Source organism: Chelonia mydas, chromosome 2 (assembly GCF_015237465.2).
Source record: "Chelonia mydas isolate rCheMyd1 chromosome 2, rCheMyd1.pri.v2, whole genome shotgun sequence".
In the NCBI taxonomy this organism is placed as follows: domain Eukaryota; kingdom Metazoa; phylum Chordata; order Testudines; family Cheloniidae; genus Chelonia; species Chelonia mydas.
Window position 1 is genome coordinate 206,801,795 of NC_057850.1, and position 68,909 is coordinate 206,870,703.

General features: G+C 41.1%; 1 protein-coding gene across 1 annotated transcript; it reads left to right on the forward strand.

Moving 5' to 3' along the window:
• Window positions 1–49,196: 49,196 nt before the first annotated feature.
• Window positions 49,197–60,634, forward strand: AGR3 (anterior gradient 3, protein disulphide isomerase family member). The gene is made up of 7 exons (XM_007069502.1): window positions 49,197–49,302; window positions 53,147–53,210; window positions 54,614–54,666; window positions 55,336–55,412; window positions 55,583–55,646; window positions 59,618–59,701; window positions 60,585–60,634. Exons 1-7 carry the CDS (start codon window positions 49,197–49,199, stop codon window positions 60,632–60,634), a joined length of 498 nt encoding a protein of 165 aa, XP_007069564.1.
• Window positions 60,635–68,909: the final 8,275 nt, after the last annotated feature.

A 68,909-nucleotide genomic window follows, 5' to 3' on the forward strand; every position in this document is an offset into this window, starting at 1 on the left:
CATGGTATGGACTCTGTAATAGATTTTTCTCCATAATCTACCCCTTTAGGGCAATCAGAAAGGGTATTGTGGCACTTCAGCTAGGTAACTGGGTGTGGAGAAGGGTTCTGTCCTGCTTGAAAGTATTAGGAAAACATGTCATAAATGGTAGCAGTTCTGTAGTGATAATTTGAATGTGGCATGTAGATTAAAACATTGGTTTTTAAAACAAGACAAAACCCCCTTCTGCCTATATCCCTTCCTAACCAAATGGTCAAAATGGTTTCTGTTGATCATCAACCCATCCATAGTGGGATCCATTTTTGGCTCATATTAAGTGCCTTCCACTCTCAGAACACCTTCAGAACACCATCTGTAGGCTAATAAGGTGAGCCTAGGCTCCTTATGAGGAAAATTTCTAAACTATAGATCAATGCCAGGAGTAGCCTGTATAGGGAGAAATCACCACTCTCCCTCCGGTGAAAGCCCAAACATATGACCTAATACACCGTGATCCACTGGCTCTGAAAGAAAGAAATCTGTGACTAAATTCAGGTCTCCTGTCTAGTTCAGCAGCACCAAGCCAGTAATTTAACTCCTTTTCAGATGGATTCTGCAGTATATCCATACTGGCGTCACCCTGACGCCTATTAGTTGGCAAGACATGATAAAAACTCATGAAGGAACAGTTACATCATACTCCAAAACATGCTTATTAAAGTCTCCTTATTGGGTCTGACACAATGTAACATGTTCTATAGTACAATTTAAATATGCTGGGAAATTGAGAGTTTCAGTTATAATTACCTCTGCTGTTAACATATCCTATTGTTCGTAGGTATAACAAGAGATGATCGGCTACCAATCCATGACATGTGAGGACAAGATGGGTGACTCATGGTAATGGGTGGCACAAAAGACTTAACTCTCAGTTTCTTTGATGTTCTTTCTTTTATTTGTGTAAGTCCAAACTACCATTGCAATATTTTACTTTCCAGTTTTTATATTTAATATAACATAAGAATGGCAATACTGGGTCAGATCAAAGGTTCATCTAGCCCAGTATTCTGTCTTCCAACAGTGGCCAATGCCAGGTGCTTCAGAGGGAATGAACAGAACAGGTAATTATCAAGTGATCCATCCCCTGTTGCCCATTCCCAACTTCTGGCAAACAGAGGCTAGGGACACCATCCCTGCCTAGCCTGGCTAATACCCATTGATGGACCTATCATCCATGAATTTATCTAGTTCTTTTTTGAACCCTGTTAGTGTCTTGGCCTTCACAACATCCTCTAGCAAAGAGTTCCACATGTTGACTCTGTGTTGTGTGAAGAAATACTTCCTTTTGTTCATTTAAACCTGGTGCCTATTAATTTCATTTGGAGACCAATAATTCTTGTGGTATGAGAAGGAGTAAATAACACTTCCTTATTTACTTTCTCCACACCTGTCATGAATTTATAGACCTCAATCATATCCCCCCTTAGTTGTCTCTTTTCCAAGCTGAAAAATCTTAGGCTTATTAATCTCTCTTCTTATGGAAGCCGTTCCATACCCTAAATCATTTTTGTTGCCCCTTTCTGAACCTTTTCCAATTCCAATACAACTTTTTTGAGATGTCCCCGCACCCTCTTCCCCCTGAGGCCCTGCTCCCCCGCAGCCAGGTCAGCAGCTGGGGAGCCTAGGCAGCTGGGGGTGCACTGCGGACCCTCCACTTGCCCAAGAAACAACCCCTGGGAACCGAGAGCAACCCCTGGCCCATGTCACCATCCCTGGGCCCCCTGCCCAGGGCAGGTGGAGGGTCTGTGGCTCCTCACGGCTGCTTGGCCGCGTGGCTGTTACCATGGCCGGGCTGCAGCTCTGAGGTCCTGTCCCCGAGCTGGAGCTGGGTCGGGGTAAGAGCTGCATGGGCAGCTGTGGGGAGCCACAAAACCTCTACCTGGCCTGGGTGGAGGGCCTGCAGGGCGGGAACATGGGCTGGGGGCCAGCCCCCTCACCTCAGGCAGGTGGAGAGTTTGCGGCTCCCAGCCTGCTCCCATTTCTGGCATGGCCAGTGGCAGCCCTTGAACCCCCGACTTTTGGGAAGGTTCCACCAGGAATGGACAGGGAGACCACATCTTCATGCAGTATTCAAGGTGTGGGTGAACCATGGATTTATATAGAGGCAATATGATATTTTCTGTCTTATTATCTCTCTCTTTCCTAATGATTTGACTGCCACTGCAAATTGAGTGGATGTTTTCAGAGAACTTTCCACAATGACTACAAGATGTCTTTCTTGAGCGGTTGCAGCTAACTTAGACCCCATCATTTCATCTGTATAGTTGGGATTATATTTTCCAATATGATTTATTTTGTATTTATCAACATTGAATTTCATCTGCCATTTTGGTGTCCAGTCACCCAGTTTTGTGAGATCCCTTTGTAATTCTTCACAGTCTGCTTTGGATTTAACTATCTTGAGTAGCTTTGTATCATCTACAAATTTTGCCACCTCACTGTTTAGCCCTGTTTCCAGATTATTTATGAATATGTTGAACAGCACTGGTCCCAGTACAGACCCCTGAGGGACACCACTATTTTTTCCTTAATTGCAAGGGGCCCTGTAGGATGCTTATCATTCAAGTCCTACAGCCCTGAGCACACAGACATGAATCTGAGTAACAAAGCAATGACTATTTATTAAAGTTCCAATAAATAATAAGAGTTTAACTATGGGTAACAAATACATTCATTTCAACCATATAGCCAAGGATCTTTTACTTAATCTTATGAAACTCATACTGAACTCCCTACCCTAGTCTCCCAACCCGGAATAATAATATTACCAAGCTCTTATACTGTTTTCATGCACAGCTCTCACAGCATGGGGCCAAGGGGGAGGGCACTTGCAGGTTTAAAGTAGTGTAAATGGTGGATTCTCGATAACTTGAAGTCTTGAAATCATGATTTGAGGACTTCAGTAACTCAGACAGAGGTTAGAGGACTATTACAGGAGGGAGTGGGTGCGGTTCTGTTGCTTCCAATGCACAGGAAGTCAGACTAGAAGATCACAGTGATCCCTTCTGACCTTAAAGTCTATGAGTACTTTAAAAAGGACGTATAATTAACCCCAGTTTACAGATGGGAAAGCCAAAGCCCAGAAATGTGAAGTGAGTTGCTCAAGGTCAACCAGCAGGCTAGTAGTAGAACTAGTAACAGAACTCAGGTCTCCTGAGTCCCAACCCAGAGCCTCACACAGCCAGACTATTTTAAAATGTCAGCAGATTCACAGTGGGTTCCCAATCCTGACTGGGGCCTGTAGGGGATACCACAATACAAATAAACAAACAGTAGTTTCAAATCCTTTCTTGTGTCTGTCCTGTCCCACCCTGCTTCTCTGAGTGGCTGATGAAATATCAGACTACCATCCCCACCCTTCCAACAAGGACCAAGGCCAAAATTTTTCAAACTTGGGTGCCTAATGAGAGGCACCTGGATCCACATTTAGGCATCTGAATAAACGTAGCCGGATTTTCAATGGTGTGCAGCACTGGTGGCTCCCATTGTCTGGTTATCAGCCACTTTATTTGGGTGCCTAAATAATGATATAGGTGCCTAACTTTGGTCACTCATGTTTAAAAAGTTTGGTGTAAGTACAGTACCACTGCTGCACACTTAGCCCTGCTGGTTCAGGGGCAAATTGTCTGCCACAAGTGTGCATTAGCAATAACGTCACCTGACTTCCAGAATACAGGACAAATATCTACATAAAAGATTATCACATCAGTATGAAAAAAGCAATTTGTCTCAAATTGGAGGAACACTGGCCTTTTTTACAGACTTTTTTCCTAATCACTTGATTATCCTGGAAAAACTGACATGTTTATCTGGTTAAACAAAACAACTTCTCTCCAGAACAGACCAATAAAACAGGATTTATTTAAGCAGCTAAAGTTTTATTAGCTATTGACTTAAGCTGTTTGCCCTATTTTAGGAGAGTATCTTTTTTTATTAGATTTGTGTGTGTTGAAAGAGACTGGTAATTACACTGTCATAAATAAGGAACTATATTGTTTAATATGGCTGTTAAAAAGGAGTTTTACAGATCACATGATGAGGGTTCATTTATCTCTCTTACTAATTAATATAAATAGATGTACAGTAATGGTTCATGACATATTTTTGTTTGACCTTTTTTCCCTGAAAAGTTTTCCCAGATTTACATTTTCTTATGTAATCTCTCAAAAAACTTAACACTAGTGTCCTCTGCTGGCCAGACCAGTTCCTCAACATAAAATATAGCTTACTGTTTGCAAATATGACCAGTCAAATAAAACAATGTTTGCAAATTGTAAGTGTATTGATGAAAGTGTGCAGGATGTGGAGCCAAACTGATCAAGAACCACCCTTCAACTTAGAACATAAGAATGGCCATACTGGGTCAGACCAAAGGTCCATCCAGCCCAGTATCCTGTCTACCTGGATACAGTAGCCAATGCCAGGTGCCCCAGAGGGAGTGAACCTAACAGGTAATGATCTAGTGATCTCTCTCCTGCCATCCATCTCCACCCTCTGACAAAAAGAGGCTAGGGACACCATTCCTTACCCGTCCTGGCTAATAGCCATTAATGGACTTAACCTCCATGAATTTATCCAGTTCTCTTTTAAACCCTGTTATAGTCCTAGCCTTCACAACCTCCTCAGGCAAGGAGTTCCACAGGTTGACTGTGCACTGAGTGAATAAGAACTTCCTTTTATTCGTTTTAAACCTGCTACCCATTAATTTCATTTGGTGGCCCCTAGTTCTTATATTATGGGAACAAGTAAATAACTTTTCCTTATTCACTTTTTCCACACCACTCATGATTTTATGTACCTCTATCATATCCCCCCTTAGTCTCCTCTTTTCCAAGCTGAAAAGTCCTAGCCTCTTTAATCTCTCCTCATATGGGACCCATTCCAAACCCCTAATCATTTTAGTTGCCTTTTTCTGAACCTTTTCTAATGCCAGTATATCTTTTTGAGATGAGGGGACCACATCTGTACGCAGTATTCAAGATGTGGGCGTACCATGGATTTATATAAGGGCAATAAGATATCCTCCATCTTATTCTCTATCCCTTTTTTAATGATTCCTAACATCCGGTTTGCTTTTTTGACTGCCACTGCACACTGCATGGACGTCTTCAGAGAACTATCCACGATGACTCCAAGATCTTTCTCCTGATTAGTTGTAGCTAAATTAGCCCCCACCATATTGTATGTATAGTTGGGGTTATTTTTTCCAATGTGCATTAGTTTATATTTATCTATAAACTAGCCAAAAACTCAGAAGGTAATAACAAAATGTCTTTTAAGTACATCAGAAGCAGGAAGCCTGCTAAACAACCAGTGGAGCCCCTGGACGATTGAGATACAAAAGGAGAATTTAAAGACGATAAAGTCATTGCGGAGAAACTAAATGTATTCTTTGCTTCAGTCTTCAAGGCTGAGGATGTTAGGGAGATTCCCAAACCTGAGCCGTCTTTTGTAGGTGACAAATCTGAGGAATTGTCACAGATTGAAGTGACACTAGAGGAAGTTTTGGAATTAATTGAGAAACTTAACAGTAACAAGTCACCGGGACCAGATGGCATTCACCCAAGAGTTCTGAAAGAACTCAAATGTGAAACTACAGAACTATTAACTGTGGTTTGTAACCTGTCCTTTATCAGCTACTGTACCCAGTGACTGGAAGATAGCTAATGTAACGCCAATATTTAAGAAGGGCTCTAGAGGTGATCCTGGCAATTACAGACCGGTAAGTCTAACGTCAGTACTGGGCAAATTAGTTGAAATGATAGTAAAGAATAAAGTTGTCAGACACATAGAAGAACATAAATTGTTGCGCGAAAGTCAACATGGTTTCTATAAAGGGAGATCATGTCTTACTAATCTATTAGAATTCTTTGAGGGGGTCAACAAACATGTGGACAAGGGGGATCCAGTGGACATAGTGTACTTAGATTTCCAGAAAGCCTTTGACAAGGTCCCTCACCAAAGGCGCTTATGTAAATTAAGTTGTCATGGGATAAGAGGGAAGATCCTTTCATGGATTAAGAACTGGTTAAAAGACAGGGAACAAAGGGTAGGAATAAATGGTAAATTTTTAGAATGGACAGGGGTAACTAGTGGTGTTCCCAAGGGTCAGTCCTAGGACCAATCCTATTCAACCTATTCATAAATGATCTGGAGAAAGGGGTAAACAGTGAGGTGGCAAAGTTTGCAGATGATACTAAACTGCTCAAGATAGTTAAGACCAAAGCAGACTGTGAAGAACTTCAAAAAGATCTCACAAAACTAAGTGATTGGGCAACAGAATGGCAAACGAAATTTAATGTGGATAAATATAAACTAATGCACATTGGAAAAAATAACCCTAACTATACATACAATATGGTGGGGGCTAATTTAGCTACAACTAATCAGGAGAAAGATCTTCTTTCTCTTCTTCAAACTCCTTTTTGGCTTTTCTTATTACATTTTTACATTTAATTTGGCAGTGTTTATGCTCCTTTCTATTTACCTCAGTAGGATTTTACTTCCACTTTTTAAAAGATGCCTTTTTATCTCTCACTGCTTCTTTTACATGGTTGTTAAGCCACAGTGGCTTTTTTTTAGCTCTTTTACTGTGTTTTTTAATTTCGGGTATACATTTAAGTTGAGTCTCTATTATGGTGTCTTTGAAAAGTGTCCATGCAGCTTGCAGGGATTTCACTCGAGTCACTGTACCTTCTAATTTCTGTTTAACTAACCTCCTCATTTTTGCTTAGTTCCCCTTTCTGAAATTAAATGCCACAGTGTTGGGCTGTTGAGTTGTTCTTTCCACCACAGAAATGTTAAACGTTATTACATTATGGTCACTATTTCCAAGCGGTCCTGTTATAGTTACCTCTTGGACCAGATCCTGCGCTCCACTCAGGACTAGATAGAGAGTTGCCTCTCCCCTTGTGGGTTCCTGTACCAGCTTCACCAAGAAGCAGTCATTTAAAGTATCGAGACATTTTGTCTCTGCATTTCTTCCTGAGGTGACATGTACCCAGTCAATATGGGGATAATTGAAATCCCCCACTATTATTGAGTTTTTTATTTTGATAGACTCTCTAATCTCCCTTAGCATTTCATCGTCACTATCACTGTCCTGGTCAGGTGGTTGATAATAGATCCCTACTGTTATATTCTTATTAGAGCATGGAATTACTATCCATAGAGATTCTATGGAACATGTGGATTCATTTAAGATTTTTATTTCATTTGAGTCTACATTTTCTTTCACATATACTGCCACTCCCTCCCCCCTTCCCGTATGACCTGTTCTGTCCTTCCGATATATTTTGTACCCCAGAATGATTGTGTCTCATTGATTGTCTTCACTCCACCAGGTTTCTGTGATGCCTATTATATCAATATCCTCCTTTAACACGAGGCACTCTAGTTCACCCATCTTATTATTTAGACTTCTAGCATTTGTGTACAAGCACTTTAAAAACTTGTCACTGTTTATTTGTCTGCCCTTTTCTGATGTGTCAGATTCTTTATGTGAATGTTTCTCATCTGATCTGGCCCATACTTTGTCCTCTTTCATCCCCTCCTCCTGACTAAAACCGAGAGAATCTCCATCAATAGACTCTCCTCTAAGAGAAGTCTCTGTCCGATCCATGTGCACCTCTGCAGCAATCAGCTTTCCCCCATCTCTTAGTTTAAAAACTGCTCTGCAACCTTTTTAATGTTAAGTGCCAGCAGTCTGGATCCACTTTGGTTTAGGTGGAGTCCATCCTTCCTGTATAGGCTCCCCCTATCCCAAAAGTTTCCCCAGTTCCTAATAAATCTAAACCCCTCCTCTCTACACCATCATCTCATCCACGCAGTGAGACTCTGAAGCTCTGCCTGCCGACCTGGCCCTGCATGTGGAACTGGTAGCATTTCTGAGAATGCCACCATAGAGGTCCTGGATTTCAGTCTCTTTCCTAGCAGTCTAAATTTGTCCTCCAGGACGTCTCTCCTATCCTTCCCTACGTCGTTGGTACCTGCATGTACCATGACCACCGGCTCCTCCCCAGCACTGCACATAAGTTGTCATAAATATAAAGGGAAGGGTAACCACCTTTCTATATACAGTGCTTTAAAATCCCTCTGGCCAGAGGCAAAACCCTTTAACCTTAAAGGGTTAAGAAGCTAAGGTAACCTAGCTGGCACCTGACCCAAATGACCAATGAGAGGACAAGATACTTTCAAATCTGGATGGGGGGGGAACAAAGGGTTTTTCTGTCTTTGTGATGCTTTTGCTGGGGACAGATCAGAACGGCAGCCTCAGAACTTCTGTTAAGTTAGTAAGTAATCTAGCTAGAAATGCGTTAGATTTCCTTTTGTTTAATGGCTGGTAAAATAAGGACTGTGCTGGATGGGATGTATATTCCTATTTTTGTGCCTTTTTGTAACTTACGGTTTTGCCTAGAGAGATTCTCTATGTTTTGAATCTGATTACCCTGTAAGGTATTTGCCATCCTGATTTTACAGAGGTGATTCTTTTACCTTTTCTTTAATTAAAATTCTTCTTTTAAGAACCTGACTGATTTTTCATTGTTCTTAAGATCCAAGGGTTTGGGTCTGTGTTCACCTGTACAAATTGGTAAGGATTCTTATCAAGCCTTCCCCAGGAAAGGGGTTGTAGGGCCTGGGGGGATATTTGGGGGGAAGATGTCTCCAAGTGGGCTCTTTCCCTGTTCTTTGTTTAAAATGCTTGGTGGTGGCAGAATACGGTTCAAGGACAAGGCAAAGTCTGTACCTTGGGAAAGTTTTAACCTAAGCTGGTAAGAATAAGCTTAAGGGGTCTTGCATGCAGGTCCCCATATCTGTACCCTAGAGTTCAGAGTGGGGAAGGAACCTTGACATAAGTCTATCTAGATGCCTCGAGAGATCCACAACCTTCGCACAAGGCAGGCAAGTCACCATACAGTTCTCCTGGTCATCACAAACCCAGCTATCTATGTTTTTAATGATCAAATTTCCCATTACTAACACCTGCCTTTTCCTAATGACTGGAGTTCCCTCCCCCAGAGAGGTAACCTCAGTGTGACAGGATACCCCAGCATCATCTGGAAGGAGGGTCCCAACTATGGGAAGGTTTCCCTCTGTTCCTGTTGACTGCTCTCCTTCTCTGGGCCTTTCATCCTCCTTAACAGTGCAGGGGCTGTCTGACCGGAGGTGGGACAAGTGTCCTGGAAAGCTTCATGAACATACTTCTCTGCCTCCCTTAGCTCCTCCAGTTCCACCGTCCTGGCCTCCAAAGCTCGTACACGGTCTCTGAGGGTCAGGAGCTCCTTGCACCTACCACAGGGCAGGTAATCATAGAAGTGCAATAAACAGGATAGCCCCCACTCTGCTGCTGGGCTTCTGCCTGCATTTTCACCTACAGTTACGTAGGTTAATGATAGGGTTTTTGTTTAAATCAAGAAGTTTTGATTATAGTTTAGTGTAAAGGTTTTAAAGAATGGCAAGTGTACCTTGCCCCTTCCCAACTCCCTGTTAGCGGCCCCTGGTCGCAAAGCTCCCTGGTTGCTTGCTCACTGCTTTATAAAGCCCTGAACTCATTGATAGCCCTGCCCCACTTACTGTGTAAGCTCTACACCTGCATCAGTGCACAGGAAGGCTAGTTTGGCACCTTCAGAGTGATTGTCACCATAAACACAAAATATGTGCAAATACAAACTTATTTATTTTAATTTTAACAAATGTATTTTAAAGCATAAATTAGATATTCCACAGGTAACTTGGTGAAGAGTCAAGTACTTTACTTCCTCCAATAATTATTTTAAAAGCTTAATGCCTCTGAATTGCTTCATTCAAAACAATCCCTTCTGTTTGATGAAGAGCAGAAAGATATTCTATGTCTACAGTTTCTCATCTTTAAACTTTCCTCTCCTTAGCTCAAGAGATCAATCATGTACTGTATACATCCTTTCATCTCTAGGCTGCTGGTTTAAATCTCCCTCAGGTCAACAGTGAATAAATGGTATTGCTAATTTGTTGGCCTATGTAAAATGAGTTGGTGGACTCAATCTAGCTTCTAGCAGACAAGTATCCATACAAGAAAACTACTATGACAGTTAACTGGATTGCCCACGTCCACTGAAAGGCAAACGCTGAAACAGGCCTCGTGAATTGTCTGCCCTCTTTCCCTTAGAGGTGGCCCATCCACATCAAGGTTTAGGCACGTTGGCATGAGCAGTGATGTTTGCACTGTGGTTCTCTGGGCTATAGCTATTTCTTGAATCAATTTCCAATGCTATCAATGTACCTCCTTTCATGCGCAGCAAATTTGCTGAGCACTTTTTTCTTTTTTTTTTTAAACTTTCCCTTTATATTAAATGCATGTGCATGCAGCTGGTCATCACATGCTGGAGTGGTGATATTCATCTCTTCTCACTGAAATAACGTATCCCTTGCCACTAAACATTTTTTCCAGCCATACCTTTCTCCGTGAAAAATGCACTGCCGGAAGGCAATGTTACCTGAGAATGCATCACAGCAAGGAAAGAGTGGGACCAGTAAAGCATTTGATCACCAAGAGAGATGCCCAGGGCTATTGCACATGGTTAAACCCCCATGTACCTTTTAAGTTGACAATCGATGTTTGAATTGAGGTGATCACTGTATTCTGGGTCATCTTGATTTTGAAAGCTGGATGAATACTATTATCACAGCAAAGGCTCAAGGCAGTGACCATAGTAGATTGTGGGCACCAGCTGACCTTAGGGCAGAGAGATTTTTTATTAGATAAAGAGATTAAGGGAAACTATAAAGAGGAGGAGGAGGAGGAGGAAAGACAAGCAAATCAACACTGCTGTGAAGATTATGGTGTTTTTATTCAGGTCCTTATTTCTGGAGTCATGCTATGAGGGACTTCCACAAAGAGGACTGTCCTTGTAATCCTCTTTAAAGGGGCTGCACAATACAGAGGGCTACATTAATTTCCCCACAATTCACTGTGGGACCTGGGTGATGACATGTATAAGCCACAGTCCCTCTCATCCTCATGGATCCCACAGAGACTACCAGATCAAAGTAAGGAGGGGTTTTACCATGAGAGCACTGATCCCTCTTCTGCACAGGAAGGACATATCCAGGTGAGGAGAGTCCCCTCCACATGTAGATCAATAGGGCCCTTTAATTCTAAACATAAAATATCCTTTTTAACAATTCCCTGCTGAAATTGCTATTGTATTATTTCACCAGCTCTTTTTACTTCCCCTCCCCCACAATAAATAAATAAAACTAACTCCTGTCCCCTATGTATTGTATTGAATATTGGACTATTCCAGATCCTTAACTAGATATTACAGCAGAAGACAACTAAAATACCTACAGGATGTTCTCTGACAAAGTGGAACAGTCCAAAGACCCAATCCTGCAATTGACAGCCTGTGGACAGGCTGCTGGGCCAGCATGGAACCCCAGCATCTTCAATGGGACTTGGTGCTGCAGTCTGCCCACGTGCAATGGCCTGCTAGATCAGATCGAAAAGTTTTTGTTCTTATTTCCATTCACTGTAAAATTACCCTAAAAGGTAGAAAGTAAGTTCTGCACCTCCTGAAGGAGAGGGGAAGACGTGCACTTAACTAAGCACACAAAAGTTACCAAGAAATTCTGTCATCTACTTACAATATTTCCAGTTACAGTGTGTTCCTTACAACATACCCCTGGTTTATTTGATTGAGTGATTATGAGCCATACTGTGGCCATCCTCTGTGTGAATACATAAGATGGGGAAGGCATAAGAAAAGGCTTCAAATTTAGGTCCCACAATAGGCCTGCTACTATTTAAGACCTGAGCGCAAGGATTGCTTCCCACTAATGGACCATCCCAATATGGGCAAGAAAGAGGAGGCAAATTCATGGCCAGGTCTCTGCTCTGTGCTGGCCACAAGAAGGGAGTGTCATTAAGGTACAATGTCTTCTATTGTGGCTTTGCACCAGACACACTACAGGGCCCAGTGCTTAACAGATGATAATAAGTCTTAAGATGTTAAATTCAGTTCATGCTCAAATATCACTGGAGTGGCCAGCTGACAGCTAAATAGCTATCCAATAATTTGAGTATTTCCTCAGACACTGAGTGGAGTTTTCTGCCAAAAGGGAGTAAATAAGTTTTATATTAAAAAATTAATACAGCCTGCACAATTAGGACTATTAATGCTTTGGTTTAAAGACATAGCAACAGATTCCAGATACATTCTTCCCTGTCATTAGAACTGACCACTAGAGGATCCTTTCTGCTCAAGCATATCCACAGGCACAGGAAGTGTCGTTCATGACTAACAACCCCTGCCCGAGGGCTGCTTCCACCCATTTCACTGAGCCACCTGCAGAGGTAGCTCCAGAGCAGAAGCAAGAAGAGAGAGTTTATTTTTGGCAGATAAGGTATTGAGAGGGGTCCTCAGCAGGACCCTAGAAAAACTACTAAAAATAGCCAGGTTTCTTTTAAAATATTACTAAATCAATTTTTTTAATGGGATCCCAGGGCTGAAAGCTTTTTTATTCACGTCTGGAAAACGTTCAGTGAAGGTTGCCATGAAAATAGGATAATACAAGTCTCTTCTTCCATCTTGAAAACTAAACAACCAAATGGGCTGCTATATATTAAAATAGCAGTCAACAGAGAAGTTACCATGAAACCTCTCTAAAAGGGAAGTAAACCCATACTTCTCTCTACTTCATACTTTTTGATGCCAATTACACAAAAATCAAAGACATGCAGAAATGAAACTACATGTAGCATAGTATGTCTAAGGAAAAGTTTCATAAAGCTTTGGATCTCCTTTTAACATAACATATGTCCTCCTCAAGGGCATACCACTTAGCTATCAGGCTTCCAGGTGTCACCTTTCTTGGGGCAGAACCTTGTGATTGTCTCTGTCCAGTCCAAGGCTTTAGGCTGCAGACCCCTGCAATTCACTGAGATTACCTCAGCAGCTCTGACTTCAGTTCAGCACACGCAGCCTGTTCTCTCAGGGTTAACCAGCCAACTTTCAGAAAGCAAACAAAGGCATTACAGAGAAAACATATCTTGAAAACAATAAACAGCTTATATTCATGCCTAGCTTACCAGGTATAACCCATGTTCCACATGGGGACCCTGGTAGGCCTAAAACACTTGAGGTCCTCCCACAGGGCCTGGTTCCATTAGTCACAGTCTCATGCTGGAATCAGTGGGAGCTGCATGTTCTCAGCACTCTGAGAATCAGTCCTTAAATATCCTCCACCTTTTCTGTCTATCTCTGGGGGGTTGGAGGAGGAGCAACTATGTGTACATCCATCCCCCTTTAGCCATGTGCTGAACTTTCCCCTTATAATCTGCTGATTCCTGAGATTTCCTTGAGTGCTTTCCTCTTTGAAAGAGCATTTTTGTGTCTTAAAGTGATTTCAGAAAGTCTCTAGCTGCTCCTCGAAAGTTTTGCGTAGTGCTGTTATTATGAGTCAACACAGCGAAGATGGATGTCACCCAAAAGGAATTAACAGCAAAATCCAGATTAAAACAGACAGCAATGATATCATTTGTACAGACAACACAGAAATCTGGTTTCTATTAAAAGATTCACACCCAAACTACTTTTGAAGAATCATAGAATCGTAGAATATCAGGGTTGGAAGGGACCTCAGGAGATCATTTAGTCCAACCCCCTGCTCAAAGCAGGACCAATCCCCAACTAAATCATCCCAGCCAGGGCTTTGTCAAACCTAATCTTAAAAATATCTAAGGAAGGAGATTCCACCACCTCCCTAGGTAACGCATTCCAGTTTTTCATAGAAGATTAGGGTTGGAAGAGTCCTCAGGAGGTCGTCTAATCCAACCCCCTGCTCAAAGCAGGACCAACACCAACTAAATCATCCCAGCCAGGGCTTTGTCAGAGCCTCTGAGCTGATGCAGGCTCTTCCTTATCCAGTTAACAAAAATCATAAATTATGCTGAGCCTCTCTAATAAATTATGAATATTCATCGCCTCATTGAAGGTCTCATTTCTTGAAAGTGTGTCCACTAGAACATTAGGTGGTTGCTGCATTTTAACACCTTCTGACTGGAAGATTTTCAGGAAAAAAGGGAATGTGATGGTCTAAATGTCACTTTATTGTTACTAGTTACTATTTATACTGCAATAATACCCCACGACCATAATAAGGATTGGGATTCCATCGTACTAGGTGCTGTATAAAAAAATGTAAAGATTAAAGTCCCTGCCTCTGAGCTACCTGAAACTAGCATATTTTTAAACTAAAATAATTGGCAGGTATTTCAACTGACACAAATGATAAATATTTTTAAAAGTCACTGAAAATGTGTAAAAATATTTTCACTTTAATTTTATTTTTTGCTCTTACAGTGTGTTCTGTACCACTGCCCCTCCAATCCATCAGCTCAAAAACACTCTGAAGTCTTGTATTCAGCATTACCCAAATCTGGAAAAACACATTAAAAATAATAACTTGCTGTAATTAGCACAATACCAGAAAGTCACTGCATGTCAACACATGAAGCACTGTAGTTTGAATCCACATTGCATGATTACATTAGAGCAACACTTTCTCCGTTATTTTGTAGTTATTTTTTTTTAATGAACTCAAGCATCTCATTTGCTTTTTAAACTGCTGCTGTGTACTGGCCACATATCTTTGCTGAGCTCTCAACCACCAGTCCCTAAGGGCTCCGTTAAGTCTCTACAGCACTGAACGATGAGAGTTGGGGAGGAGGGGCACCCTTGCCTGGGGCTACCCGAAGGTATTTTTCCTGGGGAAGGCAGACAGAATAGACCCGATTCCCTCTGCCTTGTACCTTGTGTTGTCATCACTTACACCCAGGCAAAGTAACTCCAGGAGTGCTTGGGGATGCATGCCCTCCTCCCCAGGGCTGTTATGCTACCATATATAAAATACTCACCTCTACATTCATCGTTTCACTTTTAACAACGAACTTCGCTATTCTGTATTATATTCTGCATGACATAACAATTGGCTAGCCAACCCCTCCAGCCCCAGATGAACCCCCAACGCATGGGCCTAACAGACTCCCGTGCCCCACTTCACATGAAGAAGAGCAGCAGCAGCCTTGTGGCAGCATCACTCACCCAACTCTGAAATTTAGTCTCAAGATATTTTTCTCATTAGCAGTGCTGCCTTTGGTCACCTTCATGTCACCCCCACTCCTATCACTGCAGCCCTTAGCAACCCAGCCTCGCTCTCCTGGGCCACTATCATCTTCATCACTCCATATCTCTGCTCTCTTTTACCCTTTCCTATCTCCCTGCCTCATCAGTCTCTCTCTCTTTTTTTGCAGACACCCCTTTCTTGCTCCAACAATCTCTTCCTCTGCCCTAATTTAACCCCAAGTGCCTTTACCCCACCCCCAAACTAACATGACACATACCTCACAGCACCCTGACCTTTTGCTTGTATGCTGTAACCATTTTCCTCATCCTTTGTGTTTTTGTTAGTGCTTCTCGGCGAGGACTCTGATGTGTTTGTACAAAGCCTAGTACACTAAGCCTCCAATCCTGATTGGGTCCTTCAGTGCTACCCTAATATAAATATTAATTTACTATTATCCAGCATTATAGCATTTTAAATACAGATCTTGAATACTGCCATGTGTCTTACATTAGACATACAATTCATTTTACTTTTGTACATGCAGAAATTTATGGAAAAATTTGTTTTCCACATGGAGGAATGAACTCTGCTTTCCTCTAACTGCATTCAGAGCTCCGTGACCACATCTGAAAGTGTTTCTTGTCATCTCTTCTTGTTTACTATAAAGATCCAGTATGCTACCATAAATGTCTAAAATGAGGCCAGATATTTTCAATTATTCATTTCATGAAGATGCCTTTTCAATCACAACTTCTTACTTGCAGCTCAGCTGCTTGGTTCACATTTCACTTTAAGAGCCAAACTTCCTGATTATTAAAAGTTTCTGTCTGAATCATTCTCAAAGTGAGCAAGGACAGATTGCCTGTGTAAAACAAGGGCTCTTCAAACAGCAATCTTAAAAAAAAAAAAAAAAAAAAAAAAAGCATTACCTCAGACACACAACAGCAAACTTTCACTGAGCTGATGAGAACCCTAGCAGAGTGTGTTTATTGTCAGTTTGGGTTTTATTTGACACATATGGTTGTGGCCTAAAGCAGCACAAGATCTATAGTTAAACTATTCCAACATTCCCATTAAACCAAGTTCTACATCAATTTATGTGATTTTAGGGCCTGATCCAATTACCTCTAAAATCAGTGGAAATACTCTCTTGGATTACCATGAGATTTGGATCGGGCTCTTATTCATCTTTGACCCACAAGTAGTACTTGCAAAAAGTTTCCCAGAGTTCCATGCTTTGGGAAATGGAAGGTGTTGCTGATGGAGAGCTAACATTTATCAATACTTTTGTGCTAATTAGCCAGAATCTTCCCGGTGTTTCAGTCTACAAAATTCAGTATCGGTGTGGGGTGTGGTTAGAGGAACAGAGCAGAGTAGGCTTATAGAGCTGAGGAAGCCATAAGACAGGGACACGAAACCCCACCATGGTGCACCATAAATCCCAAATCTATCTGCCAGCAAAAGATTTATATTGCCATTGTGTGAATTCACAATATATTCCCTCCCTAAGACTACTCCCCCCACCTCCGAGACCTTGCAGCACCCATGCAGGAGCCGCACAGAACATACTCCAAACTAATGGACAGCGTAGTCCCTGTAGCTCCTCACATGCCCTCTGCATTGGGGCAAGGATGGGAGAATCCATATAACAGTAGATCCTCATGTTCGGTCTCCAGCCCACCTGTTTCCCATCCTCATCTTATGTGCAAGGGGTCTTCATGAAGCTGAATTCTGCACTATGCTCAGGGTACATATTATGCTTATAAGAAGCAAAGGGGATCTTTTTCAATGCGGCAATACGCCGCATTTATTGAGAATACAGCAGTTAGTATATGCTTTTCAGTCACACACACACACACACACACACACCATGCACACAGTCTTGCCAGCTGATGTTTATAGTTACCAGTCCAGAGTCTGGATCAATCTGGTGGCCAGTCAGATTGGTCACAGAGGGGAGCTGGGCCCTGTCGGTCGCGATCCGATGCTCCTGGAGTTGTGGCAAGATGAACCCAAAGTCCCATGGCCAAGCACCCTGTTCTTATAGGTTTTTTTCTCTGGTGAAGTCTATGGATTTTGCTGTGTCATTTTGTGACCGATTACTCCTTAATTGGTGTTATCTTTTGAGTTAACATTCCAAAACACCTCCGAGAGGGTCATCCTGTCCTGTGATTTAATCAATTGTCTTGTCTTTAGGGGTCCTGGCCTCCACCTCAGGGTCATCAATCTGCCCTTCCTCACTTATGGATGTGGTGGATGGTTCTCTGGTTAAGTTTTTCACTCCTCCTTCCTTGACCATCTGACTTTAACAATGGCCTTCACACCTTATCTTTCCTGATGCATGCATTCCTCACTCACACAAACAGTCTTTTACAGAGACCTTCAAAGGTATACAAACAGCAGTATTTTATATTGAGCAAAAAAACATTGTAAATTAAACCTTGCTAAATCTTATGACCAAAACAATTCACATTTAGGCCCAGGCCTATTGTAAATTAAACCTCTAATTTCATTAACATAGTGTGACAGGCTCGGGCCAGATGGCTCCAGGAGAGTAATAGAAGGCAGATATATTAGCCCCAGGTTAAGTAGGTCCCTTTTCCCTGGGTAAGGTAACAGGGAAGGTTCCAAAACAATCAGGAAGTTTCTGGAAACAATTAAGGCAGTCGGGCTGATTAGAACACTTGCAGCCAACCAAGAAGCTGCCAGAATCAATTAAGACAGGCAGGCTAATCAGGGCACCTGGGTTTAAAAAGGAGCTCACTTCAGTTTGTGGTGCGTGTGCAAGGAGCTAGGAGCAAGAGGCGCAAGAAGCTGAGAGTGAGAAGGCATACTACTGGAAGACTGAGAAGTACACGCATTATCAGACATCAGGAGGGAGGTCCTGTGATGAGAATAAAGAAGGTGTTGGGAGGAGGCCATGGGGAAGTAGCCCAGGGAGTTGTAGCTGTCACGCAGCTGTTACAGGAGCCACTGTAGACAGCTGCAATCTACAGGGACCTGGGCTGGAACCTGGAATAGAGCGCAAGCCCAGGTTCCCCCCATCCCTCCATCCCCCCAACTCCCTACTTGATACCGGAGGAGTTGAACTGGACTGTGGGTTCCACCAGAGGGGAAGGTCTCTGGCCTGTTCCCCGATCCACTGGGTGGATCAGCAGAGACTGCGGGGATTGTTCTTCTTCCTTTCCCCATGCTGACCAGTGATGAGGCTAACTGAGTGAATGGTAGATTTGAGCCACAAAAGTGGCCAAACTGAGGGCTGCCGTGAACCTCTGAGGCGAGAAAATCTGCCAATAAGCGCAGGACCCCCCAAGGCAGAGGAGGAACTTTGTCACAATAGACACAATACAAGATTCTGTCTCTTACTATCTAAACCTTAAAACAAAGCCTAAAACAGAGGGTGACCATAATCATCCATAAGGATTGTTCTGATCTGTCCCTGCCTTAACATCAGCACAGACACTGGCAGCCTGTCAGATGTGTTTCTACCAATGTCCCAGAGGGTCATTCCTTTCTGCTATTCAAAAAGGGTGGCTGGCAAGATGATCAAATCATACATTAATTCTTATAGTACAAATATAAAATCCTGCTCCTACATACATGCCCCTTTATGCAGCCAGCCAAAATCTGCCCTCCCTTGTGCACAGAAACCTCACACTGCCAGGAGCCCTCTGCAGTGGGAGAAAAGGGGGTTGGAATTGCCAATAACCAGGGCTGGCTCCAGCGTTTTTGCTGCCCCAAGTGGCAAAAAAAACAAAACAAAAAATCTTGCCGCCAAACATGGAGGCAGAGTGATTGTGCGGCCACTGAATTGCTGCCGGCGACTGAAGACGAATCGCGTCCCCGCCGCCAAATTGCCACCGAGCGCGAAACGTGCTGTGACGGAGCGGCCGCCGAATTCCCACCGCCGCCGAGGGCAGATTGCCATCCCAGAGCCCGACCTCCTGCCGCCCCTTTACATTTGCCGCCCCAGGCACCAGCTTGGTTCACTGGTGCCTGGAGCTGGCACTGCCAATAACTGATCGCATTACATACTGGAACTCAAACTTCGGGGATCCTTGTCACATTTAAAACATGTTCTATTTGTAATACAAATAAAAATCTAACAGGACTACAAAATTGCCAATGAAAATGGACAATCTATTATCGGGGGGAGGGGTTGTTTCTATTATGTTACTGCTTTCCAACCACAAAACAACTAGCCTTCCATAAAGGAAATCCTGTCTAGACCCTTTTAGCCAGATCTGTATTTTATTCATAGCTGAAAAAAGATCTAGGTGTTGTGGTATGAGCAGTTTGGTTTATACCAGCTAGAGGCTTGTCAGCCTTTTCTTGCACATCCTGTTCTCTGAAATGATGAACAAAGAAGCAGTTATAAAAAGTAACTTGAAACACTTCAATGGGTACATTTTCTGCCACAACAAAATTGGTAGGGGAGAGCTGCACGGCTAACAATACTGACTGTGTGCAGTCCCAGCACTCTAAGTTTAAGGGGACACTATTTTTCAGTGCTTTCTTTGAAATGTCAATCTATTTAGAAACCATTCTGCTAAGGTAATATCTTCTCATTTTTGTCCCATGTTCTTTAGTGCTGCTGATTACCTGCATGAAAATATAACTGTTTCCTAAAAATTTGTCTGCTCCTGTTGCTTATTCCCTGTATGGAGTCATTTTTATATCAATTAGTTGCTATGGAAATTATTACAGCATCATTATTGTAGGGTTAGGATTTCAAAATAGAGGAGTAAGTGGGACACACTGAACTCTGTGTATGAAAAGAGTTTGTGTCAGAAACTGGGACATCAGCGATCGTGCCTAGTGATGGGAGCAGGCATTAGAAATCAGGAACGGAAGCGAGGATCAGAACAGGAGACAAAGGCCAGAGGCCAAAGCCAAGGGTCAGAGCCAAAGTCAGAAGTCAGGAGGGTCACCTGGAGTGAGGTGACCTGGAGTGAGGCGAGGCAAGGGCAGGCACTATTGCCGCCATGGATGAATGATTTGAGTAGCCACCTGTGACGCTGGCATACCAGGCACCAGCTCATGCCAAGGCCCCTAGGCCTCAACTGAGCACTGACCAATGCGCCGTATGTGATCGCTTACTTACACCAAAGTGGCAGGCACTTCAGTATAAGAGGCAAAATGCAACTTTGTACAGAAAGAACATGTGCTGTGTACTACGAATTGCCTGTTTTACTGAGAAAAAATGTCCCCTTTGTTCTCTAAAATGTATCTTTAAAATACTACCCTCCCTTTTTCTCCTCCTGCAGGTGCGAATGTTTCAACACTGCCCCTATCGACTCCGTCCCAGAGGCTGGTCCAGATTAGAAGGCGGAAAAAAAGAATTCGGGATGACATGTTTGCCGAGCTCATGCAGTGCTCCTGCACTGATAGGGCCCAGCTGAATGTGTGGACACAAACAATTGCGGTGTCCCGTAAAGCATTCAATGAATACGAAGAGAGGAGGGACGTGCGTGATGAGAGCAGGCAGGATGCTATGCTCAAGCTCATGGGGGAGCAAACTGACATGCTCCACTGTATGGTGGATCTAATGCGGGAAAGGCAGCAAGACCACAGACTGACGCTGCAGCCCCTGAATAACCACCCTCCCTCCTCCCCAAGTTCCATAGTCTCCTCACCCAGATGCCCAAGAACACATGCGGGGGAGGCTACAGGGACGCACACAGTTAACCCCAGAGGATTGCACAAGCAGCTGAAAGCTGGCATATCCAAAATTTTGGTTTGGTTTCTGGACTTGTCCTTTCCTCCTCCTCCACCCCCGTAACCAAATCTCCCCCCCCACACCCCACACCCCCGATCTACCTTCTCATTTCTCTCAATGTGTTGTGCAACAAATAATAAAGAACGGTTTTTAAACAATTGTGACTTTATTTCCTTTCATATATATATAGGGGGTGGCTAACTTCACACTGTACCCTGGCCAGTCATGAAATTGGCTTTCAAAGCTTCTCTGATGCGCAGCGTGCCCTGCTGCACTCTTCTAATCACCCTGTTTTCTGGCTATGCGAAATTGGCCGCCAGGCGAGTTGCCTCAACCTCCCACCCCGCCATAAACGTCTCCCCCTTACTCTCACAGATATGGTGAAGCACACAACAAGCAGCAATTACAATTGGAATATTGGTTGTGCTGAGATCTATCCGAGTCAGTAAACGACCAAAAGCACATTCTACCACCATTCTGCACTTGCTCAGCCTATAGCTGAACTGCTCCTTACTACTGTCCAGGGTGCCTGTGCACGGCTTCATGAGCCATGGCATTAAGGGGTAGGCTGGGTCCCCGAAGCTAACTATAGGCATTTCAACATCCCCAAAAGTAATTTTCTGGTCTGGGAAATAAGTCCCTTCCTGCAGCTGTTCAAACAGACCAGAGTTCCTGAAGATGCGAGCGTCATGCACCTTTCCCGGCCATCCCACGCTGATGTCGGTAAAACGTCCCTTGTGAACCACCAGTGCTTGCAGCACTATGGAAAAGTACCACTTGCAGTTTACGTATTGGCCGCCCCGGTGTGCCGGGGCCAAGATAGGGATATGCGTTCCATCTATCACCCCGCCACAGTTAGGGAACCCCAGCGCACTAAAGCCATCCACAGTGGTCTGCACATTTCCCATAGTCACTACCCTTGATAGCAGCCGGTCAATGATTTCGTTGGCTACTTGCAGAACAGCAGCCCCCACAGTAGATTTGCCCACTCCAAACTGATTTGCGACTGACCAGTAGCTGTCGGGCGTTGCAAGCTTCCACAGGGCTATGGCCACTCACTTCTCAGCTGTGAGGGCTGCTCTCATTTTGGTGTCTTTGCGCTTCAGGGCAGGGACAGCAAGTCACAAAGTTCCATGAAAGTGGCCCTACACATACGAAAGTTTCGCAGCCACTGGGAATCAACCCTCACCTGCAACACTATTTGGTCCCACCAGTCAGTGCTTGTTTCCTGGGCCCAGAATCGGTGTTCCACGGCATGAACTTGGCCCAACGCCACCATGATCTCCCAATCTCTACATGCTTTGCTTCTAGTAATGCCTGTGTCCATGTCCTCATCAGTATCGTAATCGCGCTGTGGTCGCTTCCTTGCCTGGTTTTGCATGTACTGCACGTACTGCTGGATAATGCGCGAGGTATTTACAATGGTGAAAACTGCAGCAGAGATCTGAGCGGACTCCATGCTTGCCACGCTATGGTGCCTGCATGGGTAATCCTGGAAAAAGGGTACAAAATGTAGGAGAACAAAGTGGCAGCGGAAGAGGTTCTGTTTGGTTCATGATAGCCAAAAAAAGATGGGAAATCGTTGTCTTCTGTAGCTTTCAAGGAGGCGGGAGCCCATGGCAGACAACATGGAGAGGCTCAGTAGTGCGGCAAGAGCGGGAGAGCAGAGTTGGTGGTGGAAGCTGTGCTGCTCGGTTCACGATGGCCGAGCAGAGTTGGCAGCGGAAGCGGTCGATGAGGAAGAGAAAGAGTAGATATTATAGAGATTACATAGGAAGATGAGAGGAAATGCGAGGTGGATTCATAGTAGCAGGAGAGCAGCAGTGCACTGTACTACACCGTCTACTGAAAGCAGTATGGCGTCTGCATGCCAAAAAGGCGTGAAACTATTGTCTGCTGTAGCTTTCACGGAGGGAAGAGCGACTGACAGACACACCCAGAAACACCCACGAGAATGTTTTTGCCCCATCATGCACTGGGAGCTTATCCCAGAATTCCAATGGGGGGCGGGGACTGCAGGAACTGTGGGATAGCTACCCACAATGCACCACTCCGACATTCGATGCTAGCCTTGGTACTGTGGACGCAGTCCGCCGAATTCACATGCTTAATGGGGACACACAAGACCGAATGTATAAAATCGCTTCCGAAAATTCAAATATAATAATTTCAAAATAATTTCATACTGTAGATGTACCCTGAGAAACAAAACCAGAATTAAGCATTTCAATAAAGTAAAAGTGTTCCATTTTGATCTTTTCAGAATGAAAACATTTTGGTTTTCCATTTCAAAATGACTGCCACTTTAAAATTTATAAACAAAGCCAAATCAGAATGAATTGTTTCAGTTTTAATTGAAACTCGACATTTTGATGGACCCAAAGTGATTTTTTCCCCAAATTTCATTTTGCACAAGATTTTTTGGTTTTGTTCCATTTTGGGAATAGAAAAAAATACTGAAACCTTAGAATTTCCCATGAAACAGAAAATCCAGTTCTTACTCATCTCTGTTCCTTTATTCCCATATTTTAGCCAGCAGGTGGAACCCAGTAGAACCCTAATTTCTGGATTATTTCACTGACTATGGGCCATTATTGGAGGTTCTCTGTTTAGTGCCTTCCCATTGACAGTCTTCTGCTGAATTTTCATCCTTGCTTCCACCCTCACATTCTAATTCAGATTACCTTTGATCTCTCTCATCTAGAGTGACCTCTTTCAGGGGTCTTGTCTGTTTTCTCTTCCAAGATCAAGTAGACCAAGTGCATATAAGCCACAGTGGGAAAGTTCCAACCCCGAATCACTCAGGTAGATGTATCTTTCTAGTCCTAATAATCATGTAAGACAGGTACCTCTTTCTAGTACCAATAATCAGGGAAGAAGTCCACAAGATAGTCCTCATACTCACAGAATAATATTTTGCTTCATTGGTGTCTGTTTTTATGTAGCTCCCAGGTGTTCCCATCTCCAAATCGAAAGAAATGTCCTTTTCCCTTCGTGCTACACTATAAAACGTTTTTCCAGAAACGTCCAGTAGTTTTGACAGTGAGGCAATACCTCTCAGTCTTTGTACTGTGGAGCTTTATTGGTTGTAAAACTTTTCCTCTGAAGGATATTTCTGGGACATCTGGATGATGGTTTTTATAAGCCATGTTCTGGTTTATGAACTTCAGAGACAGCGGAAATATGGGGCCAGGTCCGTGGGTGTGTTGAGGCTGCTTGATGCTGTACTTTTGTTGTGTGTAAACCATAAATGCAGCCGAGCCAGCTCAGGGTGGTTCACCTCAGTGACCCTGAAATGACACGGAGCTGACATAAGAGCTTATATACATCACACACTCTTTACCTCCAGCTTATGGAGGTAAGGCCTGTTCATAAGGCCTGTTCTAGAAGTTCCATACACTTCACTAATGCAGGTCTGATCCTTCCTGGGGAGGAAGGAACATGGCTAGAAAAAAGGAGGCATGGTCAGGCTCTCAAGATGCCAATTTGGGGCAACATTTTCAGTCCTCCATGGCATTACAGACTGGTGTGAGTTAGGGGAATGGTATGTAAAAAGCACCAGAATCAGGGCAGTGCAAAGGAAAGCTTTAAAACCCCTTTTGCACACCACAGGCTGACTTTTTTTTGTGCATGTTGGCTGACCCAAGGGTCTGGATACATTGACTTCCCTCCCCATTCCCAGGCATAACTTTGGGATATGGTGAATTCAAGCATTGTGATCTAGGAGGCCTAGCATTAATTAATTTCTCCTTGTTGATATCATAGAATCATAGAATATCAGGGTTGGAAGGGACCCCAGAAGGTCATTTAGTCCAACCCCCTGCTCGAAGCAGGACCAAGTCCCAGTTAAATCATCCCAGCCAGGGCTTTGTCAAGCCTGACCTTAAAAACCTCTAAGGAAGGAGATTCTACCACCTCCCTAGGTAACGCATTCCAGTGTTTCACCACCCTCTTAGTGAAAAAGTTTTTCCTAATATCCAATCTAAACCTCCCCCATTGCAACTTGAGACCATTACTCCTCGTTCTGTCATCTGCTACCATTGAGAACAGTCTAGAGCCATCCTCTTTGGAACCCCCTTTCAGGTAGTTGAAAGCAGCTATCAAATCCCCCCTCATTCTTCTCTTCTGCAGACTAAACAATCCCAGCTCCCTCAGCCTCTCCTCATAAGTCATGTGCTCTAGACCCCTAATCATTTTTGTTGCCCTTCGCTGGACTCTCTCCAATTTATCCACATCCTTCTTGTAGTGTGGGGCCCAAAACTGGACACAGTACTCCAGATGAGGCCTCACCAGTGTCGAATAGAGGGGAACGATCACGTCCCTCGATCTGCTCGCTATGCCCCTACTTATACATCCCAAAATGCCATTGGCCTTCTTGGCAACAAGGGCACACTGCTGACTCATATCCAGCTTCTCGTCCACTGTCACCCCTAGGTCCTTTTCCGCAGAACTGCTGCCTAGCCATTCGGTCCCTAGTCTGTAGCGGTGCATTGGATTCTTCCATCCTAAGTGCAGGACCCTGCACTTATCCTTATTGAACCTCATCAGATTTCTTTTGGCCCAAACCTCCAATTTGTCTAGGTCCTTCTGTATCCTATCCCTCCCCTCCAGCGTATCTACCACTCCTCCTAGTTTAGTATCATCCGCAAATTTGCTGAGAGTGCAATCCACACCATCCTCCAGATCATTTATGAAGATATTGAACAAAACCGGCCCCAGGGCCGACCCCTGGGGCACTCCACTTGACACCGGCTGCCAACTAGACATGGAGCCATTGATCACTACCCGCTGAGCCCGACAATCTAGCCAGCTTTCTACCCACCTTATAGTGCATTCATCCAGCCCATACTTCCTTAACTTGCTGACAAGAATACTGTGGGAGACCGTGTCAAAAGCTTTGCTAAAGTCAAGAAACAATACATCCACTGCTTTCCCTTCATCCACAGAACCAGTAATCTCATCATAAAAGGCGATTAGATTAGTCAGGCATGACCTTCCCTTGGTGAATCCATGCTGACTGTTCCTGATCACTTTCCTCTCATGTAAGTGCTTCAGGATTGATTCTTTGAGGACCTGCTCCATGATTTTTCCAGGGACTGAGGTGAGGCTGACTGGTATGGAGTAGGCCTGGGACAGGTTCTCCTTTAGTTGGATTTTAGTTTAATTTTAGTATCCCAACTGCCTTCTGCACTACTTTGGAGTGTCTGCGATGATCCATACTTACCTGCAGGGTAGTTAAAACACCACATCAGTGAATCAGCTTGTGATCTTAAACTTGATTATAATGTAGGGTATTTCTGTTCTCATTCTCCTCCATTGCCAAAACCTGCTCTCCGCGGCTCCTCTTTTATTTTCATGTTTTTGTAGCCTCCTCCAAGTTTTGCCACTCCCCTTACTGGTACAGTTGCTCAATTGTTTTGCAACTGTTATTTGTTATTCACCCAATGGTAATGAATAGATGCTCCAGTCAGGGACCAGGTCCCATTGTTTTGGGCATTTTACAAATGAGTGTAACTCAGACAGTCCCCTCATCAAAGAGCTCATTGGCTAGATTTCTGCTAAAATGCAGTCAGATGGAACAGGCCCCAGGTAGGATGGAAGACAAGGTACAATAAAGATAATTATATAAATATACCTAAGTAGTCTCAGTGATTAACCACCACTTCTTCCGAGAAGAAATATCTTTTTCTTTCCTTCCTTCCTCTCTTTCTTCCTTTCCCTTCTATATACATTAACCCTTGGGCATTAGAATTCCCCCGGTGACAATCACACCACCAATTTCAGTGATGCCTGATGGGTGATCTTTTCTAGTACTTCCCCTGTCTGGCCAAATTGGAAATACTTTGAGAATCACCTCTTGGTGATATTGTAATACTTTCACTTCCACACATAGTTTCCATGAAGTGCAGAGGCATACACAAATACTTATGATAAAATATAGTTAAAAAGCTGACTTACATATGGCAGTATGGGCAAAAGATCAGTTTTACTCCTGAACTATTTGCCCACCCTACAGGGCCTAGTTGCTGAAAGAGATTGATGCTATACATAAGGCAACAAACTAAGATAGGTAATTACAGCTCTAGTTGTGAACTGTTAAACCACCCAGACCTTTTAGGTCAATGACTGTTTTCAATTTCAGAGTCATACTATGTGGCGTCATCCTATTCTAATCCTCTCTGCTTTGTTTGTTGTTTGAATGTGGTGAGGAATTATATTAATTTGTTGTAACCTTGCCTTTATATAATTATTTTTATAGATCAACACAAACTGGCTCAGTTAGGAACCAGGAACCAAACTTCTCTTAGAACAATTAAAAAACTTGATTCCTTAATTCTGAAAAGCAAGCACCGAAACAAGTCAAAGCAGTGCAAACTGTTTGCAAAATAAATGTATTAATAAAAAAACAGGGAATAAATAACTGGTTTTCAGACTACCCCTATCTCGGCATTATCCCAGCATGGTGAGTAATTCACCGCACATAACAGAACTCACCAGGGAAAGGTTTTGTTTTTCCCACATGATGAACAGAACTCAATACACCATTTAGGTCAGAGAATGGTACAACAACCCACTGATGTTTGATATTAATTCTGTGACTCATATCTTACTCCTATTTTCCCCCCCACACACACATTGAATAGGATGCTGCCAAAGGGGAGACTGTGGTCAGCTTTTTAGCCACAGAGCAGATAGAGTATGGATGTACTTGTCTCCACACTGTCTTAATCCTGTGCTGAATGCACTAGCCATGACATGTACAGTATCCATGTCACACCCACTGAATAGCTACTGCAGCGGTGGGTCTAGTGTCTGTCCATGATGAAATGACTGAGACTAATCTCATTTCACATATGCTGCTTTTTGTCACTGCCAGCCTGAGCTGAATTTCAGACAAGGACCTCAAGAAGTTCAAAGTCTTCATACCCCACAAACAGTCTCCTTACCAGTCCAGTTCCCGCCCCATAACCTGATCTTACCAGCTAATGTTGTAATGTTTCACTGTGAACTTAGTACACGCTCTAACTCATGTTCACTAACAACATGCTACAGTTGTTCTTGCGAGCGCGTTTTCCATTGACCACAGCTGTGTCATTTGCGTTGGATTTTCCTACCCTAATTAGATCTTGCAACTAAAGGTTGTTGGGTTTTTTATTTATTTATTTATTTGAACTTGCCTTTCCTGGAATTCTATACTCTGTCAACATGGGCAAGTGAACTCAGTCATTGGCAGCTGTTATTTTCATTTCATAGTCTCATCACTCTAATCCTATAACCACTGATGGAAGCTAAGTCATTTCCCTTTCCTCTCCCCTGCCCCGCTCAAGGAATGTCAAAGTAAAAGTGCAAGTTTTCTATGCCTCTCAAATGGTGACACTGTACATCGGTAGCTCACTTTGCAAGTGAAAATGTCCCCCCACACTCCTCCAACTGCCAGCCCTGTCAACACAACCTCGATCTGAAAATCAGGTTGTGTTCATTCTGGCTCTCAGATCACCACTAAAATATTCTGCAAGACAAATGATTCCCTCAGTTGCATGGCTGCAAGACTCATTACTGCAGTGAGAGTTGTTCCATATAACCTGGAGAAGAAATAGGCTCCTTCTGTCTTCAGTGGGGTTGTACAAGTATAACTGAGGGAAGATTTTGGTTCTAACTCTAAAATGTAAGTCTTGTTTACAGACAGACATCTAGTAAAATTAATCTGAATGAACTAAGGTTGTGAATTTGAAGTGGATTACTTAAACCACATTAAATCCCTGTATGGAGCATCAGATCATACGTCTACATTGAAAAGAGAGAGAGAGACTGTGACAGCTAGTCTCAGAGCCCAGGTCATCTTACTTGGGGTTGCGCTATAGGGCTAAAAACAGCAGTATAGATGTTCCCATTCTGGCTGGAGCCCTGGCTCTGAAACCCAACAAGGGAGGTGGGTCTCAGAGCACAGGCTCCAGATTGACCGGGAACATCTACCCTGCTATTTTTAGCCCCATAGCACAAGCCCAAGTCAGTTAACCCTGGCTCAGAGACTGGCTACTGTACTTTGGGGGTGGGGGGCAGGTTGTGTTTTGTTTTCGTGCAATGTAGACATACACAGAATTAAAGTGCCTTAATTTTGCTAATTTAATTCAATTCCAAAGTGAATTAAGCTGAACTGAATTAAGGCCACTTTAATTCTGAATAAGGATGTTCACATCAGGGTTTAATGCAGTTTAAACTAATCCACTTCAAATTCACACCTTTAGTTAGTTCAGATTAATTTACTGGCTGTACCTGTGTACACAAGCCCAAAGTAAGCACAATTGTTGCCAGACCACATATGTTGCCAGAATCACACTCACTTTTCCCATAGCTCTACTGGATCTTTAGTGCAAAGAAGAGTATAAAAAGAGAAGAACATCTGTGACCTAACTGAATACACATAAGCATTAAAAAAGACGCTAATTGTACAGTCATTTTTCAGTGTGGAATCATATTTTAGTGGAAAACATGTCTATGAATAATAATAAGTTACTGCACAGGTGCTTAGAGATTGTGAAGAGAAGACCTTAACCACCAACTGAAACTCTTTCTAGCTTCTGGGACCAAGAGCCTCAACTGTTTTTCTTTATAAAATGGAGCCCTGAATCACTGGAACTAAGTAGGTAGGAATAATTAAGAAAAAAGAGTTACATTCTGAAGACATAAAGTAAGTGTATTAGTAAAACCCAGATTACATGGAAACTGCTTGAAGCCAAATGAAATCTAGGAGGCCTATATTTTGGGGGGGGGGATGGGGGGGGAGGTCAGAGGAGGTGGGAAGGGAGTGGAATATTGGTAACCTAGGAAAAGGGGAATCATTTTATACAAAGGTCAAGGAAACAGAAATTTTGTTTTCCCAGTCCTGGGAACCTCACCTAGGTCATAATAAGAGAGTCTTCTGTCAAATAGAAAAAGCATTACAAGAGAGGATTTACAAATCAACTTCATTATGTCCAGTAGTAATATAGGCCCAACAGAAGCAAAGGTTATTTGTTTTGGGATCATGAATCGGTAGGAAACTTTGTGGATAAGCAGTCAAGAAATTGACTCCGGCTTTGAGTCTGGAATTTAAATACTCAGACTTGGTATCATCCATAGACTCATAAGAAGGGAACCACTTTCCAGGACAAAATTGCAGTTGTAATTGGTTGCCATTGCTCTATTTTGATTACCCATGTTATTATAATGTGCTAAAAAGATGACTACTTTGGGTGAAATACTGGCTCTGTTGATGTCAGTGGGAGGTTTGCCAGGATTTCACCCTTTTTATTTATGTGAGGGAAAGGCCTGGAAAATAGATTCAGACTTTTGGTAATTTAAGGTTAGGAGAGGTACTTGATATGAGTATAGAAGACAAATGTTTTAAAATGATCCATATTTGTTTCAGTTTTGACAGTAATACTTTGCAATTCTATAGAGCTTTCAAGATCTCAAGCTATCCCTATTAGATTGCAAAATGGCAATCATTCCTTTTGTAGAAACAGAGGATGTTCAATAATTTGCCCAAGCTCAATGTAGAAATTTGTGGCAGAACCCAGCTGTCTCAGCCAGTAGGCCCATACCCTAACCACAAAATAGTTCTTTCTAAGGCAGTGTCAAAAAAAGGAGGGGCCAGGGATACAACTGTTCGAGCAATATGCATTACAATTGCAGAGAGCTAGATTTGTATAAAACAATGATGCATCCTTCATAACATCAGGGAAAGGAAGAAGAAACATTCTGGTTTCTCTACCACAACTGAATGTTCATCATAATAAATCAACAGCAGCCAAGTTTACAGCCTGAATCTATAAATGTCTTTTTCTGAGGTGTCTCACTTGCTCCATTGCAAGAATATCCCTTATTCTGGAAAACCATTTATGAAGAGCCAAGTGCATGCTTCTTGTACTATCTGGAAGCTATTACAATCAGGGTCATGAAATAATAATCATCAGAGCAGGTGTATCCTGCTGGTCATTTCTAGCCAGTGTCATAGATTTAGGGGTTTAGTAAGATTAACTTATGTTTCAGTAATGTGGTTATGGTATTTAACCATATGTTGAAATATATAGAGCTTTGAGTAAACTGTCCCCAACACATGAGAAAATTCAGCCATTGTTCTGTATCCAGTCCAAGAGAAATGGGTTTGCATTTGAGAATATTATAACCCTTGTTCACCTATTCCCTTTCGTGCTTATTCGTGCACATCTCCTGCCAAGTCTGAGCTCTCTTCTTGATACTCCGGTGTCAAAGCTTTCACGATCAGCAGTAATATGATGGGATAACACTCTAAATCATATCCCCTGTTGTTATCCCACCATTCCCAAAGTATCACTTCCCTGACAGAAACATCTGTGATGTATTTCCTGGAATCGTGTTCAAAACCAGAAATGTGGCATTATTAATGTGCTGATATTTTACTAAACAGAGAGATGGCAATTAATTGGAAGAGGCTTTTGTGTGTTGTGCTGCCAAGAGAAGCAGAGACAGATTAAATAATGAAGATGTCATCTCACAGTGATTGAACAATCTGAAAATGCTCTGTTCAAATGCAATAACAGTGTAAAGCAATGAAGCTTATTCTTTAGTCTAAGACTAATATAGGATAGAGAGAGTCAGTGAGTTAACCTTAAAAAAAAAGTTGAAACCCTTCATTGACCAATATTATTATAGTATCAGGGTATTGCAGCGTAGGTGCCAAAAGCATCGAGTTTCACTGTGTTTTTCACATATTCAGACCACTTACAAAATTACATGTATTTATATGACAACTTTGTGAAGCAGTTGCTCATGAGATAACCACATCCTGGCTAATTAAATTTGGAGGCCCAGCCCCACTGACTATAAAGCACTCTTCCTGCTAATGCTGCTCTACAATGCTCTTATTCAAATCACCTCAACCCATTTAAGCTCAAAAAGAGAGTTTCCTCTTGTGTTTCTGAGGTCGTAAGTTACTACTAACATCTGTATCGAGGCAGCACCCAATATGTGAAGGTAATTTAGAAATGAAATAGGAAAGTCCAAGTGATTCCAGTGCAATACATGATGGATCATCTTTGTGCATCCTAGGTTGACCCAGACCTCACTTATGGTAATGCTGAGCATTGGGTTAAGTCATTATCTACCTCTTATTAGTCCTTGGCTTAATTTTTTTTAAATGTTGTAGCCACATAGAGAAACAGTTTTAGTTCTGGAGTGGCTTCTGTCAGGCATGTTGGCTTTCAGTATAAAAAAGCAGAAAAAATTACACTGAGTCTAGAGTAGGAATAGAAAGTAACTATAGAGCTAAGGTTTTAGGCAATAGATGCTGGAGTCTGATCTTCCTGTTTCACAGAATTTTGAAGACCACAAGAATAAACTAATGCCAGTGAATTTGTCCACTTTCCTAGATATTCCTATCTTTAAAGTGTCCTCTTGCTGCCCAACACTGTGGTGTTGTCTTCACTTAGACATTAATATCTTTGTCTTGCTTCCAACACATGAAGTATAATTAGAGAAACCATGACTCCTCAAAAACCTTTGGGGAAAAAATCTGTTTTGAAGATTTTCTTCTAGATTGCTTTCTGAATTTCATTTAGTCTACATTACAGAGAATAACTATGTGAAAACAGGCTCTTTATGAAGAGAGAGTAGAAATTCATTGATATTTTGTCCTTCTCTGCTTGAGTTAAAATACTTTATGCTATCATAACTGATTGATGATGAATGTTTACTTCATGGAATTGTACAGAAAGAACTCAAACTTACTCTATTTTTTGTAGATCAGAAACAAGGCCCATGCAGTGACCTCAAGGCTCTGTCACACTGAAGTTATCGTATTTAGAATTCCCTCCATAATTCAACAATCAAAGCTGGAATCTAGACCTTAATGAAGCCCCTTTGGTTTTTTAGATTGATTGGTTTTTTAGATCTTCCTAACAGCCAAACACCAACCGGGACAGAAAAGGCTGCTTCAGCTCATAGTGTGAGTGCTGCATTCATAACTGCTAAGCATTTGATCCTGCACCATCTGACCCTGACCCGGCACACTTTAAGCACATGAATTGTCTTATTGACATCAGTGGGGTTGCTTAAAGGTAAATACATTCTCAGCAGCTTGCAGGATCAAGCCTTAAGAAGGTTTGGTTGAAGAATAATGGTCTAAAAGGAGCCCAATGCTAAGCCATACTGAGTTGTTCTCATGTCCTCCTGAGTCAATGCCTCATGGGGCTTAAGCCCTAGGATGGACCCTTAGTTATAATAATAGGTAAAGGAATGCCTGTACTTAAGACCCAAATACTTTCCCTTTACAGTGTTTTTTATTTATATAGTTTTACATTTTAAAGCAGAGAGTGATGTCACTGCAGAAAATCATCATAAAAATACTGAAGCAACAGACATCTCTTTCAACAGATGCCTGGTTGACTCACTTTCACAGCTGCAGCAAAGTATTCCAATCTGTTTCTGGAGAGCAATCTTGCTTGTGAAGTCTTTAATAGGACACTTTGACCGTAGGGGAATGCAGCCGCTTTTCATTTCTTGTGGCAGTCAGAAAATTTCATTGAATATTTCTGAGCTCTCAGTCTCTTCCAAACACATGCTGAATTTCCTGGCTCTCTTCCCTAAAATCTGGTCCCAGTTTCTGCTCCTGTCCTGCCTCAAATTACTGTATGCACACAAAAAATGAATACAAAAAACCCCTAAAATCATTATTATTTAAATGCTTTTTTTAACTTTTTTCCTTAGCTTTGTGAATATTTACATGTAGTTGTTTTTTGTTTAAAGTTTTTGTCCTGAACACATTATGAGGCTCCAAAGAAGTTGAAACAAAAACATCAATCTTTTAACTATTAACAATGCAACACTGCCAACTAGAGGAGCTGTATCTATCAAATTCTTGTCTCATGGACCACATCAGTCTTCTTTGAGGGTTTGTAAAGATATAAATATTGAAATTCCATATTTGCTCGACAGGAACGCCAACCCGCCAAACTCCCAAATATATTGGTGCTTCCCTTTGTTTTTCTATAGACTTTTGTTGCCTCAATAAGTCATATATGGAGTAGAAACACCACAAATTCTGTTATTCACTCAATATTTCCACCATCTAGAAATGCAGATACCACCACAAGACGGTGTTATTTTCTGCCTCCTACGAGAGTCACTAAAGCATTAAATAGCTTGTGGAGAAACAACACACTACTTGGATGACATACTGGAACCTTCACCCAGCCCTGATGTATTCACAGTTCAAACCATTTGCAATCTATTCAAACTACTCATATATTCGGCCCAATCCTGCAGACGTTCCACAGGCAGGATGGCTACAGGATTAGAACAAACCCCACTTGAGCAATGCTTTATGTCTTCCAAGTACAAACCTTAGGCAATACCCGCAAACACCCTTGCGAAAAAGGTAGTAGCTCACTTTTAAACTGGAAATATATGGAATTGGATACAGACAACACATACCCAAAAAGAAAGGGGTTTAATAATCACCTTGCTGCATTTGATTCTCCGATTTATACAAACTTACTATATCATTGCATTAGAACAGATTCAGCATGATCAATGCTCCTAGGTTTTGTAGTCGTATTCCAGTGGACTAGATTGTGGCTCACCATTACATAGCACCTCAATGTGGGGGAAATAAAGCCATATATGGCCTACTTAAGGGTCTAATTTCAACCACTGAACTTAGATAATACAAGGGCTGCTTCCTAACTGTTCCCTCCAGAAAGCATAATGGCCCAAAGGAAGCAGGTGGAATTATAGCACCATCCATTCACCCTCACACCAGCCACCAGAGCTGGTTTGCCATGGGATGACAGAAGCCCATTGGTGGTTCACTACTCTGTGTCAGCAACTCTTGTCAGGCCTGGCACACTAACTACACCTCATGCACTGTTGGCATAATCTGTATTTAAAAGGTGTCATGTAAGGTATTATATACAAACTGTTAACACGCAGGTCCCAAAAATAATTGTGTTGTGTATGTAGGGCAGTGGTGGGCAACCTGCAGTCCGTCAGGGTAATCCTCTGGCGGGCCACCAAACCAATTTGTTTTCATATGCATGGCCGCCCGCAGCTCCCAGTGGCCATGGTTCATCATTCCCGGCTAATGAGAGCTGCGGGAAGCGGTGGCCAAGCCCGCACCACTTTCTGCAGCTCCCATTGGCTGGGAACTGCGAACCGCGGCCACTGGGAGCTGCGGGCGGCTGTGCAAATGTAAACAAATTGGTTTGGTGGCCCGCCAGAGGATTACCCTGACGGGCCATTGCCCACCACTGATGTAGGGGGTGTGTAAAAAGTTATATATTATATATATGTACGTGCTTGGCAAGCAAATGCATAAGACCAGTCCATCCTAGACAAAGGAATGCGTATTTGCTTATCTGACCAGCCTGGCCATCAGGCCGAGACAATGAAGGTAAGTTTACATGTAAGGTAGACAAAGCACTTAAGCTAATAAGTGAGGGAAGAAGATAGCATGGCATCTGTATCCTAGCAGGAGAGAGAGAAGTTCCATCCGGGCTTACTTTTTCAAAGAACACATTTCAAAATTTACTGGACTATAAAAAGAAGGGGAGAGAACCCCTAAGTTATCCTTTACCTGAGGACTCCAGTGTGTTTGGTCCTTGCTAAAGAACAGGCCGGTCATGCTGGAAGAATGACGATGGTGAGAAAAACTTCTTGGAATGAAAGACTATTTGTTCAGTTGAGTTTTAGTCTTAGACATGTATTTTTTTACTTTTGGTTTGTTTGTAACCATTTCTATCCTTATTCCTTATACTTGATATCACTTACACCTATGTCCATTTCTTAATAAAGTTATTTTACTTTTACCATAAACCAACTTGGTGCTTTGAACAGAGGGTTTATCAACTCAGTAAGCCTGTCGTGTACCAGCTCTTTCAAAGGAGCAGAGAACTTAATACAGTTGCGTGAGTGTTCAAGTGAGAGGGAGTGGACACTGCAGAAAGATGTTACTCTTTGTGATGAAAGCCAGATTGAGACCTGCATGCTTGGATGCTGGCTGTTGGAGTCAAGGCTGTGAGCACCCAGAGTTGGAACACAGGTGATGACCGAACCCTTTCCTGGTCTGCAGCTGCTGTCCTTACAGTGTGTGTTCTCATGCACACCAGGGAGATGGGGAAGGGGACAGAATGCCTCCTAGTGCTCCCCTGGAGCAGTGCTGCCCCACGCCACTCCTTAGTACTGCTCAGTGATATTAGCATGATCTAGTCCTAAGAATATTAAACCCAATCTAAATAAATTTGCCCCTCCCTTAGTGATATTTTACAGGATTATGTTACAGTGATCTGTGAAAGTCCAACATCCTAGAAAGCTCTGGCTACAGACAATGAGCACTGGCTGTATCTATTAGAGCTGCTCAAGTAATATTAAATACAGTATCTGGCAACTTGTCTTTTTTATGCTAAAGGGGTTAGTCAACCACAGCCATAGATGATCTGATCCTATCCATCAATACACATTTTCAGTAATACGTTCCATTTTTTCCTCATATTCATCTATCCCAAGTATCTGTAAAAGGAGCTTTGGGAGACCTAAAGTGAGTGGGAAATAATCTTACTGGGCAAAGGGAAGCAGATGGAAAGATGGCAGTGAGTCAGGGAACCTTAGAACTTCAGAGCGTCTGAGAAAGAAGCAGAAAGTAACTCTGGGGAGATTAAGGAAGCAAGGGTTGCCAGGGCTACACTGCAGGATAGTTCAGAAGATGGAGGAGTCAGAGTGACCCAAAGTAGCAGACAGACTGGAGAGGGTAGGAGATGACAGTACTGGAACAAGATGAAAGCTAAGATGTGAGCCAGGGGAGCTTAGGCATTAGGCTGGGAAACAGAGTCAAGTTTACAGCCAATATAAACACAATAAGTGTTCTTCCAGTTATGAAGTTAGGCTTACTGTAAATAATTGTTATGGAAAGTAACAAGAACATAAACCCAACAAAGAACAGTTATTCAGTAGGAACAAAACCACTGTGGCTCAGAACTAGCAAAACTTATATTTTAATCAATCTAGCATCACCTGAAGCATGCTTTCTTTAAAAAAAAAGTTCACATCTGTTGTGAATCATCTTGTAATGCCAGAAGTGGAGTTTCCACAATGGTGAATGGGCCCTTGGAGGAATGGCAGGGGGTGGGAGGGAGAGCATATGATATCTAGTTTTCATTCAACTACTTTATTGAGATGAATCAGATTTTCTGGTTGTCATTCAGAACCCTAAGGCAAGTACATACTTTCACTGATGAATGGATGGAAAAACCCTGCAAGTTAGTGTGCAGTATTCTTGGGTTGTTCTGAAATCTGATCCTCCACTGTGTTGTTTTAAAATACATTTTACCTGATTATGATGTTATTAATTGCCTGATGCCAAGAGATGATGTGCACCTGCTGTTACCACTGCCATCAGTGGGTGCTGTGAGTGCTCAGCATCCCTCAGGAAATCAGGCCATAAATGTTTTAGGAAGTATTCTCATCCTGTTCAGTGTATAATCTGTCTGGGCATTGTGCTCTGTAGTCTAGTTATCTAACTAAGGTGTCTCAAATACCTTTTAAAATGCATATATATGTTGGGAGTTATTAAAATATTTTGGATCCCTGTGTAGAAGTATATAGAGATTTTGAGAGAGCAGTTCTGAGTTACTGCTTCTACTCCAGCTGGGCTCTGAGCTCCTCACCTCCCACAATCTAAGCATGATTGGCCTGATTTGTTACCTTTCTGGGCGAAGCACAAAATAGGGTTTGAATAGTGAGTGCTGCCAGCCGAATCGTAGAATCAGCTCCCAGACAATACTTAGCCAAGATTGTAGGAGACACTGTCCTGTTGGAGGTGCCATCTTTCAGATAAGACAAAGCCAGGACCTTCCTCTCCACTTGTGGTCAATACAGCACATAGTGTAAGGTCAGGAGTGTTAATCTTTGTGCCTTTACTGAACTACTACTTGGATAGTCAGCTACCAACCACTGAAGTACTCTACAGTCATTTCAATGCAAAATAATATTCATCTTCACTTACTTGCTGTCCCAAACTGTTGTGTAGTACGGCTTGGTGCCGTTCAGCCACTGATGTGTTTCCCCACAGATGCAGATGCATTTCACTGACAAAGCAAAGTAGTCCTTGTGTATAGTTTGTCTATATCCACTTGCCAGACCTTTGGGCATGAAAAGCGATATAAGAAAGTGCAGAATTATCGTATCATCACTTCAGTGAGAAGCTATAAAAGTGCAAGTGTTTAAAGATTACAGAAGGAAGAGATGGAAATGAAATATCTGTTATCTGTTAATTATTCACATGTGGCTCTAAAATACTTGTCTTCCTATGGATAAAGCTGAGCACCAGGCCATAACATTATTAGCGTACAAAGTTAATATGACTGTGTTAGTAGCTTAGCATCTTCAGTTCTATAGCTCAGTGGATTGGCCTTTGGAAACTACAATACAGATGCAAGTTGTGCTGTGCATTTGGAAGAATAGTGACGTGTGCAGGGAAATATTCTGCTTCCAGTTTTCACCTCCATAGTCTGATGGACCCTCATTCACCATCCCCCAAATCCTCCTTAGCCCATATCCAATTCTCAGTTTTATACAGTTATAGCTCCTGAGGGGCCTAGCCATGGATCAGGACCTCACTGTGCTAGGCTCTGTACAGACACAGAACAATAAGATGGTCCCTGCCCCAGAAAAGTTTACTGCAGTTCAGTTCCACTGTTAGTAAATCCAAGGCCAGACTCACTCATAGGCTTGGCTGCTTTGGACTCCTCCAGTGAGGCAAAACCACTATAAGCTCAGTGTAACCAGCCACTTAAGTCAAGTTCATAGTTGCTTTGTACCAGCAGAGTAGCACAAAGTAGCTGGAGCACACAGGTCAATGTGTTCTCTAGTATTTATGATGGTCTTCTAGCAATGAGATGAGGAAGTACAACAGCAGGAAAAGAATATTCAGAGATTGGACTTACAGGATGTCAAGTGGAAATAGAACACTTTTGGTTATATTCACATCTGAATGGTACCAAAAGAAATAGACCTTTCTCCATGGAAGACTAATACACCACATTGTGATATCCACTAATAAGAGCTTTAGTAGATGTTATTTAGCAGTGATTAAATGATTTCACAAATGTTCATTTCTGCGGTTTTCACTAGAGAAGTTTAGTAACCACCAAAAGTAAGTCTGGTCTTCTCTAATGTTGTATAAATAGTCACAGTAACAAGATCATTTTTTGGTATTTGTTATTTATTTTTGAGGATCATATTTATGCCTTCTTTTTTCTAAAGACTTTGAAAAGTGATACTCCTGAAACTTTCCACTTACTCCATTATGTTAAGAATGTCCTGAGCTTGATTTAAATTGAAAACTAAATATACAAAAAACAGATTCAGAAACTAAAACTGCACTCAGTTTAACTTTACACAGATTGAAAGCCCAAAGACATTTGACTTCAGTCTTTGTAAATAAGACCAAAACCTCTGATTTCTTACAAGACCACTAATCATTTGAGTTTAGATTTCAACCTTCTAAAGTAAAAGAACCGGAAAAACAAATACCAAAACATAATGTCAGTACTTGTCATTTAAACACTTTGCAAAACTATTCCCATAACTGCGTGTGCAACCCTAATTCTCAAGAGACGACCCTACTCAATTTTTAGGAGCCCTATAACAGGTGTATGTTACAAATGAACACTACAGTCTGCGTTACTTTCTGACTCAGTAAATTAAACAAAGGTATTTCCTGTCTAGCTCTACACATTTTTTCCAGTGGGTTTCTCAGCAGGTGGATGAGAGGGATAATTTGGCTTGGGGGTTGTTTTTAGCACTTTGTTTGGTGTTAAAGACCATGCTGCATGGTTTCCTGGGCAGGGTGGAGAACAATGCCCTCTTTGTACATGTTGTTTTCTATTATTACTACTTTCTCTCTGAGAATACGTTCAGACATGTCTTCCATCTGGGTCAATGAGCTGCTGAAGTCGGAGGTTCACTGAGCTGTAACTGGCCCTTGAGTGCAAAAGGCTGTGAGCAGGGCACAGGGGGTGCAAGCAGCCTCTCTACTTGCACAGCCCATGTAACTTGGACAATTTGTAATTGAAGCCCCTGATTCTATTCTGCTCCTTCCCTAGTCTTCTTGGGGCAGTCAGCCAGCCCAAGGTTGATAAACAATGGTAAGTATCGTATGTTAGGTGTACACTGCCATACCTGTGTATTCTTACAGTAGAGTTCGCAGTGTACTAGGGCTACGTGATACATAGCAAACTGGGAACTCAAATACCATTGAAAGTCAATGGAAGTTGGGGGCATAACTCCATTAGGAGTTTTTGAAAATCCAGGGTGAAATCTTGGCCCCATTGACATCAATGGCAAAACTCCCATTAACTTCATTAGGACCAGGATTTCATTCCCATGCTAAAATGAGCAATGGCATACATTGGAATCAATGAAATTATCTTTCTGGGACAACTCAGAAGTGAGAAGCAGAAGAAAAACCTTCACATGGGAGTTACATATCAGTGGAACCAGGAATTGATCATTCCTTTCTCTTCCCTCCATCTTATTGTAATGCATTTTCTTTTCCCTTCTTAAAGCTGATTTCTTTTAAACATCATTGAGGAAGCTCATTATGACCTATTTACAAAACAATGGGCTAAGCAGTTGTTTTTCAGCTGTTAAAAAACTGCAGTCAGTTTTTAGCCAGACTCCACTGAAAGTTTCTCATTGCTTCTGATTGTTTGCATGATTCTACGGTATCAGCAGAGGGCGCTATCCACTTAAGTAATGAAATCATTGATCTCATTTAGCAACAAATTCACCACTTCTTCTCCCCTAACTCTTTCTTTTTAAGTTAAAGTACTTAAGAAATGAGCCCTCAGCTATGGCTTGAACAAAATCCAGTAAGAAACAGGAAGAAATAAAAATCATTTTGGCAAGTTGAAAAGCACATCAGTTGTGAGATAAGAAATGTTTGAAAGATATTCAAAATCATAGAATACCAACATTTAAAACTGTTTTAAAAACAGTGATGTCTCTTTATATTAGTGTAGTGCTACTGTACTACACACCCTGTTCATCTCCATGGTTTACACTATCTAGTCAGGTATTTATAAAGAGCCTAATCTCTGTGATATCCTATAAAAGTAAAAGGAGGGATCAGATGTGAATTTTTCAATTATGCATGGAAAATACAAGGGTGGAGTGCTTTAATATGCACAAACAGAATAAGAGACTTCTGGTATCATTTTAATCAAATGTGATCTCTCTTCCTTGTAACAGTAGATGTTCAGATATCTAGCAGCCATAACTGAAGGTGACAGAGGGAGCATATATTTGGCATTAAAAAGATAAGCAATGGCATATGACGAAACAGCACACAGCAGAGAGAAATCATCAGGTTTTGTGGGGGAGGGTTTTCCAGAAGTTGTCTGGTACCCTGACTTTGTAATGTGAATTAACTGAGTGAAACAGCACAAGAATAAAAGTTACACAACTCAACTGTGCATGGCATGGCAGTTTAATGGCATGCGCTTAATGCAGACATTACTGGGAGAGGGTCTTTGGTCTGTGTTCTGAAGGAGGTCAAATGGGATGATCATAATGGTCCCTTCTGGCTTTAAACCCTATGACTCTAGAACTGTATACAGCCTAACCAAGGAGCCAAGGGACTTCAGAATGAGCCAAGATGGGAATTGAGAAATCCTGAGCTCTCATTTTAGTGGTGTCATTGCCTCACTGCGTGGCCTGGGGCAAGTCACTTCACTTTTCTGTCTCACTTTCCCTAACTGTAAAATGGGGATAGGACCACTTACGCATCTCCTGCATTAGAGGTTTTGTGAATCATAATCAGCTAATGTCTGGACAGGGTTTTGAACATGTGAAGCTCTACATAAACATTAGGTTCATTCTCTCACTATATCAAATGACAAAATTCAATTAAAAGGTCACTTTTTAAGGTAGCATTTCACAAGGAATTTCTTAGATGGGTCCATAGTCATCTAAACCTTCCTTAAATTGTTACTCAGACAATGTACAGCAGTTCTATTTTCTGGTAACTTTCAAGCAACTCTCCTCTTCCTAACAGACTACCCTCTATGTGTGCCTTATTCAGACTTATTTACAGCCTAGTTATGGCTTAGTTCCCATAGAACGTATTCACGTGTATTCTGATTTTAGAACTGGATAGGTGCAGCATTCGTATATTTATACTACTAGTTAGCTGCTACTTCAGAAACAAGTCCTTTAGGGCAGGGGGATAAACTGTGCAAAATACCTCCCCTTCCACTTCACCTTATATGTATACTATCCAGCATAAGTAGTTAAAAGCCCAAGTCCTGACACGGCAGTCCGCACAAGTACATGTTCAGTGTAAGGAGTTGATATCTGGCAGGTAATTGCTGCTGCACCTATACTAGTCATTGTTTGATATTTAGATAAGTCCAGCTGACAAGCTGTGATGGGAGGCTGGATCTGCTGGCTCCCTTTGCAAACTCACACGGACCTGAATGCTGCATATATGAAACAGTAGCTGGTTGGAGGGTTCCACCTCATGAGCAGTGACTGGATTTAGAAACTTAAGGCACCTAGCATGACTCTCTATAACATTCAACTCAATTCCAACTCCTCCATTATGACAGTGACATCCTTTTGACAGGTCTTTCTATATCTGACTATGCCTGTTGACATTTCCCCATCCTATTGGAATCAGCAATCAGACTACTAAAGCTGTACCCAAGCAAGAGCTTCTAAAGCCTGTTGAAAGCATAGCAGCGTCAGAAGCTTGTGGCTAGAGAATGGGATTCAGAGCCAAGAAATATTGGTTCTGCTCCTGGCTCTACCATGAACTTTTGTGCCATTGGGCAAGTCATGGAGCCTCTCTGCCTCAGTTTTCCCATCTGTAAAATGGAGAAAATGATATTTACCCTGCAGAAGTGAGGAGACACTGAATTAATTCAATAGTTCTAAAGTGCTTCAGGATCCTCAGATGAAAGGCGCTAAAAGAGCAGAAGTGTTATAGAGGAATAGAATTGTGCCTGTGCCATGAAAGTAGACCAAGTGGGTGGAGGGAGATAAGGAGAAGCCAAAAGGTGAATAAGGTTAGCAAGTACTTCCAGCTCCTGACTGATCATAATCATGTTAGCTATATGCCAAAAATATAGATATTTATCTTCTGTGCTCCTGGGCCTGTACTTACTGGTTGTGCAAGAGAAACAGGCCTGATTGTGTAGGATATATAGGCAGGAGCACAGAAGATATCTGACAGAGCAGATGCCTGATAATTTAAGCAGCTTTGCATTTAGCCCATCTCTAGTTATAATTCCATCTGACTGAACTACTATGCCTTGAATCCCAGCAACATTAGAGTACCTGCCAGAGGTGAGGAACAATCCTGTCAAATCTATCCAGCAACACACTTAAATGCACTTACAATATTTTTCAGTCCTATTTTTGTCCAAACAGTTCTTTAATTACTAAGCAATTTGTAGTAAGGTGGAGAGTAAGACATACTGAGGCTTTGTATGATTTTATGTTTGGCATTCCTGGGTGATTACACTTTTAAAGTGGAAGTCAAGATAGCTCAGAGCTTTGGATGGATGCCTTTTGGTGTGAAGGTTCTTTAGACCAAAATCTAAATGAACACATAAAATAAAGCTATTTGTTTTAAAACAAGGGTTTGCGTCCAATTTTCTAACCAGTCCACTTTCTCTTTGTATTTGATCCTTAAGGTAGTGAAAATATTATGTAATTAAATGCAAAAATACTTGAAATACAAACTTCTGTGCGCTCAGTTACAAATATTAAAGATGGCTTTTGTATACACAATGATACATCACATTTTCATAGCTTAGTTGTTTCACTGCAACTGCAAATAAGGAGAAAATGCCTGTGCGGCAATACCAACTAGAAAGCAAACTTTCCGAAAGGAAATTCTGTAAAACAAAGCTGTAATTTTTCCAGAGCTTTTTTTGATCATATATGGAAGTCCTCATGTGATAATTTCAAACATCAATGAGCTATAACCAGGGATGGGCCAAAGTAGCAGAGCTTAAAGCTGGAGCCAAAATTCAGTTGAGAGAGAACTGGGGGAAATCATTTTGGTTTAAGACACATGATCTTACACCAGTTACTACAATATAGATCTCATTAATATAAAATGTCAGAGAAAGAATCCAGTTGTATTAGAGAGATTGTTTCTGACGTATCTGGATTTCTGTGCAAAAGCTGCACCAGAGCAGACAAAGATAACCTAGGTAATTCCTGTTGTATCCAAGGACAATGAAGCACTTCTATGTTTGTCAAGCTGGGTCAGAATTATATTAGGCATCATGTCTAAAAAACCTCCTATCTTTAAACTTTAACTTAAAGAAACAATATAATCCTTAGATTCATGATCTTTAAAGTAGCATTCTGTTATCCTCCTAAATTTAAAGAAACAAGTTTCCTTCATTTGTTAATTACATTCCTCCATACAAAGTAACTTTTGTGTCTTCCTATTAACTTCATATCTAATCTGCCAGCACCAGTGAACCCAGCCATTCATTGGGAACAATAGCACATACAGTTTCATCTTTCACTGACCGTTTCTTTTTTCACTGGGCTGAGGCCAGACCCAAACTATTTGGGGGGAAAAGTCACAGACACACACAAGTCACTATTTATTTTGAGTCCCAATATGATGACACCTGATACAACCAAGATGGAGAGAAATCTGAGTATTTAGTGTACAAGCATGAGAATTCACAAGAGTAAAAAGTTAAAGGGGAGGGCAAAAGGGGTGTGGGAAGAAAAAAGATTCTTGGTTTCAGACTAACTGGTTCCTGTTGTTTTTGCAGGTGAATACACTCTTGTTGCTATGCTCCTAGAACTGTTCAGGTCAGATATTCTTGTGTGTATAAATCACACCCATTTTTAAACTAGCCACCTCCAGAAAGGAACTTTTATCAGCAGAACTGATCAGCTAAGGTGAGCAAACAGTTTTCAGCATTTACATGTATTTATTTAGTAGTGAATCTATGTTATCTATAATGTATATAATCTACCTATAATGTGCGTGCTGATGGGGAAGAATAAGAAAAAGAGGTTAACTGGCAAAAAAAAAAATTCTTCTACAGGGGAATGTGTAACAGAAGCGGGGCTGATTTCAAGGTATGTCCTATAACAAATGCATCGTTTAAACCAGCACACTGGCATTGGATCTCATAAGATCAAAAATGGACTTTAAACCTTCATCCATCAACAATGGTGGCAATTATCTTTCATAGCAGCCATCCTGGGCTTTCGTTATGATGATTTTCTGAAAAAAAAGTTATTTAACTGTGAGAAAAATATTTCTGTTGGCCTTGAGCTAGAAAACTGTGTTTATTTCCTAAGATTTCTTGACAGTAAGAAGTATCTTATTTATCTTGAAGGAAATTACTGATTTGCATATTTCATAGGTGTTTTATCATCAGAAATCTGAGACTATTTCACCAAGCCCTAACTATTAATGTTTTCACATTTTGGAAATATAAAACAAAATATAAGTGACAGACCTATCAAAGATTAATACTAAAACCTATCTAATGCTAAAGATTATTAACCCCCACATGCAATGGCTACAAGGAATATTTTTGTTGAGCTAATACTGTAAATTACAACCTATAATTTTTAATGGCCATGGATAGTGATCTGCACAGCCCCAAAGAGAATTTGGGATTGATTTTCTATTCCCGGTAATTTTTCAGTCCCAGGGTTAAAGCAGTAGTCTTAGTCCCTCTTTGTGGAACAATGGGAGACCTCCCATTTCTCAGCACTCAACTTCAAGCCCTTCATCAAGCTAAAGAGCTCCAAAGGGGTTCTCATCCATTCCTGAATGGAGGGAGGGTATCTGCTACACATAACACACAGGGTGGGGTATGTAAAACAAAGAAAAAAATGTAGGCTCCTTAAAGCCCCAGAAGAAACAAAGTGAACCACTATGGACTAGAGTTGGGATGGAAAATATTATGGTGACTTTACTGATTGTTTTAGAAGCCTAGAGGAGTCTCTTAATAGTTATGGAATCCTTAGGAGAGGATAATACTTGCAAGGATTAATTTTCTTTCTTTCTTTTTTTTTTTTTTTTTTTTGTTCTAAGCAGCAAATTCTATTGTGGCCCCTTTGAAGAGAATCTGTTTTTTGTGTTGAGACTGAAAGGTGTAGGAGAACTAGTACTGGAATGCACCTGCCAGAACTGGAGTTGGTAACAGTGATACATGTAGCATTGGAGGGCTTGCGTATAGGCAGTGTAAACGCCCCCAAAACTTTTCATGACTGCCCATCCTGAGATGGTGCTGTGGCTATTACACTGATAACATTCAGTCTGAGTTGGTCCTGGTGAAATTCCACAATGAATGTGCTACTGAGTTCAAATTTAAGGTATTCTCCATTACAACAGGCTTAATCCTTGTTGTTGTTTTTTTAATTTTTAGTCAGAGACCTCTCTCATAGACTTTAAGGCCAGAAGGGACCATCATCTACTCTGACCTCCTGCACATCGCAGGCCACAGAATCTTGCCCACCCATTCCAGTAAAACTCTGGCTGAATTACTGAAGTCCTCAAATCTTGAATTAAAGACTTCAAGTTACAGAGAATTCACCATTTACACTAGTTTAAAACTACAAGTGACCCATGCCCCATCCTGTAGAGAAAGGCAGAAATCCCCCAGGGTTTCTGCCAATCTGACCCAGGGGAAAATTCCTTCCCAACTGCAAATATGGCAATCAGTTAGACCCTGAGCATGTGGGCAAGACCCAGGAGTCAGATGCATAGTAAAGAATTCTCTGTTGTAATTCAGAGCCCTCTCCCTCTTGTATTCCATCCCTGGCCTTTGGAGATACTTGTACTAGCAATCGCAGATCGGCGACATGCCATTGTAGGGAGTCTCATCATACCATCTCCCCCCATAAACGTATCAAGCTCAGTCTTGTAGCCAGTTAGGTTTTTTTCTCCCACTGCTCCCCTTGGAAGGCTGGTTCCAGAACTTCACTCCTCTGATGGTTAGAAACCTTTGTGTAATTTCAAGCCTAAGCGTATTGATGACCAGTTTATATCCATTAATTCTTGTGTCAACGTTGGTGTTTAACTTAAAAATAAATACCAGGGTGGGGAGGAGTTAGCCCTCTGATTATTTATAGTGGGAACTGGATTTATAGTGGGAACGGGAAAAATTTAGTTTATTATTATCCTCAACAGATTGTGTTATTATGCATAAAGCACTGCCACTAAATTTAGCATCACAAGCGATAGTGAGCCAATACAGAGATTCAATTTTCTCTTCTGCAGCATGCAGTTCCACGACACTGCATACTTTGCCAATAACATTCAAACAGCACGTAGGACTTTGGAGATACAATACATAGCAATGACTGGACCATGTTATACCAATAAAATTTAAAAACCAGCAGGATCTTATTAAAGGGGAAAAGGCAAAATACCACATTTATTGTGAATACAGAAAGAATCATAGTAAGCAGTTAGTTATAGCTATAACAGTCCATTCAATCTCATCTTTATTCACACATTCATTCATACACACACATACATACACCCACAGGTTCTGCAAGGTTGTTATCATAGTTACCAGCCTTAGAGTTGCTCATGCCAAGCCACTGGCCAGGTGGCCTGGACATGAGGAGGGAGCAGGGCCCTGTCAGATGCTCATCTGATGCTCCTGGAAGTTGGTTTGCAGAATCAGACCCCCCAAAGTTCTCACTTTCCAGAGTCCATTTTTATAGGAATTTCTTCCTATGCCAGTCTATGGGAATTGCTTCATCATGCTGTTGCTGAATCAATCAGCAGATAGCACATTCCGGACGGCTCCGTGCTGCCAGATGTTATCTTGTTCTTTGGTTCTCCCATTCTTGAGGCTGTTGGATGGATTCCAGTCTGCCCTCCGGGGGTCCTCTGGTTATTTCCACTTACGCCTTCTTCAGCCAATGGACACTGGATTCTTAGGCTGGCACCTCCCTGATCATTCAGTTATTATCCACACCAAGCATCCATCCACATACATCCTCTATCTCTATTTTAATCACAATTGTTAATGCAACAAAAGGGCGGGGAGTCTCTGGGTGCTGTTTCTGTTGTTACAGAGTATTGCTTTGAGTTTCTCTCTGTGTGAATTGCTTTGAGAACAGACTCTGTCTTAGGATGTACTAACGCAATTAGCAGCTTGCAAGTTTCACACATAGAGGGAGAGAAACAGTACCAAAAACCAAGAGACCTCTTAATTAGTAATACCCTGGAATTTAAACTATGGGGAATCAAACTCATTTGTGATTTTAATACAGAACTTCTTTAATATGATCCAACAACCAGACCAGAGGGGGGAAAGTACCATTTTTTAAAAACAGAAATTCTAACTAGGTTCAAAAGTGTTTGATTTAAAAAAAAATTCCTGTTTGCACAGATTTTGCTCTTCTCACTTCTAATCAGAAGCAGAAATCATAATGTTTCAGGAGTGGCTATTCTCATACAAGTTTTGCCCTGAACACACACAAATACCCTTAGAATACAGCAATTTCCATGACATTTTCTGAGTTAAGATATTCAGATATTTTGGACAAAGGTCAGACCGACACTCAAACTTTCAAAAACTTTTCAAATACATCAAAGCACTGATGTTTTCTCATTATTAAAAGCAATTTTTTAAAAATGTAGTTATAAATGTGTTTTTCACTTTGTAATTTTAAATTGTTTTCTGGGAAATCCCTTCCTGATGTTTCTCCAGTATGTCTTGTTACACTGGAGTCTACCAGAAGACAAACTTTTTATAATTTTCCCTAACTTTTTTGGAAGGGACATCATCAACGAAAGTTGGAGCAGAAAACCTACTGTCAGTAGAAATGTTCCCATGCCATTAGGTTTTATTAATTATTATTATTATTATTAATTCCAACAATACAGTTTGGGGAAAGGAAAACACAACCTCAGAAGCATTGTCCTTCCATGTTTTCAACCCAATAATTATAATATTGGACTAGTGCATGACAACTGGAATGTGAAATTGACTAGAAATTAAAGTGAAACTGATTCATTTTTCACTGTTCAAAAAGATAGTAGTAACTCTACATTATTCTCCAGATATATTTCTGACAAATTTGCAGTATGTTTACATATCTAGGGTAGGCCACCTGGACTCTGGACTATTGTCATCAAGCAAGTCCACTGTTTCCAGAAACAAACAAAACAGTCATTCTGGTGTAGATTATTAGAATGCTATTAAAATCATCTTCCAGATGGCAACTTGTAATGAACCCACCCAACTAACAAGGTTGTTTCATTTTCCAGTTTCACGGCTGCATTGAAAGGGGCTTTCTTAAAGAAATAATGATGCATTCAGCATTGGCTTTGTCACTCCTGCTAATCGCAGTCTCTTCCAACCTCGCGATGGCAATCAAAAAGGAAAAAAGAGCTCCCCAGACACTGTCGAGAGGTGCAGTATGTTCACTTTATTTAATTGTTTAGTTAATATAAAATGCACCCACATGTTTAAATTCAATATAATCTTCTATTTTAAGACATTTGATAGAATATGATATTTATTTTAAGTGTGTTTATTTTCTCTGAAAGGGACTATGTAAAAAGAACACTTTGTTATTCAACTGATCTACCCCTTGTGTGCATTCACTCATATCAGTTTTCTTTCTCGCCCCTCACCCTTACTGATTTTTATTCCTTTCAGCTCTGCAAAACCAGCAGACCTAACGGTGAGCAGGGCTCTGTTTTGTCTTGTGCAGTGAAATAATTTACACAGTTCCAATAAGTTATGCCTGCACAAACCAATGAAACAATGGAGTTGTACAGACAGCACGGAGGGCCTCTCTCACAGAGTCCACTCACCACCAGGGCGCCTCCTCCTGACTGCTCTGGGAATTAGCTCCACTCTGGTCTGGCGTACCTTTCCTCACCCCATGGTCTCTGTCGGGAATTCAGGGTATTCCTTCTCATGATTTAGCCCTCCAGCCAGGTCCCTGGACAGTCTTCCCGTTCCAGGGTATCAGAGTCCCTTTGGGCATCTGTCCCAGGGAGTCTTTGGCTCCACTGCCCAGTTTATGCTACTATCCCAGTGGCTAGTAGAGGAACCTGAGCCGACCTACTACTCCAGGTGCCAGGTCAGGCAGTCTATGTCCAGCACCTATGGTCTGTTTGCATCCAGACCCTGCTACCGTATCCCTGGCCTCCTTCCTATTTCTTTGCTCTCATCCTCTAGCCTCCCCACTCTCTAGGTGTATCAGCCCAAACTTCCTTCTCCCAGGGAGTGACTGCACCACTTCCCCTGCAGCAGCTTTCTGCTGTGAACTTCCTGGCTTTATACCAGCCCTGCCTGCCTATTCCTTCTCAGCTGGTTCCACCTTCAATCAGCCTTTCAAGCTCTGTCTCTCCCTCAGTTGCAGCCTATCAGGTTAATTCACTCAACCTGCCTTGCCTTGTGTGGCACAACACAGCCTCATTTGGCCTGCAGAACTTGTTACTAACAATGATGTAGTAGAAATAAACAGCCCAACTTGACACATTTGACATGGAAATCACATAAACTTCACACACACACACACACACACACACACAAACTATTTTTGCTTAATTATTTTTAAAGAACAGAAGCACATTTAGAGACTGACCAATGAGGATGCTCACATATCTATCTCCTGTCCCTTAGCTATTCATTTTCACACTTTTAAGAAGTTCCTTCTTATGCAACATTTTCAACCTTAATGTTAACTAGTCTTTAACTTTACATGTAATGATGTTCTCTGTGTTAATTCCCTTAAGAATATGGGCACAGGAGTAGTTTAGGAGTTCTGCAAGGTCCTTGCCACTTCTCCATCTCCATTTGTGGAATTTGGATAATATGACTTGCTTTGCATAATCTCCAGCTACTTCCCCTGCCTCTCCCTATCACGTAATGTTTAAGAACTCTGTAGTCCTCAAATACCCATAACTCTCACTTGGCAAAATTCATCCCACACAAAGAAAATTAGCACAAGGCACATGCACCACATAATTCCCATCTAATCCGAATTAGCCCTGAGGGCTGAACATCCTTCCATGCAAAGAGAGGGGAACTCCCTGTAGCTGAAGGTCTGATAACCTATTGCAATCATAGAATCATAGAATATCAGGGTTGGAAGGGACCTCAGGAGGTCATCTAGTCCAACCCCCTGCTCAAAGCAGAACCAATCCCCAACTAAATCATCCCAGCCAGGACTTTGTCAAGCCTGACCTTAAAACTTTAAAGGAAGGAGATTCCACCACCTCCCTAGGTAACACATTCCAGTGCTTCACCGCCCTCCTCATGAAAAAGTTTTTTCCTAATATCCAATCTAAATCTTCCCCACTGCAACTTGAGACCATTACTCCTTGTTCTGTCCTCTGCTACCACTGAGAACAGTCTAGATCCATCCTCTTTGGAACCCTCTTTCAGGTAGTTGAAAGCAGCTATCAAATTCCCCCTCATTCTTCTCTTCTGCAGACTAAACAATCCCAGTTCCCTCAGCCTCTCCTCATAAGTCATGTGTTCCAGTCCCCTAATCATTTTTGTTACCCTCCGCTGGACGCTTTCCAATTTTTTCACATCCTTCTTGTAGCGTGGGGCCCAAAACTGGACACAGTACTCCAGATGAGGCCTCACCAATGTCGAATAGAGGGGAACGATCACGTCCCTCGATCTGCTGGCAATGCCCCTACTTATAGAGCCCAAAATGCCATTGGCCTTCTTCATACTGAAGTCCTGCAGTCCTTAACCAGCAAGGCTTTAAAAAAGTGCCAGGACTAAGCCCTAATATGTCACTCCAGCACAGGACAGGATTGAAAATGGAAGTTAGAATCATTTGAGTTTTGCAGCATAAGGCATCGTTCCTTATTTTGGACGAAATGTGGACGAAATAGTCATGGACAGCATGTCACAGCTTGCTTGCTCTGAATTCCAAGCTTCTGAAACACAGTATAAGTTTAAGCACGTAACTTGCAGCCCCCAGAACTCATAAGGGAATATATTGCTCTTTCCAGCAGTCCAGATTGCTAAGAAATCTCTACTGCAATAAAAAGGCCTTATATTAGCTCTTCTGAGCTATAAGACAACCCCCTACCTCAGTCACTGAATCAAGCCAAGCTCAGCTGCTTCTTGGTCAAACAGATCAGAATAATATTACCAACCTGAGAGATGCATTGTTAACCTAAATGGTCCTCCTTATAAATGATAGGAGGCCAAGAGATACCAGATTTAAAACATCTCAGGCTTTCCTCTTTAACCCAATAGAATGCAGCCCGAATCTCACTGAAGACAAGTACTGACAAGACTGGGTAAGGAAAGAGATTGAACAATATTGGCTGTTGTCACTAGGTGGAGCTTTACTACAAGATCCTACATGGTTGATATTGACCCAGACACTCAGCAGAGAGGAATCAGGCAGGATCTTCAGCTGGTTCCAAATGCCTTCTCAATCGGTGTTCAATCCTTGCAGCAATAGTGCTCCCACTACAGCCGTAGTAGGGAAGTAACATTGTTAAGGAGTCTGAACCTATTAAACAAGAACCTACACACTGGTGATCTGATTGGGCACATGAATCAATTTGACAATACCCTCCTCAAAACCAGAAAGTGACACGGTGGGGATGAGTGGAGAGGCTGGTAATTCATCTGGAAATATTTTTAATATTAATTCTTGTTAAAGACTGCATGTACAGACATAGTGTTGCCAACTCCTAATGTTCAAAAATCATGATTCAGGGCCAAAAATTATGAGATTAAAAACAACTCATAATTTTTAATCTAAATATTGATTTTGGAATCCTTTTGTCTTCTGGTATTTGAAATTTTAGGGGGTCACATTTTCAAACTTTTCTCCACAACTATGAGGGTTGGGAACTCTTTTTTCATCCTACTTTTGCCCTCTGACTTCAGGTTCTGCACCAAATGCAGATCAGCCAGACTCAGGGACTTGGGAACAGATGAAGATAGGTAGGCACCAAGTGGAATTTACAAAGTGCTTAAGTTTGGCAACTAACCTGCCTAGGCGTTTTTGAAATTCCAACTTGGTGTCTATCTGCCTCTTTAGAAACTTGAATACTTTTGTAAACCTGTTCCCTGGTCCTCTGTGCCTAAGTTTACTTGTCTGTAAAATTAGTGTAATACTCAAAAGTTGAGAGACTTAATATCTATATGGAGTTTTGAAGGCATTGGATAAAAAAATCCTATCTCTGTGCAAGATTTTGATAAATGCCCAAAACATAAATTATTTTCAAGACTCTGTTGGTTAATCCCTCCATTGTGATTACAGGCTGGGGAGATGATATTACTTGGGTGCAAACTTATGAAGAAGGGCTTTTTCAAGCAAGAAAAAGGTAAAGAACATTTAGAAAAGATAAAATTGTCAAGTCAGCTGAACTATCTAGTCAAAGTACTGTAAAGAAACAAAGCAAAATAAAAAATCCCACTCTAGCTAATCCAGAAACATCTTGTAACAAAACAAAAAGGTAATTCTATAAATAAAAGCAACAACTTTTTGGTAATCACACTGTGGCTTACTGCATCAAGCACTGTTGGACAAGATGTTGGCATTTATGCATGCGCCATGGAATAGAAAATTGCCACAGGATAAATATCTTATCAGAAAGTAAACAGACTTTTTATGATGATTAATTCCTGATTAATTCCTCAGCTTCACCACAACAGTATGAGCCAGTAATAGAACCTCAGGCAATATTCTATTGCATTAACTGTTATCTCAATGCTTTGCCCTTTGGCTTATAGTATTAAATACATGGGCAGTTCCCCACTGTTCACAACTCATCCAGAATGAGTTCTTGAATAAGCATCACTTTGAGATTCAGCAGGAAGTCCACTTGAGGATTCCTGTACACCTCATAACCTCACTCTCCTCCAAATCGCTCCTCCAAACCCACTTCTTTCTACATCAACAGAGCACAGTCCCAGGCCAACCTACCAACTCAATTTTAAAAGAAGGGGCAACTAATCTGATGCATACCTTGTGAAAGCAAGGAGAAAAATCCTACCATTGACTGCAGTGGCAAAACACATAGTTATAAGCGCTTTGCTGAGCATGAGAAGTGGTCAAAAAAAAATTTTTTAAAAGTGTCTCACAGATTTGGGTTTTTTAATTATTTTTTCTGTTTGCCCCAAAAATGTTGAAAAGTTATCTAAATTTTTAAATGTCATCAACATTTTTCATTTGGAGAAAAATGTAAGCCAATTCCACAGCTGCTCAACACATACTCACCCCCCCCCATACCCCCTAATTTTTCAGTGAAACTTTTCATAGACAATTTTCAAGGGAAGGGCAGTTTAATCAAATATAGATTTTTTTGAAGAAAAAAAAAAAACTTGTAGAAAACCAGATCCAGGACATTTTGACTAGCTCTACTCAGTAGTAAGTGTCCACAAGACTGGGCTACAGGACTGGAGAAAGATTCTCTTTGTAAGCCTTTCTGGAACTATATATTAAGCAATAATAAAAAGATGATTCTCTGCAGTCTCCAAGCTGAGAACCTCTTAGTTTAGAATATGTCTTGCTCCTCTATTTTGTTGCATTCCTTTTTATGAAGGAGTTACATGAAACTCTTGTCCCTAAGCTCAGAAATATGCTCCATTCTTCCCAATGCCTCAGTCTAGTTTGGTGTAACATAATAGACAACAGCAATTGCATATCCGGGCCTGTTTGTAAAATTAGAGTCACTTGAATACTCATCAGATGATCTAATTATGTAATTTTTTATTGTTATTAAAGTAACAAACCACTGATGGTCATTCATCATCTGGAGGACTGTCAATACTGCCAAGGTAATTTCAATTGTCTGAGTGTTAAATTAATTTGAGGATTTTTAGAACATATATGTGCCAATATCTAGATTGTTATATGGCCCCTTACTATAGTTATCTGTAACACTGAATCACTTTCTCAGATGTGCTGCATATTCAATAGAAAGTATCTCCAAAAAGTAGATAATGAAAACAGGCTGCTTACAAACCTCACCTTTTACAACAGAGAACGTGAAAAAATACCTTACAAAGCTGTTCTGCAAAGCCTGACGCAGCATTAGATGGTTTAAATTAAGATGCACGAATTTACTCCTCACTCATTGAACAGATTTAATATTGTTCTTTCCTCCTGAACCGGTAACCAGAGAAGGAGACTGGGGCATGACTGCTGAAATTGACCGAAGAAGAATTTACAGAGAATAATACACTTTTGTTAAGCTCTGGCTTGATACCCATTGAAACGAAAGGCTTCAGGAATAACAGGAGAAAGCTTCCATTTGTATAGATGAAGGTTGTCCCGACACAGGACAAAACCAAAAAGTGGTGATAGATCTGTGACCTGTCTCATTAAAAATGTGGAGAAAGCAAAGCATGAAAGTCTCATGCATATGTTGCCACAGTGTAGAAGGAAAAACAGATTTTGGAAACAGTGATTGAGAGCAGCTTTTAAAACCATCACATCTTTTCTAGCACTGAAGAAGGTTTTTTCAGAAAATGAGGAAATACAAGAAATGGCTCAAAATAACTTCATCATGCTAAATCTCATGGTAAGGTGATATATATTGCACATTTTAAATCGATGCATTTCAGCATATGTTGTCACTTTAGCATTATCTACCATGGCTTCATATGCTCCTATCACATATTTCAAGCACAGATGCCAGTTTCACAAAGTGCGAATGAATATTTAATAATTTGCTTTTAATTTTCCTGCCAGCATGAAACCACTGATAAGAACTTGTCACCTGATGGGCAATATGTACCTCGAATCATGTTTGTAGGTATGCACAATATGTATCTTCTTCTTTAAAAAATGAAACCTCATTTCAATAGTATGTATGTGTTATAGGAATTTTCTCCCTCATGATATAAAAGATATTTAACATTTTTATTTGCTAATTTTTGAGTTAGAATGGTATTTACCAAACCCTTGCTTCTTCAAGGACATACAGGCATCAAACAGAACCATAAAATGTAGGGCTGGAAGGGATCTGAGAAATCACCTAGTCCATCCACCTGCGCTGAGGCAGGATTAAATATGCCGAGATCATCCCTGACAGGTGTTTGTCTAACCTGTTCTTTAAATACTCCAATGATGGGGACTCCACAATCTTCCTTGGAAGCCTATTCCAGAGCTTGACTACCCTCATAGTTAGAACGCTTTCCTTAATATCTAAATCTCTCTTGCTGCAGACTAAGCCCATTACTTCTTGTCCTACCTTCAGCGGACATGGAGAAAAACAGATCCTCTTCCTCTTTATAACAGCCTTTTACATATCTGAAGACTTATTAGATACTCCCTCATTCTTCCCTTCTCTAAATTAAATATCCCCTCTAGCAGGGGACAGCATGGACAGACAGATACGCACACGCACACAGAGAGAACAAGGCTCATCTCCTCCAGCAGACTAGAGGAGCAAGGGATAGGTGAGAGTTGGGGGTGAAGTATGTGAAAGTTGTTTGGGTTTGAGTCCCCCCTTCAATCTTAGAATTCCATTCCCATAGGCTCTTCCCACTCCTGGGTTGAGCTTGAACATGGTGTGACATTGTCAAAACATCGCCACTTTGTGTAGAATCCTTGGGCCCCTGGGGTGAGGGAGATGGCAGGGGCCAATGGTTCCACATACGGTAAAGGGGATAATAAATTAAAGGTGCAGCACTGGCAGATGGTGCAGTGGGGGCAGGGATCCACAAGCTATGGGGGAAAAAAATGATTTAAACAACTTGGATTTAAAATCAGTCTACCAAGGCAGCTCACCACAGATCTGTCCACAAAAGAAATCAATGCTATATACATAGTCCCCTGACCCTCCAAAACCAAGCAGAGTCTCAGCTATTGGCAAGTGTGGCAAGAGGAGGAGTTTACTGAGTTGCCTAACTGGAAAGACATCTCCACGAATGTCTAATAAATTGTTCATACAGCATTGCAATAGTATGCCCCTGCAAATAGTCTCATGGTGGGTGCAATGTGTATTTTTAATGCACTCGTCACTAGGCTGGTAAAAAAGGGATATGTCAGCCTGCAATATAACTCAGATTTGCACCAGGCCGGCTGATCCCAAAAATAATTGAATCCAATGCCACATGGGGGCAGGGATGCTCTGAAGCTGCAATGCAATCCCAGGGCTGCTCAAGTAGAAGCAGTTGTAAATGGGGAAATTATGTAAGTGAGTGTTTCACACACACACACACACACACACACCCGCATCAATCCTGGTCCCTCTCTTTCTAAGTGCCAGCCCTTACAGCTGCTGTAAGCCCCATGCGGGGGATGAGAGATGGGGGATGAGAGGTATTGTTGACAGGTCCCTATAGTCATTATTTTCAAACAAGTTGCCTCCTTCAGGAAAAGACCAATGAGGGGATATAAACCAACAGTTACAAACACACAGTGTTGTATCTTCATGGCAAATGTGGAATTTTCATTTTTTTTTAAACTGTCACAAAGAGGGAGAAATCATGTAGGATCAATGATGGACGAGCTCAGTGTGGCTCTTAGACCCCTGATATGTAGATCGCCAGGAATCCAAAGTGTTCTTCTTGGTGGTCTTCAGAATGAATAATCTTCAAGTCTCAAAATGGTGCAGTGGCTATAGCCCTAACTTTGACTGTGGAGACCTGAGTTCAAATCCCTCCTCCATCATAGACTCCTTAAGTGACTTAGGCAAATCACTGTCTTTCTATGGCTTAGTTCCCCTATTGTAAAATGAGGATAATAGTATTTCCCTACTTTTCTGGGAAGGATGAATGCATTAAAGATTGTGAGATGCTCAGATACTATGGTGATGAGGCCATAAAAGTCAAGTTATGAGAATCTTCGCCAGAAAGCTTGAGAAGGGAAATGAGCCAAAGAGAGGATAATAAAAATTGACTCTCAGAAAGTAAAAGTCTGAGAATCACAGTAATACATGATTCTGGCTCTGAAAGCGCCACATAAATTATATGAATGCCTTACCAAAAGTATGTGCATAGTTTTACATACTGAATATTAGGGCTGTTGATTAATCGCCGTTAAGTCACGCAATTACCTCAAAAAAATTAATTGCGATTTATTGCAGTTTTAATCAAACTGTTAAACAATAGAATACCAATTGAAATTTATTAAATATTTTGGATGTTTTTCTACATTTACAAATATATTGATCCCATTTACAACACATAATTCAAAGTGTACAGTGCTCACTTTATATTATTTTTATTACAAATATTTGCACTGTAAGAATGATAAGAAATAGTATTTTTCAATCCACCTCAAACAAGTACTATAGTGCAATCTCTTTATCACGAAAGTTGAACTTATAAATGTAGATTATTTTTTTTTTGGTTACGTAAGTGCACTCAAAAACAAAACAATGTAAAACTTTAGAGCCTACAGGTCTACTCAGTCCTACTTTTTGTTCAGCCAATCACTAAGATAAATGAATTTGTTTACATTTGCAGGAGATAATGCTGCCCTCTTCTTATTTACAATGTCTCCTGAAAGTGAGAACAGGCTTTCGCATGGCACTTTTGTAGCCGGCGTTGCAAGGTATTTACGTGCCAGATATACTAAACATTCATATGCCCCTTTATGCTTCAGCCACCATTTCAGAGGACATGCTTCGATGATGACGACACTCTTTACAAAAATAATGTGTTAATTACATTTGTGACTGTACTCCTTGGGGGAGAATTGGAGGTCTCCTGTTCTGTTTTACCCACATTCTGCCATATATTTCATGTTATAGCAGTCTTGGATGATGACCCAGCATGTGTTGTTCATTTTAAGAACACTTTCACCGCAGATTTGCAAAACACAAAGAAGGTACCAATGTGAGATTTCTAAAGATAGCTACAGCACTCTCCTAAGGTTTAAGACTCTGAAGTGCCTTCCAAAATCTGAGAGGGGTGGAGCATGCTTTCAGAAGTCTTAAAAGAGCAACACTCCAATGTGGAAACTACAGAACCCAAACCACCAAAAAAGAAAATCAACGTTCTGCTGGTGGCATCTGACTCAGACGATGAAAATGAACATGTGTCGGTCTGTACTGCTTTGGAATGTTATCGAGCAGAACCCGTCATCAGCATGGACCAATGTCCTCTGGAACGATGGTTGAAGCATGAAGGAACATATGAATCTTTAGCACATTCGGCATGTAAATATCTTACAACACTGGCTAAGATAGTGCCAAGCAAACACCTGTTTTCACTTTCAAGTGACATTGTAAACAAGAAGCTGGCAGCATTATCTCCTGCAAATGTAAACCAACTTGTTTGTATTCTATGTTGTAACTGAAATGAATATATTTTAAAATGTAGAAAACACCCATCCACAATTATTTAAATAAATGGTATTCTATTATTAACATGATTAATTGTGCGATTAATGACAATTTTTTTAATCACATGGTTAATCGCAATTGCTTTTTTAATTGCTTGACAGCCCTACTGAATATACATTCAGTCAGACTAGCCCCCTTTTGTGATATTTTCCTTTAAACATGCAATAGAATATACATGCTGGGAACATAACATATAGCCCTATTTAACAATTAATACATAATACTTAAATAAATATCTCACTCGTTCAGTAAGTATCAGTGTAATAAAAACTCTGGGTGGAAAAGAATGTCATTATTCCATTTGCTCTAAATTAGTATCCTCCAAAATCATATTTAAGTTGACTCAGCCTCATATTCACAACCAGTAGATACTGAAGATGCTGTTACTGCGAATGCAATGGGATAATTGTATAATATGTCTCCTTTTTCAGACCCCTCTCTCACAGTAAGAGCTGATATCACGGGAAGATACTCTAATCGACTCTATACTTACGAACCACAAGACATACCATTGTGTAAGTATCCACATTGTGAATGTTTTGCATTTCACACTGTGACCAATGAGACATACCCTACCCATTGACTTGTGCTTGAGGATCAGACAGCATTTCATTGTCCTTCCTGCTCCCCACCCCAAAAATACCTAGGGAAATTCTTTAAAAGAGTCTATAAAAATATGATTATGCGCTTGATCCTACAAGAGGTCGAACACTATGGTCCTGATCCAGCAAAGCACTTAAGTACAAAAATACTCCCACTGAAATTAGTAGGACTACTCATGTGAGTCAAGTTAAGTATGTGCGCAAAAGTTTACAGGACCAGGGTGTAACTGAAACAGTGAAAATTACTACCCACAAAAGGGCTGTCAAATGCACAAAGTAAACAGCCTAGGGAAAAAATTGAGAAAATATTTTTCTACCAACTTTTTAAATTTAGAGTTACTTAGGTACAACCTAGGATTATTCATTGTCAGACAGAAAAGTAATTTTTCGAGTTGACCTTGTCCCTTTCATGTCACAGCATCTATCAGAATGCATTTTTCTTACCCCAATAGAATATTAGATGTAATGAAGACCATTGATTTGTGTGTAAGCTCTTCATATATGATTATAAGATTTACTGTTGAGTATCAGTTTTAAAATATGAAAAATGAAAGGAAGTGAAAAGTGATGAAATGGAGCTTATCAAGTTCTTAGTAGTGATGAACCATGAAACTCTACACCCTCAGTTTCAGTAAAGGGTGCCAAAAATCCCACAATAGAAGACCTACAATATATTTTGTTCCCCAATATACATCAATTAATTCATAGGCAAAACATTTTAATAAATTGAGATTTTATTTTCAGATAGAAATGTACTTCAAATATTTTTTTAATTTGTGGTTTATTCTTCTTCCAGTGATAGAGAACATGAAGAAAGCATTACGCCTCATTCAGACCGAACTGTAACTTGTGGCAGTGAAATCACCATAACCTCTACGAGGTGAAGTGGTACAGGAAACCCCTCCACATCTGAAATATACTCATTAGCTGATTTGTCTGTATTAGCATTTAAACCTTATAGCAATCAATTGTGGTACACAGAATTTCATATGAAAAACATATATTTCCAGGTATATATAACCCTTTTGAAAGTGAATTGAATGTTTAGAAAGGATGAACGGAAATATTTAAAACATGTAAAACCTTAGCTGCAGTGATAAATTCAGGGGAATGGTAAAAAGATGCAAAAAGATCTTTGAATTCTAGGTCACTGATTCAAATCTGGTCCAGGAAAGCTTGACTAGAAATTGTAACCCATTCCATCTGGTGACTGCTTGGTAGCCTGCGCCAGTTAATAACCTCTGATGAGAGGATCAGATCAGAAGACATTGCCTAGAGAGGCTGGAACAGAAAAGGATAATATGTTCACTGTAACTTTTCAAGAGAAGGTCAGTTAGCAGCGTAGGAGTGGCTCGTCTTTGTGTCCAGCATTCTTCTGTACGACTCTGTGATTGTTAAAAGCAGAACATATACTTTGATGCTGAATATACAACGAATGCAGCTAAGTGCACAGTATGGGCTCCGTCAGGTAAAATTCAGCAAAATCTAAATAAAAGGCCCTTGACTTTGAGAAAAATACACTAATGCAATGGGGTAGAAGGAAGGAATTCTCAGCTTCAACATAAACTTCAGGGCCATGACACCCAGAATAAGAATGGCCATACCGGGTCAGACCAAAGGTCCATCTAGCCCAGTGTCCTGTCTTCCGACAGTAGCCAATACCAGGTGCCCCAGAGGGAATGATATTCATCTGGTGATTCATCCCTTTCGCCCATTCCCAGCTTCTGGCATACAAAAGCTAGGGACACCATCCCCTGCCCAATGGCTCCATGAACTTATCTAGTTCTTTTTTGAATGCTGTCACAGACTCATTTGTTAAGAAGTAATTAAGTTACTCCTAGCTATAAAGTAAAATGTTGTTCATAAGGAGATTTGCCATTATAACAGAGTTTGAGAGGGACTTGGAGAGAAATGATCTGTATGCTTAAAGAAAATTCAATTTCTTACTTCAGCCACTAATTGTATATTATCTTGACAACCAGAGAAATGAATTTTGTACCTGTAGGAAGATGTTGAAAATAAAATAAAACTGTCAAATATGTCCCTCTTAACCCTGTTTGGTTTTACTCATTTGATACACAATTCAAATTCTGTGTGAAGCATAGAAAATCCAGAGAACAGCCAGAATACGAGGGTCTAAAGTGGTATCACTTTGCCGTCATTTTCAAGTGTCATGATTAGACCTGGTCGGAACGGGGGGAGGGTGGGTCCCCCTGGTGAAAACTTGAAATTTCATTGAAAATTTTCAACCTATAATAATTTATTTTTTAATCAACCCTAGCTGTGAGTCCTGGTGTCCTTCATGTATCAAGGACTGACTTCTCAGTGCAGAACAATACTCTACATTTTCTGGTCAAGTCCAAAAAGCCACCTACCATTCCAGAGGACTTCAAGAAATATGCCTAGCAATCATCATGATTTCCATTCCCTCAGTGACTGGAAATACAGTGAGAGGCTGTGAATGAAAAAAATGGAAGAGCATGGCTTCTCATGAAAAAGCTTCTTAAACCAAGTATTGAAGACTTGATGTTATTGCATTTTAAGAGTCTGAACAAAAGAAATCTTATTTCCTTGCCTACCCTTAAGCTGGTATATATAACATGTAAGGGTGACAGGGCTGGTCATAAAAGACTCATACATTCATCTTGTACTCTACGTATTCAGACACTGCGTAAAACTTGTAGTAAGGAAAGGGCACTCATCACACATACAGTAATATAAAGGAAACAGCTACACTGAGCTGCAAGACTGCTTTGAGTTTATACAATGTATGAACATTCTATTCCGGGCCTTTTGCTGGAAAAAATACAAAACATGTATGTTGAAAATAAACCCAGACATCTCATCTCCACCAAATGTTAAAATGGTGTAACTTAAAAGGAGAAAACCAAAGAACCTGAATTTGGTCACACCAGTGTTACTCAGAATATAAGAACATAATAAGTGCCAAGCTGCCTCAGACCAATGGTCTATCTAGCCTAGTATCCTGTCGCTGATGGTGGCCAGTACCAGAGCTTCAGTGGGAGTGTACAGAACAGGGCAGCTGGATGATCTACCCCTGTCTTCCCCTCCCTGCTTCTGGCAGTTAGAGGTTTAGGGTTGCCCTTAGAATGGGGTTGCATCCCTGATCATCTTGGTTAATAGCCATTGATGGACCTATCCTCCAGCAATATATCTAGTTCTTGTTTGAACCCTGTTATACTTCTGGTCACACACCATCCCATAGCAATGAGTTCAACAGGTAAGTTATGTGAAAAAGTACTTCCTCTTGTTTGTATTAAACCTGATGCCTATTAATTTCATCAGGTGAACCCTGTTTTTTTCTATTGTGGGAAAGGGTAGATGAAACTTATCTATTCACTTTTTCCTCAGGGACTAACTCCACTGAAGTCAATGGTGTTATTTATTTTAATTTATAAAGAATTTTTTTTAAAGTGCCTATCTGGCTCTAAGCAACTCTGCCATGAGTTAAAATACAAATCACCACTTTCAGTCAAAGGAGAATCAGGCCTACCTGGTGCATACTGAATTTTGCATAATTCCAAAACGAAAACAGAATCCTAAGAAAAGGGATTTCCTCGGGTTCTACATTAAAAGCCAGTTTTAAGAATACAAGGATGTTAAGTCGAAACAAGGCAATTTTTTTTTCATCTTTGGTAACATTTTTATAACTATGTGTCCTATAGGGCAAGTACTTGGAGCCATTAAATGCAAACTGAATGGCATTGTCAGCTTCATTCTCAAGGGCTGAAGCTACAACAGCTAGCACTAAAAAACAGAAAACTCCTCCCCCACAAATAGTCAAAGATCAAAGACCTTGCAATATGAATCCTTTGACTACTAATGCTCCCCTTGTCTGCTCCACCAACAGAAGCCGATTCAATAAAAAATATTACTTCACCAACCTTGTCCCTCTTATATCCTGGGACCAACACTGCTACAACACCATCAAAAACCCTCCCCGACACCTTCAGTGCTCTAGTCAACCATAAACACGTCATTTCAGTCAGGCACCTGTAGCTGGAGCACTCAGCAGCAGGGCAGAAACATTCCATTGGGGCATACATGGAACGTTTAGAGACAGGGATCTGTATAATTTTACCTTAAAAATATGCATTAGCTCTGGACACTGTGACTACATCTGTCGTTTTGCCAGCAAACATTTGGGGCCCAAATCCAATGCATACACGAAGGAATTCATGCAACATTAAGGTTGGACAGTTTCAAGAATAATTGCACCAATTAAGACTCCACTTGTATTGTTAACTCAGCTACGTTCCACACCTTGTGTGTTTTATATCATAATTTAAGAATGGAACTAGTCACAGCAAGGTTTTTCCTAATAGCACAAACATGCAATGCAGCCAAGTGCTTAACATTTGCTGTTATACATATTTTTGCACAAATTTCAGCTGCACAACCCTCGGACTGGTTTATGGACTATGGTAACAGCCCCATGCTGGAAGTGGGGGAGGAGGTCAGGTGACTCACAAGCAGCACTAGCAGAGGCTGGGCTTAAAGCAGGTTCTTCTCCAGGAGACAGTGCACCACCACTGGAAACGATGCAATCTCTGCTTCCCTCTGTTCCAAACCAGTGCTCTTGGCCAGTTTGGGGGAGTGGGACACGGGCATGATCCACCCGTTTTACAAAGGCTAGTGCTACTAGTGATGGCAGCTGTGCAGAGACTATGCTCCCTGAATGCAAAAAATCCTAGTGAGACTGGCCTTTTCGAGGGTCATGACACAGGAGAGGGGCTTCCTGAGCTTTAACAAGCTCATTTATTCCCAGTCCATGATTATTAAAACAATAACCACTCATGTTGCAGGTTAGGGTGCCTCGCAACCCCTACTGATGTATTTTAAAAGCACTTTATGAAACAGATTATTTTTGTTATAGGTGCATCTCATTAGGTATAAAGCCATTCCTCCCTTTCTGAATAACTCTTCAAATTCCCTAACCCCCTCTCTCAGCCCTTCTTCACCCAACTGAAATAAGTCTTTATTAGAGCTAGACAAAACTTTTCATCTGAAAACTTTTTAGCAGAAAAATGCAGATTCAGGTTGACCAAAGCAATTCATGATTTCGAGTCCATTTTGATTAACTTTTTCTGCAGAAAAAGGAAAAGAAAAAAAAGACACGTTGAAGAAGTTTGTATCTGCATTTCTGAAAGAAAAGGTTCTGATGTCTTATTTTGGAAAGACTGTTAATTTTGGGGTGTCCCTTGCTTTTACTAAAAAAAAACTGAAATAACACATTTTGGTTTGATCAACACAAAATGAAGCATTTTTCAACTCTTTAGTTCTGTATCTGATTAGCTTTATTGGTCCTACTAGCTTGAAGATCCCACTCTGATTTCACCTTCTTTCTCTCTCATTTATTCAGTCCTAAGTATTGGGTTCAATTCTGCACTCTGTTGTAGCCTTGCAAGTTCATTAACTTCAGCCAAGGACGGAATTTGATCTTTAATTCTATCATGTATTGATGACATGAGACTAGATGTCCATTAAAATTTGTCAGCTATATGTAATGGGACTGCTTTACACAGGAAGCAAGATTTTGGGCTATTATAAATATTCATATTACAGCAACACTTGCATATGTGCTAAATGGTGTAAGATATAAGAACGCATACTCTCTGCTCTGAACAGTTTGAATATGAAAATTAAAACTCAGCATAAATCCAAACAAATCACCAGCACAGCAGTCTATGGTGGAGAAGTAGGCAGTATCACAAATATGGTCACTGCTGATAATTTAGCATCCTTGGACATGAAAACTAGGGTGACCAGATGTCCTGATTTTATAGGGACAGTCCCGATTTTTGGGTCTTTTTCTTATATAGGCTCCTATTACCCCCCACCACCATCCCAATTTTTCACACTTGCTGTCTGGTCACCCTAATGAAAACAAAGTGGCTAAGAATCAGATCATATGCCACAAATATTAACACAAGTAGATCAAAATGCTTGTGACTTAGAGGGTCTAGGAGGGAGCATAGCAGTAGAAAAAAAAAAGAGAGAATTTAGAGACCTCTTTCACTTCAGGACTTCAGGAGCCTTAAGGTAATGAGATTTCAGATGCAGGCCATTGGGTGGAGCTATGTATTCAGAGAACAAACACATTGTGTATTTGTAGAGTTCAATGTGTTCCTCTCTCTTCAGTTTTAAATTAACAGTTGACCTGCCCCTCTCCCCCCTTGAGACTTACTTTTCCATGTACCAGACTTGGTGCTGTAACATGAAGCTGAAATCTCAGATTTACGTCGTTTCTCAGTGATGCGTATTTTAAGCTAAACAACATGGTAGTCCATGACATGACCAACAGTGTCTTCCTCCTCCTTTTTCCTCCCCCTCTGATGCTGCCCTGAAAAGATAGGGATGGAATAGTTAGAAGGGGGACAAAGCTCCCTCCTTTCTCCTCCCCTCTCTTGGCTGCTGCTTTACCAACCCGCCTTCTACTTATTCATTGTATTTGTTGCAGACAAGGATTTATCAATGTTTTTTTTTATTTCCTTCTCTTGTGATATGGGGGGGATCCTGTTCCTTCAAGTTCCTTATTCCTACACCACAATTCACTGACATTAGAAAGTCCAGGTTTGTTTGGTCTCCCCTGTTTAGATTACAGCTGAGAAGGCCAGGAAGGAAAAACAGAGAGACTGTGAGAGAGAGAGAGTGAGAAAGAGGTAATAAAAGCTGCCTTTTTTTTTTTTTTCTTACATTGAATCCAGTCTGTAATAGCAGTATAGCAGAGCTAGCATTCAGGAAGGCCAATGATGTAGACGTGTCCTTTTATACAGGCTTATTGTATATATATATAGAAAGAGTGTACATGTATATTATAAGGCTGTATAAGAGGACACATCTACATCATGGCATTCTTCTAGCTGTGCTACAGACTTGCTTCATTGTGACAGCAGCCTCTATTGCCTCTCACACATTTTCCTTTCTGGACTTATCAGCTGTAATTTGAACAGGGAAGGTCTAAAAGTCCAAGTTCATTAAAAGTCAAAGAACTGAGGCCTAGGAGTTAGGAAACTGACGGAACAAAGTACTCCCCTATATCCGTCTCTGAGCAAAAGGGCGTTGGCTTTTATAAGCAGCTGGCTGATGTATAGGTCTGTGGAGCTGAACATTTCCCAGTGTGCAAATATTTGCACTGAACCGGAACAAAAGAAAAACACTGCAGCTTTGTTTACCATGGAAACCAGAGACTTTGGGACACCTCAGCATTTAAGCAACGTGAACCGGATGAATGAGCTCCAATCCTGATTTCAATTGTTTCATGTTCTAAACCTGTTCTTATCAAAAGACTGGTGAAAGGAAAGTTCCAGATGCTGAGCTGTACCCCCAGGGGACCAGTCAAATCAAGACTTATTGCTTTCTTTTCCTTCCTTCATGGGAGGTAATGGCTTGTGCAGATGATCAGTATAAGGTGGAAAGTAGAAATCCTCATGGCAATTAAAAATCCTGTAGCACTTTTGAGAAGAGTAGGAATATTGGTACTGGTGTCTGGACAACTCCAGGATCTAACTACTCAGATTAACTACCACATTATCTTTGCTGTTTCAATTGGACAAGATGCTCTTCAGTTGTGTCCCAAACTGCTACTGTGCATTGTTAAATAGCTGTCACATTGCTCCAGAAGGGGCTCCATTTCAGTAGCATATGGAGTGTTTCCTGTTACGGGCAGATACATTTGTGAATCTTTAGGATAAAGAGATGCTACACGTGAATAGAGAGAACATTTTGTCTCCTTAAGTGATCAGAAGGCACCCCGGTCTAGTGCAACTGTTCCTTGGATCATAGAACCACGTCAAAGAGTGCCTCTACGTTTCCCTCAGCCTTCCTTCCCCAGGTCCAAGGAATCCTATGAGTAGATGTTAAGTGGGAATTGTGCTCCACCTGTCTCAAAGAAGGGGGAAGCCACTGTGTGAGGTATCATTTCTTCTGTATACCAGCAGGCATCCCACGTAAGATAATGATGCCAGCTTTCTGGTGTTGCAATCTGGCATATTAGTTCAGGCAAGTCTCTACAAACATTTAAAGAAATAAAGGAAAAGACCTACTTGGGTCATCTGTTATGGCACCATGTCCATGCAGGATTATTCTCTACATTATTACATATTTTAGCCCTTTGCATACTCCAGTTGTAAATACCCAATGGATGGGTGTTGTAAAAGTCTGGCAGTGTTTCGCCGAAACACCCTAACCTGCTAATAAATGTTCATTCTCTTGGGGGAGGTTCTTGTGAGTTCTGCTGACTTATTAAAGCAGGTGGCTTGCTACTCTATCCAGACATAAGGAAGATCAGAATGATTGTCTAGGGAAAAAAGAAAAGGAGTACTTGTGGCACCTTAGAGACTAACCAATTTATTTGAGCATAAGCTTTCGTGAGCTACAGCTCACTTCATCGAGTCTTTGAGTGTGGACTGAGCTATACCCAGGAAGTGAACTGGTGAGAAATCTTGAACTGAAATTTATGCTATTGTTCTTTTCTTTGTTAATAAAGTTAATGTCCTGGAAAGTGGTGAGTTTTTGACTGTGCATCCACTCTGTTTTAGAGCAGCTTGGAAAAGGCACCTGCTTCCACTCGTCTGGCCTGGAAAGCAATTCCACTTTTAGCAAATATTCGCTAATGTTGCTATTCATCAAGCAACAGCCAAGGACTGGCTAATTGAAAGGAATATCAGCCTACCTCTAGAAGTGAGTCTTTTGTGGCCTCTACTGGATAGACTATGCTTCATTTCTTATTAACTTGTACTTTCTCAACCTTCATGTCAGACTTACACACACACACACACAATCAGTTCCCGAGGAATTCAAAGTAGAAATTACTGTGGGTCTGGCATTTCTCTCAAACTTTTCTTCCTTGGAAGGCTTTTGCTATTATTTATTCATTAGTTTAATTAATAAATAGTTAAAATCAAAGGGAGTGTAAAACACTCTAATGATCCCATAGTACTATTTAGGTTGTTCAATGCTCTTTGTCTAAAGATGTAGGATACAGAAAATATTTGGATCTTTTCTGGAAAGTAAAAGATAGGCTATTCTCAAAGATGTGGCCTACAAACAACATGAATGGTGTTTTTAAAAGATTGTGTATGAAGCTTACTTGCATCTT

What these genes read in the sequence shown, in the direction of transcription:
- AGR3 (XM_007069502.1), top strand. Translation starts at nt 49,197, where the DNA reads ATGATGCATTCAGCATTGGCTTTGTCACTCCTGCTAATCGCAGTCTCT. An exon ending in CTTTTTCAAGCAAGAAAAAG is followed by an intron (nt 53,211 to 54,613) that starts GTAAAGAACATT and finishes TTGTTATTAAAG; the next exon opens with TAACAAACCACTGATGGTCA. An exon ending in TCATCATGCTAAATCTCATG is followed by an intron (nt 55,413 to 55,582) that starts GTAAGGTGATAT and finishes TTTTCCTGCCAG; the next exon opens with CATGAAACCACTGATAAGAA.